The 65,143-nt window shown below is 40.9% G+C and overlaps 2 protein-coding genes across 2 annotated transcripts; one reads left to right on the forward strand and one right to left on the reverse strand.

Moving 5' to 3' along the window:
• Positions 1–5,585: 5,585 nt before the first annotated feature.
• LOC138372892 (perilipin-4-like) lies at positions 5,586–30,700 on the reverse strand. The gene is made up of 5 exons (XM_069338567.1): positions 30,670–30,700; positions 12,607–13,005; positions 11,887–12,525; positions 11,102–11,415; positions 5,586–5,690 (listed from the first exon to the last, which is right to left on the reverse strand). Exons 1-5 carry the CDS (start codon positions 30,698–30,700, stop codon positions 5,586–5,588), a joined length of 1,488 nt encoding a protein of 495 aa, XP_069194668.1.
• A 177-nt stretch (positions 30,701–30,877) lies between these two features.
• LOC138372893 (perilipin-4-like) lies at positions 30,878–42,227 on the forward strand. The gene is made up of 7 exons (XM_069338568.1): positions 30,878–30,908; positions 31,645–31,718; positions 34,818–35,208; positions 35,290–35,928; positions 36,400–36,713; positions 41,095–41,151; positions 42,123–42,227. Exons 1-7 carry the CDS (start codon positions 30,878–30,880, stop codon positions 42,225–42,227), a joined length of 1,611 nt encoding a protein of 536 aa, XP_069194669.1.
• Positions 42,228–65,143: the final 22,916 nt, after the last annotated feature.

Here is a 65,143-nt window from a genome sequence, read left to right on the forward strand (position 1 = left end):
GTATTGTTGGTAATAGTGAGAAACCGTTGCAAAGGACAAAGCAAGCGTGAAAACTACGTAGTTTGAAGTCAATTAAATATCATGTAAAGTGTAGATCGAATATTTTAAAGATAATTAAATATTACGTAAAGATTTGAGCAAGTTCCGGCGTTGTCAGACGTAGATACAGAAAATAGGCGCAGTGAATTATGGACGCCTTGGCATAGCGAGCGATGCGTAATTTGACGTCACGGGTTCGACGTCTAGTGTACCGTGGAGAGGTCCATGGAGATTTTTTTGTGGGTACAGGTAGCATTATGGAGAGTGTTACCTTGGGACACGGGGAGCGTGTCCCGTTGGTGGGGGTGTGTGGCGCCGGGAGTAGTGCATGGTCGTGTGTTGGCGTTTGTACGCCGGGTTTTGTAGAGTAATGCACGTGTAGTGGCTTATTAAACGCCAGCGTAATGCATAGTATTTACTGTAGTGAAATGTGCATGTTTTGACTGTTGATATCATGGATGTAGTATAGTGGATGACATTGTTGGCATTGTAGCGCCAAGGTGTAGCATAACTGGTTGTTGTAACACCGGGTGTATTGTAGACATTAGCGTTGAAGTATGTTAACGCAGGTGGTAGAGTGTGGCGGGTGGCCACTACACAAGAAATTATGCCTGACGAGTGTTGGTCAGGTAATTAACGGATTACGAGAGAAAAGGGAGTGTGTGTGTGGCGTCTGGTTACTTATTGGTGGTGACGTCTCGTGGTGTTTTGATGCGCTCTGGCGCAAGGCATATGCCTGTGGTGGTAATGGTGTTGGGGGACGCCGTGTGTTGTGTTGAGGGCGTTGAAGACGCTGTGTGTGTGTTGAGGGCGTTGGGGACGCCGTGTGTTGTGTTGAGGGCGTTGGGGACGCCGTGTGTTGTGTTGAGGGCGTTGGGGACGCCGTGTGTTGTGTTGAGGGCGTTGGGGAAGCCGGGGGTTGATGGCGTTGGGGACGCAATTGGGTGGTGTAGTGTAGTGGCGTTTGGACGCCTGGTATGGAGTGTGGTGTTGTGGAGTATATGGTGGCGCAGGGGCGCCAGGTAGTGGTCGGTAAGGTGAGTATTGGCGTAGCAAGTTCGGTGCGTTAGTACGCAGGAAGTGGTTGTGAGGATGTGTGGCATTATATTGAGGTCATCAGTGGTAGGGATGACCAGAGGTAATGGTGTGTCGGAGTGGGTAAGTCTTATGGATAAGATGAAATGTGGATAATTGCAGGAGTTGGTGGCTGCAGTAGGCGAGCCAAGTCGATATCTCTAGCAAGACTCATAAATGACTAATAAAAATTCAATATTTTCATTAAAATTTTCATTAATTAAGTCGGAGTGGGTAAGTCTTATGGATAAGATTACAAGGTAGAATTTCAAAATTTCAGGTGTTGGTGGTTCCAGTGGACGAGCCAAGTACATACATTAATTTCTCATTAATTAAGTTGTTACAGGAATCTCGCTAGAGGCGAGCCAGTGGCAGTATGATGCTTTAGTGACATTAGTTGTGAAATTATTTTAATGAGGTATTTATTGTGATAATGTATGTGTATGTATATACTGTATATTACCTCATCGGCACCATTACTGAGTGTTAGGCATGAGAAGGTCCCCCGGGATCATGTCACAGAGCTTCAGGTAGAGTAGAAGGGAAGCTATGAGGCTACACTCAGTTATTCTAGAAAAAAAGGGGGAGGAAGTGAAGCCAACGTGACGTTATAGGCGAAATTCGCCCCCTGACATCAAAGCAGGGATAAGGGCCAGCTGCAATGGCTTTGCAGCTGCGCTCAGGCTATATACGGGGAGAGAGTAAGGAGCCGAGGGGGTGTCATGTAATAATGGGATCGAGCCAGGGGGCTCCGAGGGAATATTTTGCAGGTACAGCGGTCGGGAAGGTATGAATACAGGTAGACACACTCTGGGCAGATGGCCTAGAGTAATGTGCTACAGCTGTGAGCACAGTAAGGAAGGATGACCAGAGAGCTGTGAGGCATCTACAGCGTTCTGGGATTGGTGCCCTGGAACGAGACGTCAGCACAGACCCGAGGGGACATGACCCTGGGGTAGGAATCTCCGTTGCTCTGGAGGCCAGGATCACGTTAGCTCAGAGCAACGATGGGACATTGACAACATTCACCAGGCTGGACAGCCTGGGTTTTGTCTGGGTCATGGAGGATCTATGACCTAGCAACCATGGGACACGAAGACAAGAGAAGTGATGCTGCCAATTGTGGAGGAGGCCAGTGAAACATTGTGTGATCATTGTAAGCCTTATGTAAACAGTACAGGGCAAGATGTTAAATTATAATTAACTTGTTACTAAGGATGAAGAACCTTAGATATATATGTGTTGTGTATATATTAATGACTAGTGTCATTTCTGTTTAAGTGCCAGCATTCTGGTCCATGTAATTTTATGGTTATGTTTGTATGTAATAATATGTCAGCAGTTTAGGTATATGTGCATTGTTGGAGATGGGAAAAATTATTACAGACTATTTTACCTGTGCTATGATGTGAATATAATGTATATGTTGGAGAAGTGTTGTGAGTCATGTCGGGGAAAATTTTAATTTATTTCATCGTGTGTATGATGAACTTATTGGATGAATTTTTAGTTGTACACATATGGTGGGTGCATCCTCCAGGTCCTTGCACCAATGGAACCATTGCAATGATGCATATGGGGACATATGCGTGTTTAAGGAGGGGAGTGGTGTTGTAATCCACAAGTTAGTAGGAATTATTAGCTAGAGGATCATTACTACAACACTTAACGAATGATGATTGGAAGTACATGTTAAGTAGAAAGACTATGGATCACATATCTAAGAAAGGTCAAGGGATTAAGACCTCAGCTGCTTAGCCAAACTAATAATTCGTGGAAAGAGGACTCAGGCGTCTAGGAACAAGGTTACCGCTTCTAGGGATAAGGTTAATCGGATTATACCTTCCTTGAGAGGCGGGGTGAAATGGTTGAGGCCATGTCTGGCTGGAGACAGTCTGGTTGTGGGAGTGGAACTGGCAAGTCCTCTGGGGTCTCCGTTTGTGGCAGCAGCGAAGTGTAGCAGACAGCTATGTGAGAGCCTGTTGTGATCTTAGTGACCAAGTTAAGTCTGCAGTATGTGAGTATTGAATGTAAGACTAACCGGGTGTGGAGCGTTGTAGTAATCATTCCGTATTAGGGACGTAGGGGGAAGTTATGAGTGCAAGTGGTGACCGCGGAGGTCAAGTGGTCTATGGGTATTGGAAGTGTATTGACCTAATAGAGTATGTTAATATGTTATTATTTGTCAGAGTCTATTCTTTGTAATTAAATGACAAACCCCAAAGGCCTTTAAATACCTTCCATATGTTCACTCATTGTGTTCAGTACAAACTTAGTGGTACACCTCAAGGGTCTGGTGTGTGTAGGAGTACACGGTGGTAGTAACGGTTGCTGAGGCAAGGTGTTATGTGTTGTGTAATCGCTGTGTTCGGAATGAACCGAGGTTCAGCGTCACGACACAACCAGTAACAGACCCAACACCATGGGTAAGCCCAATTGTCACTCCACCAAAGCCGAAGAATCCAGATGAGATACGCATTTGTGTGAACATGCGTGTTCCCAACAAGGCAATAATGCGTGAACGCCATCCTACACCCACTGTAGATGATATGATTTACCGCTTGAATGGTGCAACTGTATTTAGCAAGTTAGATTTAAACAAGGGCTATCATCAGCTTGAACTTGATGAGGAGAGTCGCTTCATCACAACGTTTACGACACATCGAGGTCTGTATAGGTACAAGCGCCTGAGTTTTGGTATTAACAGTGCTGCCGAGGTATTCCAGCACATCATCAGCCAGGTATTGCAAGATATACCTAATGCTGACAACATGTCTGATGACATCATTGTTTATGGCCGTACCCAAGCTGAACACGACAAAGTTCTTCGTGCAACATTGCAACGCTTACGAGAAAAGAATCTGACGCTAAGCCGAGCAAAGTGTGAGTTCAATCAACATAAAATTGAATTCTTTGGACATGTACTTAGTGACAAAGGTCTGTCTCCAGATCCTAAGAAAGTTGCAGATATCAAGAATGCTGCACCTCCTTCAACGTCCACTGAAGTACATAGTTTTCTGGGAATAGCAAACTACTGTTCCAGTAGTTCTACTTCATTCCAGATTTTGCTACCATTACCAAGTCTCTACGTGAGCTCAGGAAAAAGAATGCATCATGGTACTGGAGTGATATCGATAAAAATGCATTTGATGCTGTGAAAGGTGCGTGTGAAAGTGAAAGTGGAGAATGCGACTGCTGCGTACTTTGACCCATCAATGGACACTGAGCTAACTGTTGATGCTAGTCCTGTCGGTTTATGTGCTGTTTAGGTTTAGGTTATTTGGACTTCCTATGAGGATCTCACTACCTGTCATGCCAGCCGAGGTAACGGATAAACGTCTCGCTCAGAAGGATGCACTAGCCAGGGACAACATGAAAATTGCTCATGATCAACGTGCAAAGGAACAATTCATAAAGGTTGGAGACACTGTTCTAGTTAAAAAGAAAAAAAGAGGGAAAGCTAGATATGCCGTATGATACAAAACCATATAAAGTGATTAGTGTAAAAGGAACTATGGTAACAGCTAGTAATAGAGATCATAGTATAACACGTAATATGGCTTATTTCAAAGTGATTCCAACTAGTGTAGAAAATGATGAAGTGCAAAATCGTTCAAACGATAAACAAAAAATTATTTATAACTCAACAAACAATTCATCAAGGGAAATTCTTGTGTTTAAGGACTCTCGTCCTAAACGTCATTATAAACACCTTGCGCGATTTGCTGATTAATTGTGTTCCTATGTAATGCAAAGTATTTACTTATTATGCCAAATTGAATTTAATATTGTTTGAATAATGCAAATATCTCATCCAATATTTTGTAACTTTGTAGTACAGTTTCTTTCATTTTTGTTTAACATTGCATTTGTATTTGTAACATTGAAATCGTGTGTGGTAAAGATTAAGTTGTTTAAATTCTTTGTGCACTTATTTAATGTAAAATCTATGCAGCATCTTTTGATATGTTAATAACTTACTTTGTCAATAACTTTGCTTTGTGCTACAAGCATGGTAGACATCCTGTATTCAATCTTTTCAAAGAAAAGGAGGGATGTCATGTTCATAGCAACGGCACCATTCGTTTGTATGTGCTGCGTTTCATACGCGGCATGTCTGTGCAGGACGACCACCACGCTTGGACGCTGCCAGCCATGTATTATTATAAGTAGTAAAGTCAGTAACCAAGCAATGGCTTTATATCAACCCCACAACCAAGACTTCCTCAGCAATACAGAACACATCAAAAAGAAAATTGGTTCTTTAGTAATAGTTAAAGAACAAAACCACAGTCTCAACACCTTCAGAAAACATTTAAAGAGAAACCCACACAGAAGGAAGAACTCTGCTAAGAGCGGCGATATCAGAAGCAAGACGAGTTTCTAGAGGTAAAGGAGGCAAGATGGTTCGAGGGGTGTCAAACTCTAAATAGAACATAGTAATCTTGGCAAGATAAGGGGTCAGATTAAAACTATATCAGGTCGACCAGCCCGACCACAGACTTGTACTCAACCTTTGCAGGAGGCTGAGAGACTTGCTCTTCAATTTGCAGAAGTAGCGGCTTCATATCAGCTTCCTGCAATGGTCAAAAGGCAACAAGAACAATTAAAACATGAGAGGTTGACAGCCATTCATGAGAGTATAGCTACAATGACGAATGTGACTGTCCCTTCACCAAACAAGAACTAATCAGAGCCAAAAAGGTGGTAAGGACACTGCACCAGGTGCTGATAACATTACAATACTCAACGATCGTACACACAGGTCCTGCTGGAGAACAAGGAATATTGGACGTCATCAATGCATCTTAGCAGCAAGGCAAACTACCGCCCTCTTGGAAGAAAGCAGACATCATACTGATTCCTAACCAGAAAGAACCTGGCAATTACAGACCCATTTCCTTAACATCATGCATTAGTAAAACTGCAGAACGGATGGTCTTAAATAGGCTACTGTGGAGACTGGAGACCTTCATAAACACATATTTGCTTCACTAGAGGAGTAGGTACTGCCAACTGCATAGCAATATTACTAGGAACAGTTAACTCAGGTCCAGCTATAGTGATCTTCCTTGACCTAGAAAAAGCATTCGAATTTGCAAGGCCCGCAAACAATTTTACTCACCTTAGTTAAAAAAGGTGTAAAGTGAAATATGCTAGGATGGATTCAAGATTACCTAGTCACAGGTATGCCAGAGTAAAGTTGCAAGGATAAGTGTCGGACTACCACTTGCATGAGAATGGGACTCCACAAGGAGGAGTCCTCAGTCCTAGTCATTTTAACAACCTTATGGAAAACCTTGTTACCATATCATTTACAGAAGGGGTTAAATTGCTAAGCTATGCTGATGATATAGCATTAGTCATTACAGGTCCTTCACTTCTAAATAAAGCACAAGGTGCATTAGATAAAGTAATATCTGAATGCAGCATTTTAGGGCTAAAAATATCTGCACAGAAGTCTAAGACAATGAGACTAGGCGGCAACACTCCAGACAGGCACCTACGCATTCAAGACATTAACCTTCAGTGGGCTACACAATACCATATCTCGGAGTGTGGATACATTTTAAAATGACATTCAACAAGCAAATTCAATATCTGAAGGAGAAAGCAAAAATCACGACTAAATATAATGAGAGCAATCACAAGGCCCTGTCTAGGAGAGGAACACAAAGTGTTAAGAATGTTTTATATACACGTTAATCGTTCCCTAGTTGATTATGCAGCGCCTGCCTTACTCACTCTTTTTCCTGGCCAGTGGCAAACGTTGAGGTGATTCAAAATGATGCAACACAAGTCATAACAGGAGCTCCCAGATGGACTTAAATATTGAACCTAAGACTAGAAACCAAGCTAACGTCAATTGAAATAAGGGTAAAAGTTATAGCTGCATGCATGCTGACCAAGATGTTGACTAGACCTTGAATCAGTTCACTTAAAGATATACTCACTGGAGCACTAACTCTGGACAGAAGAGCCTCCAATAGCACCAGGTGGCCCCTTTATGTAATAAACACCGTCAATACATTCGATATAACAAATATAGTCACTGAGAAGGGGTGTCGACCAAATACATGCAGACTTTGTTATGCACGCCCTTTGGGAATCGCTGCTCAGACTTTAAGATTATGGTTCTTGAGGGAAAAAGAACCAGACTAATCCTCATCTGCTACGTAATATTGCACAGATGCATATAGAAGCAAACTTGGCATCCGACAGCTTAACATACTTCACAGATGGATCAGTAGACCAGCAGGGACAAGAAAACCGGAGCTGCAGTTAAAGCAGGTAACTCTGTAAATAGTTGGAAACTCTCAAACGGGTGTTCAACTCTACAGAGATGCTAGCCATTCAAAAGCCTTTGGGACATGCTCTTGCTAAACACCGACAACATGTTATCATACATACAGATTCAAACACCGCCATTGAAACCTTGCAACAAGATCACATACATGACAACATTCATCTGATAACAAATGTCATATCATTAATGCAAACACTCAAACGTCAAGGCCGTCAGGTACTTATTAACTAACTGGGTGCCAAATCATGTGGGAGATATAGGAAATGACATTGCAGACGAAGCTGCAAAACTTACACCTAAGAGAAGAAATGTAGACAGTTACATACCACAGAATCAATCACAGATTATGAAAGTAATTAGAAATAGAGCAGTGGCAAAAGATGTACGGTGAACACAATACAGCAGTTGCAACATCAGTTGCAACATTGATAGCCAGTCTGTACTGCTAAGCACTGAGAGTTGTGAACTCATATTTTCCACCCTTATGGTTGACACTCCTCACCCCCAAGATCTGGGAGAAAATCCGTAAAATAAAGGGTTAGTTTGTTCCTTATGTCTCGCCAGTCCTTTCACCTCCGTGATTCTGTTGTGGTGGATCTGGTGTCACCTTGAGGTTACCTTAAGGTGCTTCCGGGGCTCACGGTTTTGAAGTTATGTGATCCAGTCCATCTTCAGGTAGTCGAAGTTCATCATTGGCTGTTTCTTATCTTCAACAGATTTAGGACAGTCGAGGTTGCTGGATTCCCGGCTATATTCGTGTTTCAATATCCTGCAACTTTAATGGTGCTACATAGTTTACTCTGCTTGGCACTTTGTTTGAATAGTTCCTTACGGCATAGTTACAGGTACAGTGTAGTGCTAAACACTATCATATCATTAGTAACAGCTACAAGGTGATGATTAACATTGTCACCACACTAGTTATGGGTAAAGTGTCACGTTAAAATCTGTAGAGGACAAGTTATAGAATAATGCTAATTACTATCAGTACACTAGTTACAAGTATAATGTATTAATTAGGAATAATGATGGGGGTTCTGGTTAGGTGTGGTGTTTTGCCAAGGCTGAAAATCAGCAGTGAGTGGAGGTCATGAACGATTGGTTACGTCAACGTCTCCAAAAGTTTAGCATGAACTATGCATGCCACCCATGGGTAACTGGGACCCTTACGTTGACAAACATCGTATATGCGTGGTACAAGGCTCACCTCCAGAGGAAATGGGTGGTAGTTTTTGTAGACTCATTAAAGGGAGTTGTATGTACTACTTTAAACAGTCAATGGATATTGATGGATAATGAATATCGGAACCAATATAAATAATTGTGAAAGGAATAAACATATCGTATAAACTATAACAAACAGTTTTGAAATAAAAAATAATATACTAAGTAGTATAGTAGTACAGAAAAGATGTTTCAGTTACGTTATACAAAATCTAAATGTGTGAGGAATAAGATGGATGGCCTTCTTGCACTAATGTGAAATGCAACGTTTGACACACTGTAACATGCTCTGGTGTCGACACACTGTAACATGCTCAGGTGTCGACAGAAAGGATGTACTGGTTCAGCTACATATCAAGAAATAATAGATCTTTCATGTCGACTGAACAGATAGAAAAGGAGATGAGTTGCTATCTATTTGAAAGTAGATCTGAAGTGTTTTGTAAAAAGAGGAGATAAAATCAGAGACCAACATAGAATCCATATTGGCAGAATTAAACAAGGGAAACAACTAAGTGAAGTAGTATGCAGCCCTAGTAGTCAGCCCTAGTAGTCAGCCCTAGTAGTCAGCCCTAGTAGTAGTCTGAATGAACCACACATTAAACAATTTTGCGAAAAGATGAAAATCATATCAACATTTTTATTGTGTGTATGATTAAAGAATTAAACCTCAAAAGATTAAATTGGACATTAAAGACCTGCAACTCAGGGGCTGAATACTTACTGGTAGTGATTGTAGACTACGTCCTGTTAAAATTTGTTACTGAGCCCACCAGAAACAATAATGATTTTTTTGGGGGGGAGCAGGACGACAGGATCGAATCAGGTGCATACCGTGATTTCATTGAGAATTTCACTAGAGTGTTTGATGGAGTACTCCAATGCATACCTCATAGTGTCTGTGGGTTAATGTGAAACTTTGGTTAGCTATCAGTTCAGTACATCCAGATTCCAATGGCCTCGCAGATTCCAGGTTGTGTAAATCTTTATCATATTATGGTCCATGGGTACAGCATGCGTCTGGGAGAACCCAGGACACTGGTTTGACCCTGCCACGCTGCAAACATTTTCTCATAGACGTATCATACTGCTGTGATTTCATTGTGCAGAAACAATAGTATTCTGGTTTTAGTCCTGACAATCAAATTGACAAAGATTATCAATATGGAAATAACCAATGAATTCCGCAATAGTGATCACAAAGAAATTATATATAAAATAACATGGAAACGTTGTATGATAAAAATTAACTTCATGCGTCAGATATCTTTGAAGACAATTTTAAAAGATTAAAGGGTTTCTGGGAAAGAGTAGATTCAGTGGACATGAACGCGGGAGACGAGCTGTGCATGCGACGTAGCGGTGGTTTAGGCCAACTCGTCATCTTAAAAATAACGTCACTTTTGGCAGGTATGCGCGGCGCTATGGCCAAATTTGAACGTAATTTGAAATTAAATCGACTCACAAAAGTGAGGTACTGTTTCCGTTTTCTGTTTGAGTCGTCCGGCTTACTCGGTAAGCTTTGAAGAGGAAACTTTCAATTAACTTTTTTCAGACCGTTTTCAAACTTTATGAGTATTTCCTGCCCACCTAACCTATCACAGGACCCTTAACTTACTGTTGTTGAAAAAAAAAATCCAAAATTTATTTTCATTTTTTTAAAATTACGTCTATATTCGGCCATACGGACAAACGGCCAAAAGCGACGTTCATTTTAAGATGACAGGTTTGGTTTTAGCCGAGGGTGACATAATAACCCATTACAATATACATTCAAATTTTGAATCATTGACAAGCATTCTTTAAAAGCTCCAGAATGTAGTATATCATTTAGTTGTTTTGGTGGAAAGACAAAGACCACCACTATGAAACCTTGAGATTAAAGCACTTTATCAGGAAATAAACTATGCACAAAATAATTAGGAACGGAGAAGTCAATCTCTATTAGAACTATTAATTTTAAATTTTCAAACTAATTTCAAATATTAAAAAAAAATAGAAAAAAATTCAATATAACTATGTAGTCGTAAAGCGGCAAGCAGAGAACCATCATTAAAGAATTTTCAGATAATACGTAGAAAGATAAGGTTGAAAACTGTGCCCTTGATTACTGTGCCCTTGATAACTATGATCTTGAATACTGTGCCCTTGAAAACTGTGCCCTTGATAACTATGATCTTGATTACTGTGCCCTTGATAACTGTGCCCTTGATAACTGTGCCCTTGATAACTGTGCCCTTGATTACTGTGCCCTTGATAACTGTGCCCTTGATAACTGTGCTCTTGAAAACTGTGCCCTTGATAACTGTGCACTTGATAACTGTGCCCTTGATTACTGTGCCCTTGATAACTGTGCCCTTGATTACTGTGCCCTTGATAACTGTGCCCTTGAAAACTGTGCCCTTGATAACTGTGCCCTTGATTACTGTGGCCCTTGATAACTGTGCCCTTGATTACTGTGCCCTTGATTACTGTGCCCTTGATTACTGTGCCCTTGATAACTGTGCCCTTCAGTACTGTGCCCTTGAAAACTGCGCCCTTGATTACTGTGCCCTTGATTACTGTGCCCTTCAAAACTGTGCCTTTGATAACTGTGCCCTTGATAACTGTGCCCTTGATAACTGTGCCCTTGATTACTGTGCCCTTGATAACTGTGCCCTTGATAACTGTGCCCTTGATAACTGTGTCCTTGATAACTGTGACCTTGATAACTGTGCCCTTGATAACTGTGCCCTTCATTACTGTGCTCTTGATAACTGTGCCCTTGATAACTGTGCCCTTCATTACTGTGCCCTTGATAACTGTGCCCTTGATAACTGTGCGCTTGATAACTGTGCCCTTGAGAACTGTGCCCTTGATAACTGTGCCCTTGATTACTGTGCCCTTGATAACTGTGCCCTTGATTACTGTGCCCTTGATAACTGTGCTCTTGATAACTGTGCCCTTCAGTACTGTGCCCTTGAAAACTGTGCCCTTGATAACTGTGCCCTTGATTACTGTGCCCTTGATTACTGTGCCCTTGATAACTGTGCCCTTGATAACTGTGCCCTTGATAACTGTGCCCTTGATAACTGTGCCCTTGATAACTGTGCCCTTGATAACTGTGCCCTTCATTACTGTGCCCTTGATAACTGTGCCCTTGATAACTGTGCCCTTGATAACTGTGCCCTTGATAACTGTGCGCTTGATAACTGTGCCCTTGATAACTGTGCCCTTGATAACTGTGCCCTTGATAACTGTACCCTTGATAACTGTGCCCTTGATTACTGGGCCCTTGATAATTGTACCCTTGATAACTGTGCCCTTGATAACTGTGCCCTTGATTACTGTGCCCTTCATAACTGTACCCTTGATAACTGTGCCCTTGATAACTGTGCCCTTGATAACTGTGCCCTTGATAACTGTGTCCTTGATTACTGTGCCCTTGAAAACTGTGTCCTTGATAACTGTGTCCTTGATTACTGTGCCCTTGATTACTGTGCCCTTGATAACTGTACCCTTGATAACTGTACCCTTGATAACTGTGCCCTTCAGTACTGTGCCCTTGAAAACTGTGCCCTTGATTACTGTGCCCTTGATAACTGTGTCCTTGATAACTGTGCCCTTCAGTACTGTGCCCTTGATTACTGTGCTCTTGATAACTGTACCCTTGATAACTGTACCCTTGATAACTGTGCCCTTCAGTACAGTGGCCTTGAAAACTGTGCCCTTGATTACTGTGCCCTTGATAACTGTGTCCTTGAGAACTGTGTCCTTGATAACTGTGCCCTTGATTACTGTGCCCTTGATTACTGTGTCCTTGAGAACTGTGTCCTTGATAACTGTGCCCTTGATAACTGTGCCCTTGATTACTGTGCCCTTGATAACTGTGTCCTTGATAACTGTGCCCTTCAGTACTGTGCCCTTGATTACTGTGCCCTTGATAACTGTACCCTTGATTACTGTGCCCTTGATTACTGTACCCTTGATAACTGTACCCTTGATAACTGTGCCCTTCAGTACTGTGGCCTTGAAAACTGTGCCCTTGATTACTGTGCCCTTGATAACTGTGCCCTTCAGTACTGTGGCCTTGACAACTGTGCCCTTGATTACTGTGCCCTTGATAACTGTGACCTTGAGAACTGTGTCCTTGATAACTGCGCCCTTGATAACTGTGCCCTTGATTACTGTGCCCTTGATAACTGTGTCCTTGATAACTGTGCCCTTCAGTACTGTGCCCTTGATTACTGTACCCTTGATAACTGTACCCTTGATAACTGTACCCTTGATAACTGTGCCCTTCAGTACTGTGCCCTTGAAAACTGTGCCCTTGATTACTGTGCCCTTGATTACTGTGCCCTTGATAACTGTGCCCTTGATAACTGTGCCCTTGATTACTGTGCCCTTGATAACTGTGCCCTTCATTACTGTGCCCTTTATTACTGTGCCCTTCATTACTGTGCCCTTGATAACTGTGCCCTTGATAACTGTGCCCTTGATAACTGTGCCCTTGATAACTGTGCCCTTGATAACTGTGCCCTTGATAACTGTGCCCTTGATAACTGTGCCCTTGATTACTGTGCCCTTGATAACTGTGCCCTTGATAACTGTGCCCTTCATTACTGTGCCCTTGATAACTGTGCCCTTGATAACTGTGTCCTTGATAACTGTGCCCTTGATAACTGTGCCCTTCATTACTGTGCCCTTGATTACTGTGCCCTTGATTACTGTGTCCTTGATAACTGTGCCCTTGATAACTGTGCCCTTCATTACTGTGCCCTTGATAACTGTGCCCTTGATAACTGTGCACTTGATAACTGTGCCCTTGATAACTGTGCCCTTGATAACTGTGCCCTTGATTACTGTGCCCTTCATTACTGTGCCCTTCATTACTGTGCCCTTGATAACTGTGCCCTTGATAACTGTGCCCTTGATAACTGTGCCCTTGATAACTGTGCCCTTGATAACTGTGCCCTTCATTACTGTGCCCTTCATTACTGTGCCCTTGATTACTGTGCCCTTGATAACTGTGCCCTTGATAACTGTGCCCTTCATTACTGTGCCCTTGATAACTGTGCCCTTGTTTACTGTGCCCTTGATAACTGTGCCCTTGATAACTGTGCCCTTCATTACTGTGCCCTTGATAACTGTGCCCTTGATAACTGTGCCCTTGATAACTGTGCCCTTGATAACTGTGCCCTTCATTACTGTGCCCTTCATTACTGTGCCCTTGATAACTGTGCCCTTGATAACTGTGCCCTTGATAACTGTGCCCTTGATTACTGTGCCCTTGATTACTGTGCCCTTGATTACTGTGCCCTTGATAACTGTGCCCTTGATAACTGTGCCCTTCATTACTGTGCCCTTGATAACTGTGCCCTTCATTACTGTGCCCTTGATTACTGTGCCCTTGATAACTGTGCCCTTGATAACTGTGCCCTTGATAACTGTGCCCTTCATTACTGTGCCCTTGATTACTGTGCCCTTGATAACTGTGCCCTTGATAACTGTGCCCTTCATTACTGTGCCCTTGATAACTGTGCCCTTGATAACTGTGCCCCTGATAACTGTGCCCTTGATAACTGTGCCCTTGATAACTGTGCCCTTGATTACTGTGCCCTTGATAACTGTGCCCTTCATTACTGTGCCCTTCATTACTGTGCCCTTCATTACTGTGCCCTTGATAACTGTGCCCTTGATAACTGTGCCCTTGATAACTGCGCCCTTGATAACTGTGCCCTTCATTACTGTGCCCTTGATAACTGTGCACTTGATTACTGTGCCCTTGATAACTGTGCCCTTCATTACTGTGCCCTTCATTACTGTGCCCTTCATTACTGTGCCCCTGATAACTGTGCCCTTGATAACTGTGCCCTTGATAACTGTGCCCTTGATAACTGTGCCCTTGATAACTGTGCCCTTCATTACTGTGCCCTTCATTACTGTGCCCTTGATTACTGTGCCCTTGATAACTGTGCCCTTGATAACTGTGCCCTTCATTACTGTGCCCTTGATAACTGTGCCCTTGTTTACTGTGCCCTTGATAACTGTGCCCTTGATAACTGTGCCCTTCATTACTGTGCCCTTGATAACTGTGCCCTTGATAACTGTGCCCTTGATAACTGTGCCCTTGATAACTGTGCCCTTCATTACTGTGCCCTTGATTACTGTGCCCTTGATAACTGTGCCCTTGATAACTGTGCCCTTGATAACTGTGCCCTTGATTACTGTGCCCTTGATTACTGTGCCCTTGATTACTGTGCCCTTGATAACTGTGCCCTTGATAACTGTGCCCTTCATTACTGTGCCCTTGATAACTGTGCCCTTCATTACTGTGCCCTTCATTACTGTGCCCTTGATAACTGTGCCCTTGATAACTGTGCCCTTGATAACTGTGCCCTTCATTACTGTGCCCTTGATTACTGTGCCCTTGATAACTGTGCCCTTGATAACTGTGCCCTTGATAACTGTGCCCTTGATAACTGTGCCCTTCATTACTGTGCCCTTCATTACTGTGCCCTTGATTACTGTGCCCTTGATAACTGTGCCCTTGATAACTGTGCCCTTCATTACTGTGCCCTTGATAACTGTGCCCTTGTTTACTGTGCCCTTGATAACTGTGCCCTTGATAACTGTGCCCTTCATTACTGTGCCCTTGATAACTGTGCCCTTGATAACTGTGCCCTTGATAACTGTGCCCTTGATAACTGTGCCCTTCATTACTGTGCCCTTGATTACTGTGCCCTTGATAACTGTGCCCTTGATAACTGTGCCCTTGATAACTGTGCCCTTGATTACTGTGCCCTTGATTACTGTGCCCTTGATTACTGTGCCCTTGATAACTGTGCCCTTGATAACTGTGCCCTTCATTATTGTGCCCTTGATAACTGTGCCCTTCATTACTGTGCCCTTGATTACTGTGCCCTTGATAACTGTGCCCTTGATAACTGTGCCCTTGATAACTGTGCCCTTCATTACTGTGCCCTTGATTACTGTGCCCTTGATAACTGTGCCCTTGATAACTGTGCCCTTCATTACTGTGCCCTTGATAACTGTGCCCTTGATAACTGTGCCCTTGATAACTGTGCCCTTGATAACTGTGCCCTTGATTACTGTGCCCTTGATAACTGTGCCCTTCATTACTGTGCCCTTCATTACTGTGCCCTTCATTACTGTGCCCTTGATAACTGTGGCCCTTGATAACTGTGCCCTTGATAACTGCGCCCTTGATAACTGTGCCCTTCATTACTGTGCCCTTGATAACTGTGCACTTGATTACTGTGCCCTTGATAACTGTGCCCTTGATAACTGTGCCCTTCATTACTGTGCCCTTGATAACTGTGCCCTTGATTACTGTGCCCTTGATAACTGTGCCCTTGATAACTGTGCCCTTCATTACTGTGCCCTTGATAACTGTGCCCTTGATAACTGTGCCCTTGATAACTGTGCCCTTGATAACTGTGCCCTTCATTACTGTGCCCTTCATTACTGTGCCCTTGATAACTGTGCCCTTGATACTGTGCCCTTGATAACTGCTCCCTTGAAAACTGAAAGCGGTCAGGCAGCTGATAATGACAAAGAAATAGATGGAATTGTAAATAAGTTCTTCGTCTCTGTATTTTCTTGTGAAAAGATCTTGACGTAATGCAGCTGAAGAAATTTATGTTGGTTATGAAGAAGACGAGTTGATCAGAAAAGTGATAATGAGAGAGGAAGATTAAAGTAAATAGCAAAATTAAAACTAAACAGGTCCAGAAGGTGTGTTTTATAGGGTTATCTTGAGATGATTTCGGGGCCCGGTCCTCGACCAGCTGGCCTCCTTTTTGTTACACACCCCCAGGTAGCAGCCCGTAGCAGCTGTCTAACTCCCAGGTACCTATTTACTGCTAAGTAACAGGGGCATCAAGGTGAAAGAAAACATTTTGCCCATTTGTCTCCGCTTCCACCGGGGATCGAACCCGGAACCTCAGGACTACGAATCCGAAGCGCTGTCCATCCAGGTGTCAGGTGTCAGGGTGCCTAAAGAATTAAATAAAATAGTTTAGTAAGCTCATGTCTTGCATATTTAATAAATCATTAAAGTCGAGCAAGGCACTAGAGCCGTGGAGGGTAGCAAATTAAATGTCTATTTAAAAGAAAAGAGTTCACTTGCCTCGAACTAGCTTTATAGTTCATATGTTATATAGTTTATATGTCCAGATAGCTTTAAATCTGTTTTAGGAAAATTACTTCAGTCGATAATCACAAAAGCATTTTGTTTAATCATAAAAAGTATATTATTACAGGATTCACAAAATGCTTTTACTAAAGTCATCTCAAGTTTACATGTATTTCTCTCTTACTATTTCAATATTTTTCGAGCAGATAATAGTGGGAGGATTTCGACTATTTCATATCTTGAATCTAGCAAGACCTTGAAACTGTACATAATGTGAGACTCAATACAAGCTGTGGAGCCCAGGTTATTGGATATCAATGAAGAGCGCACTGTATGCAGAGTGCGCACCGTCGCAACTCACCAGGTAACTATACAGAGTGCGCACCGTCACAACTGACCAAGTAACTTTACAGAGTGCGCACTGTCACAGCTGACCAAGTAACTTTACAGAGTGCGCACTGTCACAACTCACCAGTAGTAGGGAGTAAGAGCCACAGACGATATTTTTTTTGGGGAGAGGACCCCTGTGGACTGTACAGTTCACAGACGATATTTTTTTTCAGGCGAGAGGACCCCTGTGGACTGTACAGTCCACAGACGATATTTTTTTTTTGGGCAAATATCGTGTGTGGATCTTCGGGGGTTTCAGGTAATTTAGAATATCGTCTGTGGATCTTCGGGGTTTTCAGGTGAATTTGTGCAGTCACAGATTTGTAATTAGGGAATTCTTATAATGAAAAATAATGTCATACGAGTTTGTTAAAGTTCTTATGAGAAAAATAATTTCCGAGACTTAGAAGTTTGTTAAGGCCTTATAGGAGAAATTCAAATATCTTGTGTAGCTCTTTAGGGTTTCCAGGAGAACTCTACGGACATATTTTACATGTTTTCAACTTACAAAATCGTCTATGTAAGCCTTAGTTATTCATATAAATTTAGAAAGTTATCTGTATAAGTCAGGGTTTTCAGGGGCTCGTACCTCACACCCCCTCCCTCCCCCCTTACCTCTCAATCTCTCGCGTCACCTTTATTTACCTTACGCCCGGCCGGCCAGTCGCCTCTTATCATATCTTATCTTCTCCATAATATCTGGACCGTCCCTCATCTCTCTCTCTCTCCTCCTATGTCCTTACAACTATTTTCAGAGTTTCAAATAATCATAGAAGTTTATTTATATGTTTATGACCGAATTTGTAAAAGGACCATTTTCAGAGAATATTGTCTTAGATGTTTTGTTAAGGAAAACAGACAACTTATCCATAACATTTAGTTTTATATCCATTTACGGCTATTTCATCTGTAAAGACCAAAATTGAACAGAGCCCTGTTTTAAGCTCATATTTCATCAGAGTCCAGTTTATACCGAAAATTCGCCAGAGTCTACTTTGAGAGCAAAATTAGTCAGAGACAGTATTTAGCTCATATTTCATCAGAGTCCAATTATCAACAGAAATTTGCCAGAGTCTACTTTGAGATCAAAATTAGTCAGAGACAGTTTTAGCTCATATTTCATCAGAGACCATTTTATACCTAAAAATGAACAGAGTCCACTTTGTGAGCAAATTAGTCAGAGACAGTATTTAGCTCATATTTCATCAGAGTCCAATTATCAACAGAAATTCGCCAGAGTCTACTTTGAGATCAAAATTAGTCAGAGACAGTTTTAGCTCATATTTCATCAGAGACCATTTTATACCTAAAAATGAACAGAGTCCACTTGTAAGCAAAATTAGTCAGAGACAGTTTTAGCTCATATTTCATCAGAGTCCAATTATCAACAGAAATTCGCCAGAGTCTACTTTGAGAGCAAAATTCGTCACAGACAGTTTTAAGCTCATATTTCATCAGAGTCCAATTATCAACAGAAATTCGCCAGAGTCTACTTTGAGAGCAAAATTCGTCACAGACAGTTTTAAGCTCATATTTCATCAGAGTCCAATTATCAACAGAAATTCGCCAGAGTCTACTTTGTGAGCAAATTTCATCAGTGTCCTGTAATCTGTGAAAATTTGACAGAGTCCAGTTCTTGATCGAAATTCATCAGAGTCCAGTTTTCTAGCAAAATTCGCCAGAGTCTACTTTGTGCCAAAATATTCAGAGTCCAGTTCATGATCGAAATTAATCAGAGTCCAATTAAAGACCCAAATTTGACAGAGACCACATTTTCGCTACTAGCAGTCCAATCCCCCTGAAATTTTAAACAGTCATATTTCAGACGTAGTAAATAAGATCAAGTCAGTTACAGAGCTCCAGCTCTTGTCCCCCTGTATTTGCATATTTTCTCTATATTCAGCTGTGTTCTTCACATTTTTTCCATGTTTTCTGTGTTCATTCCATGTTCTATAAATGTTCACAGCAAGCTCAGTTCAAATTTTTTCTGCCGTTCCAAATTTACAAAGACAAACCTTTCTTGTAACTTCTTAACTAAAAATCTTTCGCCAATCAACTGAAACATAGTCACTTTCCTCATTTCTCAACTAACTTATTATCCAATCTACCAAAAATTGTCAAAGGAATCTTTCCAACACTGTTCATAACTAAACTTATTCCCTAGTCATCAGAAAATAACCGTGTTCTTCATGTTTCATTGTCATTTCATAACTAAAAAAATCTTTCGCCAATCAACTAAAAAACATAGTCACTTTCGTCATTTCTCAACTAAACTTATTATCCAGTCAACTAAAAAATAGTTACTTCATCATGTTTCCTTGTCATTTCTTAACTGAAATATCACTTCTCTCATTTAAAATAGTCATGTGTAACCTCTTTCCAACACTGTTCTAACTAAAGCAACCTTTCACATCGCTAAAATAGTTACTTCATCATGTTTCCTTGTCATTTCTTAACTGAAATATCACTTCTCTCATCTGAAATAGTCATGTGTAGCCTCTTTCCAACACTGTTCTTAACTAAAGTAGCCTTTCACTTCGCTAAAATAGTCATATTCATCGTTGTTCCTAACTAAAATATATGTCGTTAAGTAAGAAATATAGTCAAAGACACTCTTCGAGACATAAAGGACTTACTCAAAGACATCAAAGTTGCACTCAAAGACATCCTTTGAGACATCAAAGACATCCTTTGAGACATCAAAGACATCCTTTAAGACTTCAATGGGACTCTTCGAGATATCAAAAGACACTCTCAAACACTCAAAAATTTACTTGCATCCTCAAAGTTATTCTCAGAGGCATAAAAGTAATTCTCAGAGCTATCAAACTTGTTCTCAAAGTCATCAAAGTTATTCACAGAGTCATCAAAGTTAATCTAAGACATCATTTTTCATCAAAGATATTCTCTCTAAACCATCAATGTTCTTCTCTAAGACATAAAAGTTATTCTCTATGTCATCAAAAAGTTATTCTCTGAGCTAACAAAATACTACTCATGTTCTCAAAGACGTTCTCCAATTCATCAAAGTTGTTTCAAAGACATCAAAGTTAATCTCAGAGTTATCCAAAGATATTCTCATGTCCACAAAAGTTAATCCAAGAGACGTCACAGTTAATCTCAGACATCTTCGTTCATAAAAGTTATTCTCAGAGACATCTAAAGTTATTCTTTAAGACAACAAAGTCTTTCTCAGAGTCATCAAAGTTATTCTCAGAGTCACCTTTGTTATTCAAAGAAGCCTTCTGAGACATCCTCGTTCAACAAAAACTGTCCTCAGAGCCATCAAAAAGTTAAATACAGTCGTCAAAGTTATTCTCTAAGTATCTTTTCGTTCATCAGAGAAGCTTTCTAAGACATCTTTGTTCATCCAAGTTGTTCTCTAAGACATCAATCTTGTTCTCTAAGACATCAAAGATGTTCTCTAAATCATAAAAGTTAATCTCTAAGTATCTTTTCGTTCATCAGAGAAGCTTTCTAAGACATCTTTGTTCATCCAAGTTGTTCTCTAAGACATCAATCTTGTTCTCTAAGACATCAAAGATGTTCTCTAAATCATAAAAGTTAATCTCTAAGTTACCTTCGTTCGTCAGAGAAACTTTCCAAAACATCTTTGTTCATCAAACTTGTTTTCAAAGTCATCAAAAGTTAATCTAAGACATCTTTTTTCATCAAAGTTATTTTCAGAGACATCTAAAGTTATTATGTAAGACATAAAAGTTATTCTCAGAGTCATCAAATGTTATTCTCGAAGTCATCAAAGATATTTTCAGAGACATCTAAAGTTAATTTCTATGTTATAAAAGTTATTCTCAGAGACATCTAAAGTTAATCTTGGTCATCAAAGTTGTTCTCTAAACATCAATGTTATTCTCCAAGACATCAAAGATGTTCTCAAAATCATAAAAGTTATTCCCAGAGCTATCAAAGTTATTCTCAAAGTCATCAAAGTTATTCAAAGAGCTAACAAAAGTTATTCTCTAAGTAACCTTTCGTTCATCAGAGAAGCTTTCTAAGACATCTTCGTTCATCAATGTTGATCTCTAAGTCACCTTCATTCATCAAAGAAACTCTCCTTCTTCCATCATGTTATTCTTTAAGACATCTTCAGTCATAAAATTTCTCTCCAAAATGTAACTAGTTCAGCTTTTCATACCAAACCTGCACTTGTTAAAATATATTTCCTTAGTTGCTTTACCCTAAAACTGTTCTCTGAACTACACTGTTCAAACCTACGTAACCTATCCTCTCCACCCAATGTTACTTAGTTAACGTAACGTTCCTAAACCTAACTTTACCTATCTTACCTTACCTTACCTATCTTACCTGACTTTACCTATCTTACCTAACTTAAGCTGCATAACCTAACTTTACCTATGTTACCTTACCTTACCTATCTTACCTAACCTAACCTAACTTTACCTATGTTACCTTACCTTACCTACCTTTCCTAACTTAACCTGCTTAACCTATCTTACCTATCTTACCTAACTTTACCTATGTTACCTTACCTTACCTACCTTTCCTAACTTAACCTGCTTAACCTATCTTACCTAACTTTACCTATGTTACCTTACCTTACCTACCTTTCCTAACTTAACCTGCTTAACCTATCTTACCTATCTTACCTAACTTTACCTATCTTACCTATCTTACCTAACTTTACCTATGTTACCTTACCTTACCTACCTTTCCTAACTTAACCTGCTTAACCTATCTTACCTATCTTACCTAACTTTACCTATCTTACCTAACTTAACTTTCATAACCTAACTTTACCTATCCTAACATAACTTACCTTACCTTCCCTATCTTACTTAACTTTACCTATCCTAACATAACTTACCTTACCTATCTTACCTAACTTTACCTATCTTACCTAACTTAACCTGCATAACCTAACTTTACCTATCCTAACCTAACTTACCTTACCTTACCTTACCTATCTTACCTAACTTTACCTATCTTACCTAACTTAACCTGCATAACCTAACTTTACCTATCCTAACCTAACTTATCCTGCATAACCTAACTTTACCTATGTTACCTTACCTTACCTATCTTACCTAACCTAACCTAACTTTACCTATGTTACCTTACCTTACCTTACCTATCTTACCTAACTTAACCTAACTTTACCTATGTTACCTAACTTAACCTTCATAACCTAACTTTACCTATCCTAACATAATTTACCTTACCTTCCCTATCTTACCTAACTTTACCTATCCTAACATAACTTACCTTACCTATCATACCTAACTTAACCTGCTTAACCTAATTTACCTTACTTTACCTAACTTATATACCTTATCTTACCTATCCTAACGTAACCTAACTTGCTATACCTAACTTAATCTTACATTCCCAAACTGATGCATCCTAACTTATCTAGTCAAACCAGACATGATCTAACTTACATAAGTATTCCTTCTTGTCTTTTGTGTTTCGTCAATCATTGTCTCATATTCATTTACTCATTTCATTAGTTAATTTCTCAAATGGTCACTTATGCATTTCAAGTGCTATTTGTTAGAGATTGGATATTTAAGCATTTCAAAGAATTTTTGTTATATATGGGCATTTACTCATTTCAAGGGATAATTTCTCAAATGGACGTTTTTGCATTTCAAGTGTTATTTGTTTAAGATTGGGTATTTAACCATTTCAAAGGTTTTTCTTATATATGGGAACTTACTCGTTTCAAGGGTCAATTTCTCTAATGGTCATTTTTGCAGATCAAGGGTTATTTGTTAAAGTTCATCAAGTTGCTCATAAGTTGTATTTATTATGTTTGTTATCATTTATTCTTATTCCCCAACCCCTTAACCTAACCTCTTGTAATCTTAGTGTATTTAGTAGGTTCTATCTTATGTTCTTATTCCCCAACCCCTTAACCTAACCTCTTGTAATCTTAGTGTATTTAGTAGGTTCTATCTTATGTTCTTATTCCCCAACCCCTTAACCTAACCTCTTGTAATCTTAGTGTATTTAGTAGGTTCTATCTTATGTTCTTATTCCCCAATCCCTTAACCTAACCTCTTGTAATCTTAGTGTATTTAGTAGGTTCTAGCTTATGTTCTTATTCCCCAACCCCTTAACCTAACCTCTTGTAATCTTAGTGTATTTAGTAGGTTCTATCTTATGTTCTTATTCCCCAACCCCTTAACCTAACCTCTTGCAATCTTAGTGTATTTAGTAGGTTCTATCTTATGTTCTTATTCCCCAATCCCTTAACCTAACCTCTTGTAATCTTAGCGTATTTAGTAGGTTCTATCTTATGTTCTTATTCCCCAACCCCTTAACCTAACCTCTTGTAATCTTAGTGTATTTAGTAGGTTCTATCATATGTTCTTATTCCCCAACCCCTTAACCTAACCTCTTGTAATCTTAGTGTATTTAGTAGGTTCTATCATATGTTCTTATTCCCCAACCCCTTAACCTAACCTCTTGTAATCTTAGCGTATTTAGTAGGTTCTATCATATGTTCTTATTCCCCAACCCTTTAACCTAACCTTTCAGATGTAGTTTATTGTGTTTTTGACGTATTTGTTGAATATATTATCCTTTTCCTAACCTTTCAGATGTAGTTTTGTTTCTCCTTTGTATATTTTTACCCAAACCTTTTCTCCTTCTTTACTTTGATTCTCCTACTCCTTCTAACCCTCCTTTTCTATCTCTCTCCCTTATTCTCTCTCTTCCTCCCCCTCTCTCTCCCTCATTTGCTCAAATGCTCTCTTCTTTCTCAAATTCAAGTCTTAATGCTCCCATTCTCACACCCTCACTCTCATTCACTTAGTTTTTCTTTTTCTCAAATTCAAGTCTTAGTGCTCCCATGCCCACACTCTCTCTCATTCTCTCTTCTTTGGTCCCATTTTCTTCCGCCCCCTCTCTCTTACTCCTTGCTCTTCTTTCATGCTCTCACTCCCTTGAGCTCTTGTTTCTCAATTTCAAGTCTTAGTAGATCTGATTCTTTACTATTGTAATTTTTATTATTACTATGATAAAGAATGAACTTAAATGTGAAATCAAAGTAAAAGAAGGAAAGATGGTTTGGGTAAAAATATACAAAGGAGAAACAAAACTACATCTGAAAGGTTAGGAAAAGGATAATATATTCAACAAATATGTCAAAAACACAATAAACTACATCTGAAAGGTTAGGTTAAAGGGTTGGGGAATAAGAACATAAGATAGAACCTACTAAATACGCTAAGATTACAAGAGGTTAGGTTAAGGGATTGGGGAATAAGAACATAAGATAGAACCTACTAAATACGCTAAGATTACAAGAGGTTAGGTTAAGGGGTTGGGGAATAAGAACATAAGATAGAACCTACTAAATACGCTAAGATTACAAGAGGTTAGGTTAAGGGATTGGGGAATAAGAACATAAGATAGAACCTACTAAATACGCTAAGATTACAAGAGGTTAGGTTAAGGGGTTGGGGAATAAGAACATAAGATAGAACCTACTAAATACGCTAAGATTACAAGAGGTTAGGTTAAGGGATTGGGGAATAAGAACATAAGATAGAACCTACTAAATACGCTAAGATTACAAGAGGTTAGGTTAAGGGATTGGGGAATAAGAACATAAGATAGAACCTACTAAATACACTAAGATTACAAGAGGTTAGGTTAAGGGGTTGGGGAATAAGAATAAATGATAACAAACATAATAAATACAACTTATGAGCAACTTGATGAACTTTAACAAATAACCCTTGATCTGCAAAAATGACCATTAGAGAAATTGACCCTTGAAACGAGTAAGTTCCCATATATAAGAAAAACCTTTGAAATGGTTAAATACCCAATCTTAAACAAATAACACTTGAAATGCAAAAACGTCCATTTGAGAAATTATCCCTTGAAATGAGTAAATGCCCATATATAACAAAAATTCTTTGAAATGCTTAAATATCCAATCTCTAACAAATAGCACTTGAAATGCATAAGTGACCATTTGAGAAATTAACTAATGAAATGAGTAAATGAATATGAGACAATGATTGACGAAACACAAAAGACAAGAAGGAATACTTATGTAAGTTAGATCATGTCTGGTTTGACTAGATAAGTTAGGATGCATCAGTTTGGGAATGTAAGATTAAGTTAGGTATAGCAAGTTAGGTTACGTTAGGATAGGTAAGATAAGGTATATAAGTTAGGTAAAGTAAGGTAAATTAGGTTAAGCAGGTTAAGTTAGGTATGATAGGTAAGGTAAGTTATGTTAGGATAGGTAAAGTTAGGTAAGATAGGGAAGGTAAGGTAAATTATGTTAGGATAGGTAAAGTTAGGTTATGAAGGTTAAGTTAGGTAACATAGGTAAAGTTAGGTTAAGTTAGGTAAGATAGGTAAGGTAAGGTAAGGTAACATAGGTAAAGTTAGGTTAGGTTAGGTAAGATAGGTAAGGTAAGGTAACATAGGTAAAGTTAGGTTATGCAGGATAAGTTAGGTTAGGATAGGTAAAGTTAGGTTATGCAGGTTAAGTTAGGTAAGATAGGTAAAGTTAGGTAAGATAGGTAAGGTAAGGTAAGGTAAGTTAGGTTAGGATAGGTAAAGTTAGGTTATGCAGGTTAAGTTAGGTAAGATAGGTAAAGTTAGGTAAGATAGGTAAGGTAAGTTATGTTAGGATAGGTAAAGTTAAGTAAGATAGGGAAGGTAAGGTAAGTTATGTTAGGATAGGTAAAGTTAGGTTATGAAAGTTAAGTTAGGTAAGATAGGTAAAGTTAGGTAAGATAGGTAAGATAGGTTAAGCAGGTTAAGTTAGGAAAGGTAGGTAAGGTAAGGTAACATAGGTAAAGTTAGGTAAGATAGGTAAGATAGGTAAAGTTAGGTAAGATAGGTAAGATAGGTTAAGCAGGTTAAGTTAGGAAAGGTAGGTAAGGTAAGGTAACATAGGTAAAGTTAGGTAAGATAGGTTAAGCAGGTTAAGTTAGGAAAGGTAGGTAAGGTAAGGTAACATAGGTAAAGTTAGGTAAGATAGGTAAGATAGGTTAAGCAGGTTAAGTTAGGAAAGGTAGGTAAGGTAAGGTAACATAGGTAAAGTTAGGTTAGGTTAGGTAAGATAGGTAAGGTAAGGTAACATAGGTAAAGTTAGGTTATGCAGGTTAAGTTAGGTAAGATAGGTAAAGTCAGGTAAGATAGGTAAGGTAAGGTAAGATAGGTAAAGTTAGGTTTAGGAACGTTACGTTAACTAAGTAACATTGGGTGGAGAGGATAGGTTACGTAGGTTTGAACAGTGTAGTTCAGAGAACAGTTTTAGGGTAAAGCAACTAAGGAAATATATTTTAACAAGTGCAGGTTTGGTATGAAAAGCTGAACTAGTTACATTTTGGAGAGAAATTTTATGACTGAAGATGTCTTAAAGAATAACATGATGGAAGAAGGAGAGTTTCTTTGATGAATGAAGGTGACTTAGAGATCAACATTGATGAACGAAGATGTCTTAGAAAGCTTCTCTGATGAACGAAAGGTTACTTAGAGAATAACTTTTGTTAGCTCTTTGAATAACTTTGATGACTTTGAGAATAACTTTGATAGCTCTGGGAATAACTTTTATGATTTTGAGAACATCTTTGAAGTCTTGGAGAACAACATTGATGTTTAGAGAACAACTTTGATGACCAAGATTAACTTTAGATGTCTCTGAGAATAACTTTTATAACATAGAAATTAACTTTAGATGTCTCTGAAAATATCTTTGATGACTTCGAGAATAACATTTGATGACTCTGAGAATAACTTTTATGTCTTACATAATAACTTTAGATGTCTCTGAAAATAACTTTGATGAAAAAAGATGTCTTAGATTAACTTTTGATGACTTTGAAAACAAGTTTGATGAACAAAGATGTTTTGGAAAGTTTCTCTGACGAACGAAGGTAACTTAGAGATTAACTTTTATGATTTAGAGAACATCTTTGATGTCTTAGAGAACAAGATTGATGTCTTAGAGAACAACTTGGATGAACAAAGATGTCTTAGAAAGCTTCTCTGATGAACGAAAAGATACTTAGAGATTAACTTTTATGATTTAGAGAACATCTTTGATGTCTTAGAGAACAAGATTGATGTCTTAGAGAACAACTTGGATGAACAAAGATGTCTTAGAAAGCTTCTCTGATGAACGAAAAGATACTTAGAGAATAACTTTGACGACTGTATTTAACTTTTTGATGGCTCTGAGGACAGTTTTTGTTGAACGAGGATGTCTCAGAAGGCTTCTTTGAATAACAAAGGTGACTCTGAGAATAACTTTGATGACTCTGAGAAAGACTTTGTTGTCTTAAAGAATAACTTTAGATGTCTCTGAGAATAACTTTTATGAACGAAGATGTCTGAGATTAACTGTGACGTCTCTTGGATTAACTTTTGTGGACATGAGAATATCTTTGGATAACTCTGAGATTAACTTTGATGTCTTTGAAACAACTTTGATGAATTGGAGAACGTCTTTGAGAACATGAGTAGTATTTTGTTAGCTCAGAGAATAACTTTTTGATGACATAGAGAATAACTTTTATGTCTTAGAGAAGAACATTGATGGTTTAGAGAGAATATCTTTGATGAAAAATGATGTCTTAGATTAACTTTGATGACTCTGTGAATAACTTTGATGACTTTGAGAACAAGTTTGATAGCTCTGAGAATTACTTTTATGCCTCTGAGAATAACTTTGAGGATGCAAGTAAATTTTTGAGTGTTTGAGAGTGTCTTTTGATATCTCGAAGAGTCCCATTGAAGTCTTAAAGGATGTCTTTGATGTCTCAAAGGATGTCTTTGATGTCTCAAAGGATGTCTTTGAGTGCAACTTTGATGTCTTTGAGTAAGTCCTTGATGTCTCGAAGAGTGTCTTTGACTATATTTCTTACTTAACGACATATATTTTAGTTAGGAACAACGATGAATATGACTATTTTAGCGAAGTGAAAGGCTACTTTAGTTAAGAACAGTGTTGGAAAGAGGCTACACATGACTATTTCAGATGAGAGAAGTGATATTTCAGTTAAGAAATGACAAGGAAACATGATGAAGTAACTATTTTAGCGATGTGAAAGGTTGCTTTAGTTAGAACAGTGTTGGAAAGAGGTTACACATGACTATTTTAAATGAGAGAAGTGATATTTCAGTTAAGAAATGACAAGGAAACATGATGAAGTAACTATTTTTTAGTTGACTGGATAATAAGTTTAGTTGAGAAATGACGAAAGTGACTATGTTTTTTAGTTGATTGGCGAAAGATTTTTTTAGTTATGAAATGACAATGAAACATGAAGAACACGGTTATTTTCTGATGACTAGGGAATAAGTTTAGTTATGAACAGTGTTGGAAAGATTCCTTTGACAATTTTTGGTAGATTGGATAATAAGTTAGTTGAGAAATGAGGAAAGTGACTATGTTTCAGTTGATTGGCGAAAGATTTTTAGTTAAGAAGTTACAAGAAAGGTTTGTCTTTGTAAATTTGGAACGGCAGAAAAAATTTGAACTGAGCTTGCTGTGAACATTTATAGAACATGGAATGAACACAGAAAACATGGAAAAAATGTGAAGAACACAGCTGAATATAGAGAAAATATGCAAATACAGGGGGACAAGAGCTGGAGCTCTGTAACTGACTTGATCTTATTTACTACGTCTGAAATATGACTGTTTAAAATTTCAGGGGGATTGGACTGCTAGTAGCGAAAATGTGGTCTCTGTCAAATTTGGGTCTTTAATTGGACTCTGATTAATTTCGATCATGAACTGGACTCTGAATATTTTGGCACAAAGTAGACTCTGGCGAATTTTGCTAGAAAACTGGACTCTGATGAATTTCGATCAAGAACTGGACTCTGTCAAATTTTCACAGATTACAGGACACTGATGAAATTTGCTCACAAAGTAGACTCTGGCGAATTTCTGTTGATAATTGGACTCTGATGAAATATGAGCTTAAAACTGTCTGTGACGAATTTTGCTCTCAAAGTAGACTCTGGCGAATTTCTGTTGATAATTGGACTCTGATGAAATATGAGCTTAAAACTGTCTGTGACGAATTTTGCTCTCAAAGTAGACTCTGGCGAATTTCTGTTGATAATTGGACTCTGATGAAATATGAGCTAAAAACTGTCTCTGACTAATTTTGCTTACAAAGTGGACTCTGTTCATTTTTAGGTATAAAATGGTCTCTGATGAAATATGAGCTAAAACTGTCTCTGACTAATTTTGATCTCAAAGTAGACTCTGGCGAATTTCTGTTGATAATTGGACTCTGATGAAATATGAGCTAAATACTGTCTCTGACTAATTTGCTCACAAAGTGGACTCTGTTCATTTTTAGGTATAAAATGGTCTCTGATGAAATATGAGCTAAAACTGTCTCTGACTAATTTTGATCTCAAAGTAGACTCTGGCAAATTTCTGTTGATAATTGGACTCTGATGAAATATGAGCTAAATACTGTCTCTGACTAATTTTGCTCTCAAAGTAGACTCTGGCGAATTTTCGGTATAAACTGGACTCTGATGAAATATGAGCTTAAAACAGGGCTCTGTTCAATTTTGGTCTTTACAGATGAAATAGCCGTAAATGGATATAAAACTAAATGTTATGGATAAGTTGTCTGTTTTCCTTAACAAAACATCTAAGACAATATTCTCTGAAAATGGTCCTTTTACAAATTCGGTCATAAACATATAAATAAACTTCTATGATTATTTGAAACTCTGAAAATAGTTGTAAGGACATAGGAGGAGAGAGAGAGAGATGAGGGACGGTCCAGATATTATGGAGAAGATAAGATATGATAAGAGGCGACTGGCCGGCCGGGCGTAAGGTAAATAAAGGTGACGCGAGAGATTGAGAGGTAAGGGGGGAGGGAGGGGGTGTGAGGTACGAGCCCCTGAAAACCCTGACTTATACAGATAACTTTCTAAATTTATATGAATAACTAAGGCTTACATAGACGATTTTGTAAGTTGAAAACATGTAAAATATGTCCGTAGAGTTCTCCTGGAAACCCTAAAGAGCTACACAAGATATTTGAATTTCTCCTATAAGGCCTTAACAAACTTCTAAGTCTCGGAAATTATTTTTCTCATAAGAACTTTAACAAACTCGTATGACATTATTTTTCATTATAAGAATTCCCTAATTACAAATCTGTGACTGCACAAATTCACCTGAAAACCCCGAAGATCCACAGACGATATTCTAAATTACCTGAAACCCCCGAAGATCCACACACGATATTTGCCCAAAAAAAAAATATCGTCTGTGGACTGTACAGTCCACAGGGGTCCTCTCGCCTGAAAAAAAATATCGTCTGTGAACTGTACAGTCCACAGGGGTCCTCTCCCCCAAAAAAATATCGTCTGTGGCTCTTACTCCCTACTACTGGTGAGTTGTGACAGTGCGCACTCTGTAAAGTTACTTGGTCAGCTGTGACAGTGCGCACTCTGTAAAGTTACTTGGTCAGTTGTGACGGTGCGCACTCTGTATAGTTACCTGGTGAGTTGCGACGGTGCGCACTCTGCATACAGTGCGCTCTTCATTGATATCCAATAACCTGGGCTCCACAGCTTGTATTGAGTCTCACATTATGTACAGTTTCAAGGTCTTGCTAGATTCAAGATATGAAATAGTCGAAATCCTCCCACTATTATCTGCTCGAAAAATATTGAAATAGTAAGAGAGAAATACATGTAAACTTGAGATGACTTTAGTAAAAGCATTTTGTGAATCCTGTAATAATATACTTTTTATGATTAAACAAAATGCTTTTGTGATTATCGACTGAAGTAATTTTCCTAAAACAGATTTAAAGCTATCTGGACATATAAACTATATAACATATGAACTATAAAGCTAGTTCGAGGCAAGTGAACTCTTTTCTTTTAAATAGACATTTAATTTGCTACCCTCCACGGCTCTAGTGCCTTGCTCGACTTTAATGATTTATTAAATATGCAAGACATGAGCTTACTAAACTATTTTATTTAATTCTTTAGGCACCCTGACACCTGACACCTGGATGGACAGCGCTTCGGATTCGTAGTCCTGAGGTTCCGGGTTCGATCCCCGGTGGAAGCGGAGACAAATGGGCAAAATGTTTTCTTTCACCTTGATGCCCCTGTTACTTAGCAGTAAATAGGTACCTGGGAGTTAGACAGCTGCTACGGGCTGCTACCTGGGGGTGTGTAACAAAAAGGAGGCCAGCTGGTCGAGGACCGGGCCCCGAAATCATCTCAAGATAACCCTATAAAACACACCTTCTGGACCTGTTTAGTTTTAATTTTGCTATTTACTTTAATCTTCCTCTCTCATTATCACTTTTCTGATCAACTCGTCTTCTTCATAACCAACATAAATTTCTTCAGCTGCATTACGTCAAGATCTTTTCACAAGAAAATACAGAGACGAAGAACTTATTTACAATTCCATCTATTTCTTTGTCATTATCAGCTGCCTGACCGCTTTCAGTTTTCAAGGGAGCAGTTATCAAGGGCACAGTTATCAAGGGCACAGTTATCAAGGGCACAGTAATGAAGGGCACAGTAATGAAGGGCACAGTTATCAAGGGCACAGTTATCAAGGGCACAGTTATCAAGGGCACAGTTATCAAGGGCACAGTAATGAAGGGCACAGTTATCAAGGGCACAGTTATCAAGGGCACAGTAATCAAGGGCACAGTTATCAAGGGCACAGTAATGAAGGGCACAGTTATCAAGGGCACAGTTATCAAGGGCACAGTAATCAAGTGCACAGTTATCAAGGGCACAGTAATGAAGGGCACAGTTATCAAGGGCGCAGTTATCAAGGGCACAGTTATCAAGGGCACAGTTATCAAGGGCACAGTAATGAAGGGCACAGTAATGAAGGGCACAGTAATGAAGGGCACAGTTATCAAGGGCACAGTAATCAAGGGCACAGTTATCAAGGGCACAGTTATCAAGGGCACAGTTATCAAGGGCACAGTTATCAAGGGCACAGTAATGAAGGGCACAGTTATCAAGGGCACAGTTATCAAGGGCACAGTAATCAAGGGCACAGTAATGAAGGGCACAGTTATCAAGGGCACAGTTATCAAGGGCACAGTTATCAAGGGCACAGTAATCAAGGGCACAGTAATGAAGGGCACAGTTATCAAGGGCACAATAATGAAGGGCACAGTTATCAAGGGCACAGTTATCAAGGGCACAGTAATCAAGGGCACAGTAATCAAGGGCACAGTAATCAAGGGCACAGTTATCAAGGGCACAGTTATCAAGGGCACAGTTATCAAGGGCACAGTAATCAAGGGCACAGTAATGAAGGGCACAGTTATCAAGGGCACAGTTATCAAGGGCACAGTTATCAAGGGCACAGTTATCAAGGGCACAGTAATGAAGGGCACAGTTATCAAGGGCACAGTTATCAAGGGCACAGTAAACAAGGGCACAGTTATCAAGGGCACAGTAATGAAGGGCACAGTTATCAAGGGCACAGTTATCAAGGGCACAGTAATCAAGGGCACAGTAATGAAGGGCACAGTAATGAAGGGCACAGTTATCAAGGGCACAGTTATCAAGGGCACAGTTATCAAGGGCACAGTTATCAAGGGCACAGTAATCAAGGGCACAGTAATGAAGGGCACAGTTATCAAGGGCACAGTTATCAAGGGCACAGTTATCAAGGGCACAGTAATGAAGGGCACAGTAATGAAGGGCACAGTTATCAAGGGCACAGTAATGAAGGGCACAGTTATCAAGGGCACAGTTATCAAGGGCACAGTAATCAAGGGCACAGTAATCAAGGGCACAGTAATCAAGGGCACAGTTATCAAGGGCACAGTTATCAAGGGCACAGTTATCAAGGGCACAGTAATCAAGGGCACAGTAATGAAGGGCACAGTTATCAAGGGCACAGTTATCAAGGGCACAGTTATCAAGGGCACAGTTATCAAGGGCACAGTAATGAAGGGCACAGTTATCAAGGGCACAGTTATCAAGGGCACAGTAAACAAGGGCACAGTTATCAAGGGCACAGTAATGAAGGGCACAGTTATCAAGGGCACAGTTATCAAGGGCACAGTAATCAAGGGCACAGTAATGAAGGGCACAGTAATGAAGGGCACAGTTATCAAGGGCACAGTTATCAAGGGCACAGTTATCAAGGGCACAGTTATCAAGGGCACAGTTATCAGGGGCACAGTAATGAAGGGCACAGTAATGAAGGGCACAGTAATGAAGGGCACAGTTATCAAGGGCACAGTAATCAAGTGCACAGTTATCAAGGGCACAGTAATGAAGGGCACAGTTATCAAGGGCGCAGTTATCAAGGGCACAGTTATCAAGGGCACAGTTATCAAGGGCACAGTAATGAAGGGCACAGTAATGAAGGGCACAGTAATGAAGGGCACAGTTATCAAGGGCACAGTAATCAAGGGCACAGTTATCAAGGGCACAGTTATCAAGGGCACAGTTATCAGGGGCACAGTTATCAAGGGCACAGTTATCAAGGGCACAGTAATGAAGGGCACAGTTATCAAGGGCACAGTTATCAAGGGCACAGTAATCAAGGGCACAGTAATGAAGGGCACAGTTATCAAGGGCACAGTTATCAAGGGCACAGTTATCAAGGGCACAGTAATCAAGGGCACAGTAATGAAGGGCACAGTTATCAAGGGCACAGTAATGAAGGGCACAGTTATCAAGGGCACAGTTATCAAGGGCACAGTAATCAAGGGCACAGTAATCAAGGGCACAGTAATCAAGGGCACAGTTATCAAGGGCACAGTTATCAAGGGCACAGTTATCAAGGGCACAGTAATGAAGGGCACAGTAATGAAGGGCACAGTTATCAAGGGCACAGTTATCAAGGGCACAGTTATCAAGGGCACAGTTATCAAGGGCACAGTAATGAAGGGCACAGTTATCAAGGGCACAGTTATCAAGGGCACAGTAAACAAGGGCACAGTTATCAAGGGCACAGTAATGAAGGGCACAGTTATCAAGGGCACAGTTATCAAGGGCACAGTAATCAAGGGCACAGTAATGAAGGGCACAGTAATGAAGGGCACAGTTATCAAGGGCACAGTTATCAAGGGCACAGTTATCAAGGGCACAGTTATCAAGGGCACAGTTATCAAGGGCACAGTAATGAAGGGCACAGTAATGAAGGGCACAGTAATCAAGGGCACAGTTATCAAGGGCACAGTTATCAAGGGCACAGTTATCAAGTGCACAGTTATCAAGGGCACAGTTATCAAGGGCACAGTAATGAAGGGCACAGTTATCAAGGGCACAGTTATCAAGGACACAGTAATCAAGGGCACAGTAATCAAGGGCACAGTAATGAAGGGCACAGTTATCAAGGGCACAGTTATCAAGGACACAGTTATCAAGGGCACAGTTATCAAGGGCACAGTAATGAAGGGCACAGTTATCAAGGGCACAGTTATCAAGGGCACAGTAATCAAGGGCACAGTTATCAAGGGCACAGTTATCAAGGGCACAGTTATCAAGGGCACAGTTATCAAGGGCACAGTTATCAAGGGCACAGTTATCAAGGGCACAGTTATCAAGGGCACAGTAATGAAGGGCACAGTAATAAAGGGCACAGTAATGAAGGGCACAGTTATCAAGGGCACAGTAATCAAGGGCACAGTTATCAAGGGCACAGTTATCAAGGGCACAGTAATCAAGGGCACAGTAATCAAGGGCACAGTTTTCAAGGGCACAGTACTGAAGGGCACAGTTATCAAGGGTACAGTTATCAAGGGTACAGTTATCAAGGGTACAGTAATCAAGGGCACAGTACTGAAGGGCACAGTTATCAAGGACACAGTTATCAAGGGCACAGTAATCAAGGGCACAGTTATCAAGGGCGCAGTTATCAAGGACACAGTTCTCAAGGTCACAGTTATCAAGGGCACAGTAATCAAGGGCACAGTTGTCAAGGCCACAGTACTGAAGGGCACAGTTATCAAGGGCACAGTAATCAAGGGCACAGTTTTCAAGGCCACAGTACTGAAGGGCACAGTTATCAAGGGTACAGTTATCAAGGGTACAGTAATCAAGGGCACAGTAATCAAGGGTACAGTTATCAAGGGCACAGTAATCAAGGGCACAGTACTGAAGGGCACAGTTATCAAGGACACAGTTATCAAGGGCACAGTAATCAAGGGCACAGTTATCAAGGGCACAGTTATCAAGGACACAGTTCTCAAGGACACAGTAATCAAGGGCACAGTAATCAAGGGCACAGTTATCAAGGACACAGTTCTCAAGGACACAGTTATCAAGGGCACAGTAATCAAGGGCACAGTTTTCAAGGCCACTGTACTGAAGGGCACAGTTATCAAGGGTACAGTTATCAAGGGTACAGTTATCAAGAGCACAGTAATCAAGGGCACAGTACTGAAGGGCACAGTTATCAAGGACACAGTTATCAAGGGCACAGTAATCAAGGGCACAGTTTTCAAGGGCACAGTACTGAAGGGCACAGTTATCAAGGGTACAGTTATCAAGGGTACAGTTATCAAGGGCACAGTAATCAAGGGCACAGTAATCAAGGACACAGTTATCAAGGACACAGTTTTCAAGGGCACAGTAATCAAGGACACAGTTATCAAGGGCACAGTTATCAAGGGCACAGTTATCAAGGGCACAGTTATCAAGGGTACAGTTATGAAGGGCACAGTAATCAAGGGCACAGTTATCAAGGGCACAGTTATCAAGGGTACAATTATCAAGGGCCCAGTAATCAAGGGCACAGTTATCAAGGGTACAGTTATCAAGGGCACAGTTATCAAGGGCACAGTTATCAAGGGCACAGTTATCAAGCGCACAGTTATCAAGGGCACAGTTATCAAGGGCACAGTTATCAAGGGCACAGTTATCAAGGGCACAGTAATGAAGGGCACAGTTATCAAGGGCACAGTTATCAAGGGCACAGTTATCAAGGGCACAGTTATCAAGGGCACAGTTATCAAGGGCACAGTTATCAAGGGCACAGTAATCAAGGGCACAGTAATCAAGGGCACAGTTATCAAGGGCACAGTTTTCAAGGGCACAGTACTGAAGGGCACAGTTATCAAGAGCACAGTTATCAAGGGCACAGTAATCAAGGGCACAGTTATCAAGGGCACAGTAATCAAGGGCACAGTTATCAAGGGCACAGTTCTCAAGGGCACAGTTATCAAGCGCACAGTTATCAAGGGCACAGTTATCAAGGGCACAGTAATGAAGGGCACAGTTATCAAGGGCACAGTTATCAAGAGCACAGTAATGAAGGGCACAGTTATCAAGGGCACAGTTATCAAGGTCACAGTTATCAAGGACACAGTTATCAAGGGCACAGTTATCAAGGGCACAGTTATCAAGGGCACAGTAATCAAGGGCACAGTTATCAAGGGCACAGTTATCAAGGGCACAGTTATCAAAGGCACAGTTTTGAAGGGCACAGTAATCAAGGGCACAGTAATCAAGGGCGCAGTTTTCAAGGGCACAGTACTGAAGGGCACAGTTATCAAGGGCACAGTAATCAAGGGCACAGTAATCAAGGGCACAGTAATCAAGGGCACAGTTATCAAGGGCACAGTAATCAAGGGCACAGTTATCAAGGGCACAGTTTTCAAGGGCACAGTTATCAAGGGCACAGTAATCAAGGGCACAGTTATCAAGGGCACAGTAATCAAGGGCACAGTTATCAAGTGCACAGTTATCAAGGGCACAGTTTTCAAGAGCACAGTTATCAAGGGCACAGTTATCAAGGGCACAGTAATCAAGGGCACAGTTATCAAGGGCACAGTTATCAAGGGCACAGTTATCAAGGGCACAGTAATCAAGATCATAGTTATCAAGGGCACAGTTTTCAAGGGCACAGTATTCAAGATCATAGTTATCAAGGGCACAGTAATCAAGGGCACAGTTTTCAACCTTATCTTTCTACGTATTATCTGAAAATTCTTTAATGATGGTTCTCTGCTTGCCGCTTTACGACTACATAGTTATATTGAATTTTTTTCTATTTTTTTTTAATATTTGAAATTAGTTTGAAAATTTAAAATTAATAGTTCTAATAGAGATTGACTTCTCCGTTCCTAATTATTTTGTGCATAGTTTATTTCCTGATAAAGTGCTTTAATCTCAAGGTTTCATAGTGGTGGTCTTTGTCTTTCCACCAAAACAACTAAATGATATACTACATTCTGGAGCTTTTAAAGAATGCTTGTCAATGATTCAAAATTTGAATGTATATTGTAATGGGTTATTATGTCACCCTCGGCTAAAACCAAACCTGTCATCTTAAAATGAACGTCGCTTTTGGCCGTTTGTCCGTATGGCCGAATATAGACGTAATTTTAAAAAAATGAAAATAAATTTTGGATTTTTTTTTTCAACAACAGTAAGTTAAGGGTCCTGTGATAGGTTAGGTGGGCAGGAAATACTCATAAAGTTTGAAAACGGTCTGAAAAAAGTTAATTGAAAGTTTCCTCTTCAAAGCTTACCGAGTAAGCCGGACGACTCAAACAGAAAACGGAACAGTACCTCACTTTTGTGAGTCGATTTAATTTCAAATTACGTTCAAATTTGGCCATAGCGCCGCGCATACCTGCCAAAAGTGACGTTATTTTTAAGATGACGAGTTGGCTAAACCACCGCTACGTCGCATGCACAGCTCGTCTCCCGCGTTCATGTCCACTGAATCTACTCTTTCCCAGAAACCCTTTAATCTTTTAAAATTGTCTTCAAAGATATCTGACGCATGAAGTTAATTTTTATCATACAACGTTTCCATGTTATTTTATATATAATTTCTTTGTGATCACTATTGCGGAATTCATTGGTTATTTCCATATTGATAATCTTTGTCAATTTGATTGTCAGGACTAAAACCAGAATACTATTGTTTCTGCACAATGAAATCACAGCAGTATGATACGTCTATGAGAAAATGTTTGCAGCGTGGCAGGGTCAAACCAGTGTCCTGGGTTCTCCCAGACGCATGCTGTACCCATGGACCATAATATGATAAAGATTTACACAACCTGGAATCTGCGAGGCCATTGGAATCTGGATGTACTGAACTGATAGCTAACCAAAGTTTCACATTAACCCACAGACACTATGAGGTATGCATTGGAGTACTCCATCAAACACTCTAGTGAAATTCTCAATGAAATCACGGTATGCACCTGATTCGATCCTGTCGTCCTGCTCCCCCCAAAAAAATCATTATTGTTTCTGGTGGGCTCAGTAACAAATTTTAACAGGACGTAGTCTACAATCACTACCAGTAAGTATTCAGCCCCTGAGTTGCAGGTCTTTAATGTCCAATTTAATCTTTTGAGGTTTAATTCTTTAATCATACACACAATAAAAATGTTGATATGATTTTCATCTTTTCGCAAAATTGTTTAATGTGTGGTTCATTCAGACTACTACTAGGGCTGACTACTAGGGCTGACTACTAGGGCTGACTACTAGGGCTGCATACTACTTCACTTAGTTGTTTCCCTTGTTTAATTCTGCCAATATGGATTCTATGTTGGTCTCTGATTTTATCTCCTCTTTTTACAAAACACTTCAGATCTACTTTCAAATAGATAGCAACTCATCTCCTTTTCTATCTGTTCAGTCGACATGAAAGATCTATTATTTCTTGATATGTAGCTGAACCAGTACATCCTTTCTGTCGACACCTGAGCATGTTACAGTGTGTCGACACCAGAGCATGTTACAGTGTGTCAAACGTTGCATTTCACATTAGTGCAAGAAGGCCATCCATCTTATTCCTCACACATTTAGATTTTGTATAACGTAACTGAAACATCTTTTCTGTACTACTATACTACTTAGTATATTATTTTTTATTTCAAAACTGTTTGTTATAGTTTATACGATATGTTTATTCCTTTCACAATTATTTATATTGGTTCCGATATTCATTATCCATCAATATCCATTGACTGTTTAAAGTAGTACATACAACTCCCTTTAATGAGTCTACAAAAACTACCACCCATTTCCTCTGGAGGTGAGCCTTGTACCACGCATATACGATGTTTGTCAACGTAAGGGTCCCAGTTACCCATGGGTGGCATGCATAGTTCATGCTAAACTTTTGGAGACGTTGACGTAACCAATCGTTCATGACCTCCACTCACTGCTGATTTTCAGCCTTGGCAAAACACCACACCTAACCAGAACCCCCATCATTATTCCTAATTAATACATTATACTTGTAACTAGTGTACTGATAGTAATTAGCATTATTCTATAACTTGTCCTCTAACAGATTTTAACGTGACACTTTACCCATAACTAGTGTGGTGACAATGTTAATCATCACCTTGTAGCTGTTACTAATGATATGATAGTGTTTAGCACTACACTGTACCTGTAACTATGCCGTAAGGAACTATTCAAACAAAGTGCCAAGCAGAGTAAACTATGTAGCACCATTAAAGTTGCAGGATATTGAAACACGAATATAGCCGGGAATCCAGCAACCTCGACTGTCCTAAATCTGTTGAAGATAAGAAACAGCCAATGATGAACTTCGACTACCTGAAGATGGACTGGATCACATAACTTCAAAACCGTGAGCCCCGGAAGCACCTTAAGGTAACCTCAAGGTGACACCAGATCCACCACAACAGAATCACGGAGGTGAAAGGACTGGCGAGACATAAGGAACAAACTAACCCTTTATTTTACGGATTTTCTCCCAGATCTTGGGGGGTGAGGAGTGTCAACCATAAGGGTGGAAAATATGAGTTCCAACTCTCAGTGCTTAGCAGTACAGATGGCTATCCAATGTTGCAACTGATGTTGCAACTGCTGTATTGTGTTCACCGTACATCTTTTGCACTGCTCTATTTCTAATTACTTTCATAATCTGTGATTGATTCTGTGGTATGTAACTGTCTACATTTCTTCTCTTAGGTGTAAGTTTTGCAGCTTCGTCTGCAATGTCATTTCCTATTATTCCCACATGATTTGGCACCCAGTTAGTTAATAAGTACCTGACGGCCTTGACGTTTGAGTGTTTGCATTAATGATATGACATTTGTTATCAGATGAATGTTGTCATGTATGTGATCTTGTTGCAAGGTTTCAATGGCGGTGTTTGAATCTGTATGTATGATAACATGTTGTCGGTGTTTAGCAAGAGCATGTCCCAAAGGCTTTTGAATGGCTAGCATCTCTGTAGAGTTGAACACCCGTTTGAGAGTTTCCAACTATTTACAGAGTTACCTGCTTTAACTGCAGCTCCGGTTTCTTGTCCCTGCTGGTCTACTGATCCATCTGTGAAGTATGTTAAGCTGTCGGATGCCAAGTTTGCTTCTATATGCATCTGTGCAATATTACGTAGCAGATGAGGATTAGTCTGGTTCTTTTTCCCTCAAGAACCATAATCTTAAAGTCTGAGCAGCGATTCCCAAAGGGCGTGCATAACAAAGTCTGCATGTATTTGGTCGACACCCCTTCTCAGTGACTATATTTGTTATATCGAATGTATTGACGGTGTTTATTACATAAAGGGGCCACCTGGTGCTATTGGAGGCTCTTCTGTCCAGAGTTAGTGCTCCAGTGAGTATATCTTTAAGTGAACTGATTCAAGGTCTAGTCAACATCTTGGTCAGCATGCATGCAGCTATAACTTTTACCCTTATTTCAATTGACGTTAGCTTGGTTTCTAGTCTTAGGTTCAATATTTAAGTCCATCTGGGAGCTCCTGTTATGACTTGTGTTGCATCATTTTGAATCACCTCAACGTTTGCCACTGGCCAGGAAAAAGAGTGAGTAAGGCAGGCGCTGCATAATCAACTAGGGAACGATTAACGTGTATATAAAACATTCTTAACACTTTGTGTTCCTCTCCTAGACAGGGCCTTGTGATTGCTCTCATTATATTTAGTCGTGATTTTGCTTTCTCCTTCAGATATTGAATTTGCTTGTTGAATGTCATTTTAAAATGTATCCACACTCCGAGATATTGGTATTGTGTAGCCCACTGAAGGTTAATGTCTTGAATGCGTAGGTGCCTGTCTGGAGTGTTGCCGCCTAGTCTCATTGTCTTAGACTTCTGTGCAGATATTTTTAGCCCTAAAATGCTGCATTCAGATATTACTTTATCTAATGCACCTTGTGCTTTATTTAGAAGTGAAGGACCTGTAATGACTAATGCTATATCATCAGCATAGCTTAGCAATTTAACCCCTTCTGTAAATGATATGGTAACAAGGTTTTCCATAAGGTTGTTAAAATGACTAGGACTGAGGACTCCTCCTTGTGGAGTCCCATTCTCATGCAAGTGGTAGTCCGACACTTATCCTTGCAACTTTACTCTGGCATACCTGTGACTTAGGTAATCTTGAATCCATCCTAGCATATTTCACTTTACACCTTTTTTAACTAAGGTGAGTAAAATTGTTTGCGGGCTTGCAAATTCGAATGCTTTTTCTAGGTCAAGGAAGATCACTATAGCTGGACCTGAGTTAACTGTTCCTAGTAATATTGCTATGCAGTTGGCAGTACCTACTCCTCTAGTGAAGCCAAATATGTGTTTATGAAGGTCTCCAGTCTTCCACAGTAGCCTATTTAAGACCATCCGTTCTGCAGTTTTACTAATGCATGATGTTAAGGAAATGGGTCTGTAATTGCCAGGTTCTTTCTGGTTAGGAATCAGTATGATGTCTGCTTTCTTCCAAGAGGGCGGTAGTTTGCCTTGCTGCTAAGATGCATTGATGACGTCCAATATTCCTTGTTCTCCAGCAGGACCTGTGTGTACGATCGTTGAGTATGTAATGTTATCAGCACCTGGTGCAGTGTCCTTACCACCTTTTTTGGCTCTGATTAGTTCTTGTTTGGTGAAGGGACAGTCACATTCGTCATTTGTAGCTATACTCTCATGAATGGCTGTCAACCTCTCATGTTTTAATTGTTCTTGTTGCCTTTTGACCATTGCAGGAAGCTGATATGAAGCCGCTACTTCTGCAAATTGAAGAGCAAGTCTCTCAGCCTCCTGCAAAGGTTGAGTACAAGTCTGTGGTCGGGCTGGTCGACCTGATATAGTTTTAATCTGACCCCTTATCTTGCCAAGATTACTATGTTTATTTAGAGTTTGACACCCCTCGAACCATCTTGCCTCCTTTACCTCTAGAAACTCGTCTTGCTTCTGATATCGCCGCTCTTAGCAGAGTTCTTCCTTCTGGTGTGGGTTTCTCTTTAAATGTTTTCTGAAGGTGTTGAGACTGTGGTTTTGTTCTTTAACTTTATTACTAAAGAACCAATTTTTCTTTTTGATGTGTTCTGTATTGCTGAGGAAGTCTTGGTTGTGGGGTTGATATAAAGCCATTGCTTGGTTACTGACTTTACTACTTATAATAATACATGGCTGGCAGCGTCCAAGCGTGGTGGTCGTCCTGCACAGACATGCCGCGTATGAAACGCAGCACATACAAACGAATGGTGCCGTTGCTATGAACATGACATCCCTCCTTTTCTTTGAAAAGATTGAATACAGGATGTCTACCATGCTTGTAGCACAAAGCAAAGTTATTGACAAAGTAAGTTATTAACATATCAAAAGATGCTGCATAGATTTTACATTAAATAAGTGCACAAAGAATTTAAACAACTTAATCTTTACCACACACGATTTCAATGTTACAAATACAAATGCAATGTTAAACAAAAATGAAAGAAACTGTACTACAAAGTTACAAAATATTGGATGAGATATTTGCATTATTCAAACAATATTAAATTCAATTTGGCATAATAAGTAAATACTTTGCATTACATAGGAACACAATTAATCAGCAAATCGCGCAAGGTGTTTATAATGACGTTTAGGACGAGAGTCCTTAAACACAAGAATTTCCCTTGATGAATTGTTTGTTGAGTTATAAATAATTTTTTGTTTATCGTTTGAACGATTTTGCACTTCATCATTTTCTACACTAGTTGGAATCACTTTGAAATAAGCCATATTACGTGTTATACTATGATCTCTATTACTAGCTGTTACCATAGTTCCTTTTACACTAATCACTTTATATGGTTTTGTATCATACGGCATATCTAGCTTTCCCTCTTTTTTTCTTTTTAACTAGAACAGTGTCTCCAACCTTTATGAATTGTTCCTTTGCACGTTGATCATGAGCAATTTTCATGTTGTCCCTGGCTAGTGCATCCTTCTGAGCGAGACGTTTATCCGTTACCTCGGCTGGCATGACAGGTAGTGAGATCCTCATAGGAAGTCCAAATAACCTAAACCTAAACAGCACATAAACCGACAGGACTAGCATCAACAGTTAGCTCAGTGTCCATTGATGGGTCAAAGTACGCAGCAGTCGCATTCTCCACTTTCACTTTCACACGCACCTTTCACAGCATCAAATGCATTTTTATCGATATCACTCCAGTACCATGATGCATTCTTTTTCCTGAGCTCACGTAGAGACTTGGTAATGGTAGCAAAATCTGGAATGAAGTAGAACTACTGGAACAGTAGTTTGCTATTCCCAGAAAACTATGTACTTCAGTGGACGTTGAAGGAGGTGCAGCATTCTTGATATCTGCAACTTTCTTAGGATCTGGAGACAGACCTTTGTCACTAAGTACATGTCCAAAGAATTCAATTTTATGTTGATTGAACTCACACTTTGCTCGGCTTAGCGTCAGATTCTTTTCTCGTAAGCGTTGCAATGTTGCACGAAGAACTTTGTCGTGTTCAGCTTGGGTACGGCCATAAACAATGATGTCATCAGACATGTTGTCAGCATTAGGTATATCTTGCAATACCTGGCTGATGATGTGCTGGAATACCTCGGCAGCACTGTTAATACCAAAACTCAGGCGCTTGTACCTATACAGACCTCGATGTGTCGTAAACGTTGTGATGAAGCGACTCTCCTCATCAAGTTCAAGCTGATGATAGCCCTTGTTTAAATCTAACTTGCTAAATACAGTTGCACCATTCAAGCGGTAAATCATATCATCTACAGTGGGTGTAGGATGGCGTTCACGCATTATTGCCTTGTTGGGAACACGCATGTTCACACAAATGCGTATCTCATCTGGATTCTTCGGCTTTGGTGGAGTGACAATTGGGCTTACCCATGGTGTTGGGTCTGTTACTGGTTGTGTCGTGACGCTGAACCTCGGTTCATTCCGAACACAGCGATTACACAACACATAACACCTTGCCTCAGCAACCGTTACTACCACCGTGTACTCCTACACACACCAGACCCTTGAGGTGTACCACTAAGTTTGTACTGAACACAATGAGTGAACATATGGAAGGTATTTAAAGGCCTTTGGGGTTTGTCATTTAATTACAAAGAATAGACTCTGACAAATAATAACATATTAACATACTCTATTAGGTCAATACACTTCCAATACCCATAGACCACTTGACCTCCGCGGTCACCACTTGCACTCATAACTTCCCCCTACGTCCCTAATACGGAATGATTACTACAACGCTCCACACCCGGTTAGTCTTACATTCAATACTCACATACTGCAGACTTAACTTGGTCACTAAGATCACAACAGGCTCTCACATAGCTGTCTGCTACACTTCGCTGCTGCCACAAACGGAGACCCCAGAGGACTTGCCAGTTCCACTCCCACAACCAGACTGTCTCCAGCCAGACATGGCCTCAACCATTTCACCCCGCCTCTCAAGGAAGGTATAATCCGATTAACCTTATCCCTAGAAGCGGTAACCTTGTTCCTAGACGCCTGAGTCCTCTTTCCACGAATTATTAGTTTGGCTAAGCAGCTGAGGTCTTAATCCCTTGACCTTTCTTAGATATGTGATCCATAGTCTTTCTACTTAACATGTACTTCCAATCATCATTCGTTAAGTGTTGTAGTAATGATCCTCTAGCTAATAATTCCTACTAACTTGTGGATTACAACACCACTCCCCTCCTTAAACACGCATATGTCCCCATATGCATCATTGCAATGGTTCCATTGGTGCAAGGACCTGGAGGATGCACCCACCATATGTGTACAACTAAAAATTCATCCAATAAGTTCATCATACACACGATGAAATAAATTAAAATTTTCCCCGACATGACTCACAACACTTCTCCAACATATACATTATATTCACATCATAGCACAGGTAAAATAGTCTGTAATAATTTTTCCCATCTCCAACAATGCACATATACCTAAACTGCTGACATATTATTACATACAAACATAACCATAAAATTACATGGACCAGAATGCTGGCACTTAAACAGAAATGACACTAGTCATTAATATATACACAACACATATATATCTAAGGTTCTTCATCCTTAGTAACAAGTTAATTATAATTTAACATCTTGCCCTGTACTGTTTACATAAGGCTTACAATGATCACACAATGTTTCACTGGCCTCCTCCACAATTGGCAGCATCACTTCTCTTGTCTTCGTGTCCCATGGTTGCTAGGTCATAGATCCTCCATGACCCAGACAAAACCCAGGCTGTCCAGCCTGGTGAATGTTGTCAATGTCCCATCGTTGCTCTGAGCTAACGTGATCCTGGCCTCCAGAGCAACGGAGATTCCTACCCCAGGGTCATGTCCCCTCGGGTCTGTGCTGACGTCTCGTTCCAGGGCACCAATCCCAGAACGCTGTAGATGCCTCACAGCTCTCTGGTCATCCTTCCTTACTGTGCTCACAGCTGTAGCACATTACTCTAGGCCATCTGCCCAGAGTGTGTCTACCTGTATTCATACCTTCCCGACCGCTGTACCTGCAAAATATTCCCTCGGAGCCCCCTGGCTCGATCCCATTATTACATGACACCCCCTCGGCTCCTTACTCTCTCCCCGTATATAGCCTGAGCGCAGCTGCAAAGCCATTGCAGCTGGCCCTTATCCCTGCTTTGATGTCAGGGGGCGAATTTCGCCTATAACGTCACGTTGGCTTCACTTCCTCCCCCTTTTTTTCTAGAATAACTGAGTGTAGCCTCATAGCTTCCCTTCTACTCTACCTGAAGCTCTGTGACATGATCCCGGGGGACCTTCTCATGCCTAACACTCAGTAATGGTGCCGATGAGGTAATATACAGTATATACATACACATACATTATCACAATAAATACCTCATTAAAATAATTTCACAACTAATGTCACTAAAGCATCATACTGCCACTGGCTCGCCTCTAGCGAGATTCCTGTAACAACTTAATTAATGAGAAATTAATGTATGTACTTGGCTCGTCCACTGGAACCACCAACACCTGAAATTTTGAAATTCTACCTTGTAATCTTATCCATAAGACTTACCCACTCCGACTTAATTAATGAAAATTTTAATGAAAATATTGAATTTTTATTAGTCATTTATGAGTCTTGCTAGAGATATCGACTTGGCTCGCCTACTGCAGCCACCAACTCCTGCAATTATCCACATTTCATCTTATCCATAAGACTTACCCACTCCGACACACCATTACCTCTGGTCATCCCTACCACTGATGACCTCAATATAATGCCACACATCCTCACAACCACTTCCTGCGTACTAACGCACCGAACTTGCTACGCCAATACTCACCTTACCGACCACTACCTGGCGCCCCTGCGCCACCATATACTCCACAACACCACACTCCATACCAGGCGTCCAAACGCCACTACACTACACCACCCAATTGCGTCCCCAACGCCATCAACCCCCGGCTTCCCCAACGCCCTCAACACAACACACGGCGTCCCCAACGCCCTCAACACAACACACGGCGTCCCCAACGCCCTCAACACAACACACGGCGTCCCCAACGCCCTCAACACACACACAGCGTCTTCAACGCCCTCAACACAACACACGGCGTCCCCCAACACCATTACCACCACAGGCATATGCCTTGCGCCAGAGCGCATCAAAACACCACGAGACGTCACCACCAATAAGTAACCAGACGCCACACACACACTCCCTTTTCTCTCGTAATCCGTTAATTACCTGACCAACACTCGTCAGGCATAATTTCTTGTGTAGTGGCCACCCGCCACACTCTACCACCTGCGTTAACATACTTCAACGCTAATGTCTACAATACACCCGGTGTTACAACAACCAGTTATGCTACACCTTGGCGCTACAATGCCAACAATGTCATCCACTATACTACATCCATGATATCAACAGTCAAAACATGCACATTTCACTACAGTAAATACTATGCATTACGCTGGCGTTTAATAAGCCACTACACGTGCATTACTCTACAAAACCCGGCGTACAAACGCCAACACACGACCATGCACTACTCCCGGCGCCACACACCCCCACCAACGGGACACGCTCCCCGTGTCCCAAGGTAACACTCTCCATAATGCTACCTGTACCCACAAAAAAATCTCCATGGACCTCTCCACGGTACACTAGACGTCGAACCCGTGACGTCAAATTACGCATCGCTCGCTATGCCAAGGCGTCCATAATTCACTGCGCCTATTTTCTGTATCTACGTCTGACAACGCCGGAACTTGCTCAAATCTTTACGTAATATTTAATTATCTTTAAAATATTCGATCTACACTTTACATGATATTTAATTGACTTCAAACTACGTAGTTTTCACGCTTGCTTTGTCCTTTGCAACGGTTTCTCACTATTACCACAATACCAACGATATATAACAAGCTCCAAGGTGCGGCTCGCTTGGCCCACCCATCGCTTGGCCCGCACATGGCCCACGCTGGCCCACGCTGGCCCACATTCACCCGCGCTAGTTTCCCTCGCCACTCTGTATAATCCTCACTACGAACACTGCACTTGTTTTGGTTCCCGATGATTCAGTGGTCCAGACTTGCATCTTAGTCGTCTCTCGTTGCGGGAATCTGGAAAGAAAGAAATAAACCCCACATGTGCCCCACAATGGCCTAGTTCCTTTAATTAACTAACTCCTCTGACCTGGTCTCACCTGACCCTTCTTTCCTCCGTCTAGTAACCACCATTCTCACCACAACCCGACGTCTACCATTTCCCGAACATTCCCTCACCAACTAAACCAGTAACACACATCCTTCATCTCTCACAGTGTTCCAAAACCTGTTTGCGCTGCCACCAAATATGTCGTTTCATTTAATTACACAGAATAGACTCTGACAAATAATAACATATTAACATACTCTATTAGGTCCATACACTTCCAATACCCATAGACCACTTGACCTCCGCGGTCACCACTTGCACTCGTAACTTCCCCCTACGTCCCTAATACGGAATGATTACTACAATGCTCCACACCCGGTTAGTCTTACATTCAATACTCACATACTGCCGACTTAACTTGGTCACTAAGATCACATCAGGCTCTCGCATAGCTGTCTGCTACACTTCGCTGCTGCCACAAACGGAGACCCCGGAGGACTTGCCAGTTCCACTCCCACAACCAGACTGTCTCCAGCCAGACATGGCCTCAACCATTTCACCCCGCCTCTCAAGGAAGGTATAATCCGATTAACCTTATCCCTAGAAGCGGTAACCTTGTTCCTAGAAGCCTGAGTCCTCTTTCCAGGAATTATTAGTTTGGCTAAGCAGCTGAGGTCTTAATCCCTTGACCTTTCTTAGATATGTGATCCATAGTCTTTCTACTTAACATGTACTTCCAATCATCATTCGTTAAGTGTTGTAGTAATGATCCTCTAGTTAATAATCCCTACTAACTTGTGGATTACAACAGTTGAATGATATCTAGTTCCATCAGCCTATCCAGTTAGGCATCGACTTTCTTGCGAGTATGGAATCCATAAGCATTGCACTCTTTGACTTAACAGTGAAGACTTAACACAGACTTTGACTCTGCAATGAAAGTTCCAATCACTGGCAAGGCTACCTTTGAAGCATAGGCAGTGGCCTTACCATTGTAGTTTTCAAGATTTGGGAACTGTTTTTTGAATTTCTCATATTGACATTCAGCAATGGTGTCAATGTTTGATCCAGTGTCAATGAGAACTTTGAGACAAATACCAGCAATGTATACTATAGTCTCTATGTTGTTTGGAAGATCATTCCATTCTGTGATTGCTTGTTCTCTATAAGTATAATCACATTCACTGTCATCTGAGACTGGTTGTAATGACATGTTGTCTTGTACATTATTAACATTCTGGATATGAGGTGCAATATTGTGTTTACCACCTCGACCCCTATGACCTGATCCTCGTACAGTGCTTTTATTCACTGACTGTGGTTTCTTTAGTGCGGAACGACACATAGCACCAAAATGACCTAGTTTTCCACACTCATAGCACTTCTTACCTTGAGCAGGACAACCATTACCTTGGTGTGGGTAGTCTCCTCCACAAATGTAACATTTATTGTTGACACCCTCTGATGTGGGTCGTTGTGACTGCTTGAGTCTTGTTCCATGACTCCAGTTGTGATGTGGTTCTCGGCTCAATTTGCTGTTGGGTTTGCCATGATATCTTCTTTGATCACAGTGTCCTCCCTGAACCTTACGTACCTCATCACTGTTAGTAACAGTGGCAGAACCGTTATTGGCACTGCACTCCATGACACGAGCATCACGTGCAGCATCTTCCATTCGACGAGCCATATCCAGTATCTTGGTAAGAGAACTTTCATCATCAACAAGTTCTAGAGCTCTTCGACGGAGACGTGTAGATGTGCATGTTTCAATTATTTGCGGTTTGATTTCTTTGTCAATATCAGCAAACTCACAATGGGCTGCTAAACCCTGCAGACGTGTGTGGTACTGATCTTCAGTTTCATTAGAGAGTTGTTTGCCTCTCCTGAAGTGCATAGTTTCCATAGCAGTGTTTCGTCTAGGTTTGAAATGCTCAGATAATTTGGCTTTGGCAAATGTCACAATCTTTGTCACCACCAGTGTCTTTCAGTGTGTCAAAGATGTCACAAACTCTATCACCTGCATAATGAAGTAGAAAGGCACGCTTTCTTTCAGCACTTTTGATGTCTGAGACTATTAACAAATTTTCAAACCCTTTAAGCCATTTGGTCCACCTCTGTGATAGGTTTGTCTGGTCACAGTCAGGATCAAATGCAGGAAACTGAGGTATATTTGCCATTTTTACTGTATAAATGTAAACTTATCACTTAAATGTTCCTCAGAATATGAAACACTTCCTGCACTGTGTATGTTAACTAAGAATTTACTGTAATTACTTTAATTTTGCAAAGCACACAAGCATTTTAATGCAAAAGTTCACAACAGTGCACAATACAGCAGCAACGGACCTCTGTCCTGGCCTGAGGGGGTTGGGGTTTATGGAACTTAAACCTCCAAAGAGAGCTCTGCTTGCTGCACCAGACTGTTACTTGCGTACAGGCAGACAATGTCCCCCAACCACTCTCTGCCAGAACAGACAACCGACCTCGGCAGCCACACTCCCGCTACCCTCGGTTGACCAACAATGAACACTGAAGTGCTTGAAATTTACTCAGATCACCTTGTATGCCTCTTGATCTCGGAGGGGGTTCAGCATCACACGTTTAGGGGGTGCTGCTCCAACACTGGCCTCGTTGTCCCGTGTACACACCCTACTTGAGCCGCCACGACTCCCCACTCTCTCCTCATTTGGTATGATCTCCTAAATCCTCCCTTTTACGAATTAGAATTTTCTGCCACCCTGTCTGCAGCCGTGATCCTTTCTCTCTCTGAAACACCAGAAACACCTGGGCTGAAACACCAGAAACACCTGGGCTGAAACACCTGGGCTGAAACACCAGAAACACCTGGGCTGAAACACCTGGGCTGAAACACCTGGGCTGAAACACCAGAAACACCTGGGCTGAAACACCAGAAACACCTGGGCTGAAACACCAGAAACACCTGGGCTGAAACACCAGAAACACCTGGGCTGAAACACCAGGGCTGAAACACCAGAAACACCTGGGCTGAAACACCAGAAACACCTGGGCTGAAACACCAGAAACACCTGGGCTGAAACACCAGAAACACCTGGGCTGAAACACCAGGGCTGAAACACCAGAAACACCTGGGCTGAAACACCAGAAACACCTGGGCTGAAACACCAGAAACACCTGGGCTGAAACACCAGGGCTGAAACACCAGAAACACCTGGGCTGAAACACCAGGGCTGAAACACCAGAAACACCTGGGCTGAAACACCAGGGCTGAAACACCAGAAACACCTGGGCTGAAACACCAGAAACACCTGGGCTGAAACACCAGAAACACCTGGGCTGAAACACCAGGGCTGAAACACCAGAAACACCTGGGCTGAAACACCAGAAACACCTGGGCTGAAACACCAGAAACACCTGGGCTGAAACACCAGAAACACCTGGGCTGAAACACCAGGGCTGAAACACCAGAAACACCTGGGCTGAAACACCAGAAACACCTGGGCTGAAACACCAGAAACACCTGGGCTGAAACACCAGAAACACCTGGGCTGAAACACCAGAAACACCTGGGCTGAAACACCAGAAACACCTGGGCTGAAACACCAGGGCTGAAACACCAGAAACACCTGGGCTGAAACACCAGAAACACCTGGGCTGAAACACCAGAAACACCTGGGCTGAAACACCAGAAACACCTGGGCTGAAACACCAGAAACACCAGGGCTGAAACACCAGAAACACCTGGGCTGAAACACCAGAAACACCTGGGCTGAAACACCAGAAACACCTGGGCTGAAACACCAGAAACACCTGGGCTGAAACACCAGAAACACCTGGGCTGAAACACCAGGGCTGAAACACCAGAAACACCTGGGCTGAAACACCAGAAACACCTGGGCTGAAACACCAGAAACACCTGGGCTGAAACACCAGAAACACCTGGGCTGAAACACCAGAAACACCAGGGCTGAAACACCAGAAACACCTGGGCTGAAACACCAGAAACACCTGGGCTGAAACACCAGAAACACCTGGGCTGAAACACCAGAAACACCTGGGCTGAAACACCAGAAACACCAGGGCTGAAACACCAGAAACATTTGCATAAATATTCCCCAACACAAGAAGAAGTCAATCTCTCACCTTACACTGCGTCTTACACGCCAATAATCATTCAAGCACTTCCTTTATACATTAATGTGTATCCACCATAAACCTCTGTTCTGCTCCTGGAGGCCCACTACCATATATATCTCGAGGTCCTCCAAAATACTCAAAAGGCTCTTCTGCAGTTCTCCCAAAACTGCTGCACAATGACGTCCTCTTCAAACACCAGTGAAGCTTCACCACTGATTCCCCCGAGACACGTGAAACTCTTCTTCACTGCTCCTTTACATCACTTCAGGTCAACTCCTCACTATGGAGTTCTGCTCTCCCACAGATTTTAGCATACACTCCTCCAGCCTCGAAGTTCTATTAATTTCTTCCCAAACAAACCTACAATTCCGTTACCATGCCAATAAAAATGTTTCCTTACTAAAACATAATTAACTGTATTCACAAAAAGTAAAACTCCTCCATCCTCCATCCCTTGAAACTCTAACACGTCCCAATGACAGTACTCCCCCGCCCTGGGCGAGTCTATCTTCGACGTGTCCAGACATGCTGCTGGCCGCCTCTGCCAGCCGGGGGCTTCCCCCCCTCAGTCATCCACTGATCTTCGTCGAAGGAGGATGTATCACTCCTCCCTCCAATATGTTCTCCTATCTTTTACTTTCTTATTTCAGCTTACTGCCTTAATAAAATACCTATACTATATACATAAACACTTGCCATGATCACTGGGCACACGATCAAACACAGGCGACCACTGCAACAACTTTTATATTAGCTTACCACAGACTTTATGTCTCAGGGCGCTCAGGTCCTGGTCCTCACAATGGCGCCCACACAGGTCGCCCACAAAATCTCTATAGGACTGTCTCACAAGGCTTCTTCTAGTCCTGACTTGAGCACTTTAAGTCGTCCTCAGGCTTCACACGTAAACTCCTGCTTGATTACCTCCTCTTGTAGGAGCACACAACTAGAGGATCCTTCTTTGCCAGGAGCTCATACCCAATACAATCCTCTCTCACGACCTCTGTTGCTCATGTGAGGTCGAGATGTACGTCCGAGCCTCACATCATGTCAGCAAAGTATCGACATCTCATGTCATGTCCCTTATTTACATGTTCATCCTCTGCTCATGCTTTTAAACTATTCACTGTCATTTGTCAAGTATTTAATATATCTATATATCTATATTTAATATATCCATATATCTATACTTCCTCTGACCTCTCAATCAGGTCCAGATCGCCGAATGACTCTCATCGGGGTTGACTCGTTCTTCAGGTTACCTGGGGTCACAACACCTCTTACCTAGCCTTGTGTACATGAGGTGTTGTTCTAACTCACACCTGCACAGCAGTTGTCAGCAATGTTGTTTTATGAGTTTTCAGCTGTCTGTCAACACATTCAGCTGAACTGTCAACACAGCAGACAGTTCACAGCTTAATCAGCATGAAGAATTGTGTAGCACAGACCATCGTTTTGAACACAAAACATCAGTTGTGTACACAGCATCAGCATATTGAAATCTCACTTTGTACTGAAGGAAAAAACAGAAACTCTGTGCCAGCCACTCGCCACGGTGTATATCAAATCACTGGTGACAGGTGAACTGCCAAACATTTGGAAGACGGCCAATGTAGTCCCGATATTCAAGAAGGGTGATAGACATGAGGCACTGAACTTCAGGCCAGTGGCACTAACTTGCATACCATGCAAAGTGATGGAGAAGATTGTGCAAAAAACGCTAGTGGAACATCTGGAGCAGAAGAACTTTGTATCACAACATCAGTATTGGTGTTCCCCAGGGCAGCATACTTGGCCCTCTCCTCTTTCTCATCTACATTAATGACCTTCCAAATGCCTCCCAACATCTCAAACCAATTCTATTTGCTGACGACACGACCTTCATTTACTCCAGTCCTGACCCCCTTGCTCTAAATGTCACAGTGAATACTGAGCTAAATAAAGTCCATCACTGGCTAACTGCCAACAAACTCACCCTCAATATTGACAAAACTTTCTATATTTTGTTTGGCAATAAATCTTCAAAATCAAATAAATCTCAAAATAAACAATAACCAAATTTGTAACAAAGTAGATGGCAAATTCTTTGGCGTTCTCATTGACCAGAAGCTGAATTTCCAGGGACACATTCTAAATATATCAAAAAAAGTTTCAAAAACTGTTGGCATTCTTTCTAAGATCAGATATTATGTACCTCGCCCTGCCCTGGTGACACTCTATTACTCTCTCATCTATCCTTATCTCTACTATGGTATTTGTGCTTGGGGTTCTACTACCCAAAATTATTTACGTCCTCTAATTACTCAACACAAAGCTGCTATTAGGACAATATCCAACTCTGGCCCCAGACATCACTCGGTACCCTTACTCAAATCTCTGAATATGTTAGATATTAAGTCACTGCACATTCTCTCATGTGTACTTTATATATATAAAACGCTGAACTGTAATGTCAATCCTGACCTTAATAGCTTCCTAGATGATTGTAACAGATCCCATGAGCACCACACCAGAAACAAATACCTATTTGATATTCCAAGAGTACGACTTAATCAAACTAGAAATGCTCTTCAAATCAAGGGACCCAGAATGTGGAATGACCTTCCCAATCATGTTAAAGACTGTACCTCTCCCAACCAGTTTAAGATAAAAACTAAGTACTACCTAATTAACTTAATGTAACCTACCTCACCCCTAAATGAGGTAGGGGTGAGGTAGGTTACATTATCACCATGTCTCTACATGGGTCGTAGGTTGCGACCCATGTCAACCCATGTCTACGATTTTAAACAATGCTGCATGTAATCAAATTGTATTTTTGTTTGTTTTTTCTGCCATGTTCCCCCCCCCCTTTTTTCATTTTTTTTTTCTTATTTTTTTTCTGAACACAATTTATACTTTAATCTCAATTAGTATTAAGTTTTAGTCTTAGTGTTTTTCCTGCCCTAAACGCTTTGCGTAATAGTGGCTTTAGGCATTGTATGTACTAGCTCTATCTATAAATCCATCAACTTTTGTATCTTACCTTGTATGTATGTACTTTACCTGAATAAATATTTGTATTTCTATTTGTATAATATGGATTCAGGGATGGCAGAACACTCCTCACAGGATTGACTGAATTCTATGACCAGGCAACAAAAATCAGGCAAGAAAGAGAGGAATGGGCAGACTGCATATTTTTGGATTGCCAGAAAGCCTTTAACACAGTACCATATAAGAGACTAGTGCACAAACTGAAGATGCAGGCAGGAGTGAAAGGGAAGGTACTCCACTGGATAAGGGAGTACCTAAGCAATAGAAGACAGAGAGTCACTGTGAGGAATGAGGTCTTAGAGTGGCGAGGCATTACCAGTGGAGTCCCTCAGGGATCAGGTTTTGGACCTATACTCCCTTTGGACCTATATGCTTTCTGATAAATGAATTTGATTTCCCAGATTTAATATTTTTTTTTTGCAGGAATATTCCTGCGCGGGCCCTAAGCCTCTGGCTGGCCCACTAAGTGTTGCTTGTTTCTGTTTTACTTAGGCGGAATATGAGTATTTATGACTCGTAAGGTCACTTCAGTAAGATTTTGCCATGTGTGTGTCATGTTCACAGAAAACGGTACCATCCGTTTTCTATGTGCGGCGAGTCAGACGCCAGAGAAGGTAAACAAGAGCTTACAGGACGCCCCGCCAAGCTTGGTAGCTAGTAGTCATGTAATCGTTTATAAGTATTAAAGTCAGTAACCAAGCAATGGCTTTATATCAACCCTACAACCAAGACTTCCTCAGTAACACACAACACCACATTGGCGACGAGGATGAACTGTGAACGCAGGTATTTGTTCAGTTTAAAACACAAGGGAGAAGCATGCTGTCTCGCCCCGGAGGAGGAGGGAAGTCGTGCTGTCTGTGAGCATCATACCCAATGCTGTGTGCTAACCGATGCTGTGTGCTAACCAATGCTGTGTGCTACCCAAGCTGTGCTGACAAGCTGTGTACTGAGGAATCTGGAATCTGCTGACGCTGTGTACGAAACGACGCTTTGATGCTGTATACAAAACCCGATGTTTTGTATACGAAACGCGCTCTGTGCTACAATTCTTCACGCTGTGAACTGACTGCTGTGCCAACTGCTGCACCAACTGCTAACTACTGCTGTGCCAACTGCTGCACCAACTGCTGCCAACTGCTGCACCAACTGCTAACTACTGCTGTGCCAACTGCTGCCAACTGCTGCACCAACTGCTAACTACTGCTGTGCCAACTGCTGACAACTGCTGTGCTGCTGCTGTGAGCAGGAACAGCACATGTACACAGGGGCTAGGTAAGAAGTCAGTTGCTGCTGTATTGTGCACTGTTGTGAACTTTTGCCTTAAAATGCTTGTGTGCTTTGCAAAATTAAAGTAATTATAGTGAATTCTTAATTAACATATACAGTGCAGTAAGTGTTTAATATTCTGAGGAACATTTAAGTGATAAGTTTACATTTATACAGTAAAAATGGCAAATATACCTCAGTTTGATCCTGACTGAGACCAGACAAACCTGTCACAGAGGTGGACCAAATGGCATAAAAGGTTTGAAAATTTGTTGATAGTCTCAGACATCAAAAGTGCTGAAAGAAAGCGTGCCTTTCTACTTCATTATGCAGGTGATAGAGTTTGTGACATCTTTGACACACTGAAAGACACTGGTGGTGCCAAAGATTATGACATTGCCAAAGCCAAATTATCTGAGCATCTCAAACCAAGACAAAACACTGCAATGGAAACTATGCACTTCAGGAGAGGCAAACAACTCTCTAATGAAACTGAAGATCAATACCACAGACGTCTGCAGGGTTTAGCAGCCCATTGTGAGTTTGCTGATGTTGACAAAGAAATCAAACCGCAAATAATTGAAACATGCACATCTACACGTCTCCGTCGAAGAGCTCTAGAACTTGTTGATGATGAAAGTTCTCTTACCAAGATACTGGATATGGCTCGTCGAATGGAAGATGCTGCACGTGATGCTCGTGTCATGAAGTGCAGTGCCAATAACGGTTCTGCCACTGTTACTAACAGTGATGAGGTACGTAAGGTTCAGGGAGGACACTGTGATCAAAGAAGATATCATGGCAAACCCAACAGCAAATTGAGCCGAGAACCACATCACAACTGGAGTCATGGAACAAGGCTCAAGCAGTCACAACGACCCACATCAGAGGGTGTCAACAATAAATGTTACAATTGTGGAGGAGACTACCCACACCAAGGTAGTGTTTGTCCTGCTCAAGGTAAGAAGTGCTATGAGTGTGGAAAACTAGGTCATTTTGGTGCTATGTGTCGTTCCGCACTAAAGAAACCACAGTCAGTGAATAAAAGCACTGTACGAGGATCAGGTCATAGGGGTCGAGGTGGCAAACACAATATTGCACCTCATATCCAGAATGTTAATAATGTACAAGACAACATGTCATTACAACCAGTCTCAGATGACAGTGAATGTGATTATACTTATAGAGAACAAGCAATCACAGAATGGAATGATCTTCCAAACAACCCAGAGACTATAGTATACATTGCTGGTATTTGTCTCAAAGTTCTCATTGACACTGGATCAAATATTGACACCATTGCTGAATGTCAATATGAGAAATTTAAAAAAAGAGTTCCCAAATCTTGAAAACTACAATGGCAAAGCCACTGCCTATGCTTCAAAGGTAGCCTTGCCAGTGATTGGAACTTTCACTGCAGAGATTAAGTCTAAGAGTGCAATGCTCACTACTACATTCCATGTTGTTAGGAATGCAAAGGAGTCTCTACTCAGTTACAAGACTTCAACCAAATTGGGGTTACTTCAGCTTTCTAATGCTGTAGCAGTGGAATCTGCAAACAATGTTGATGCTATTGTTGCTGAATTTTCTGATCGATTTAAATCCATAGGTTGTTATACTGATAGCAAAGTACATCTGCATATCAACCCAGATGTAATTCCAGTTGCCCTACCACATCGCCGACAACCATTCCATACTCGCAAGAAAGTCGATGCCGAACTGGATAGGCTGATGGAACTAGATATCATTGAACCAGTAACAGACCCAACACCATGGGTAAGCCCAATTGTCACTCCACCAAAGCCGAAGAATCCAGATGAGATACGCATTTGTGTGAACATGCGTGTTCCCAACAAGGCAATAATGCGTGAACGCCATCCTACACCGACTGTAGATGATATGATTTACCGCTTGAATGGTGCAACTGTATTTAGCAAGTTAGATTTAAACAAGGGCTATCATCAGCTTGAACTTGATGAGGAGAGTCGCTTCATCACAACGTTTACGACACATCGAGGTCTGTATAGGTACAAGCGCCTGAGTTTTGGTATTAACAGTGCTGCCGAGGTATTCCAGCACATCATCAGCCAGGTATTGCAAGATATACCTAATGCTGACAACATGTCTGATGACATCATTGTTTATGGCCGTACCCAAGCTGAACACGACAAAGCTCTTCGTGCAACATTGCAACGCTTACGAGAAAAGAATCTGACGCTAAGCCGAGCAAAGTGTGAGTTCAATCAACATAAAATTGAATTCTTTGGACATGTACTTAGTGACAAAGGTCTGTCTCCAGATCCTAAGAAAGTTGCAGATATCAAGAATGCTGCACCTCCTTCAACGTCCACTGAAGTACATAGTTTTCTGGGAATAGCAAACTACTGTTCTCGCTTCATTCCAGATTTTGCTACCATTACGAAGCCTCTACGTGAGCTCCTGAAGAAAAATGCATCATGGTACTGGAGCGATATTGAGCAAAATGCATTTGATGCCGTGAAAGATGCACTAGTAGAGAATGCGACTGCTGCATACTTTGATCCGTCGATGGACACTGAGTTAACTGTGGATGCTAGTCCTGTTGGTTTAGGTGCTGTTTTAGCCCAACACAAACCTGGTCAACCAGATTCCAGAGTAGTAATTGCCTACGCCAGCCGTTCTCTCGCAGATGTTAAGCAACGATACAGTCAGACAGAGAAGGAAGCTCTTGCTCTTGTATGGGGCTGTGAACACTTCAATGTGTATCTGCTTGGTGCACCCTTCACCACGATAGTCACTGACCACAAACCGTTGGAGACCATCTTCAATAATCCAAAGTCCAAACCACCAGCTGGCATTGAGAGATGGGGTCTTCGTCTGCAACCATACAACTTTACGGTGAAATACAAGCCGGGTGCAGGTAATCCTGCTGATTACATCAGTCGACATCCTGCCAACAGTTTCACCATCACCAAGCATCAGCAAGTTGCCGAGGAATATGTACACTCTGTAACCTGTGATGCAGTCCCTAAGGCTCTCACTCTTGATGAAATCCGTACTGCAACCCTAGAGGACCCAACTCTGCAAGCAACAGTGGATGCATTGACTAAGAAAAGTTTCCACGCATCCCACCCTCAGGAGTTGACCAAGATGCATTCAAAGCACTTGAACGCATCCAGACAGAATTAAGTGTTACGCAACAACGCGACACTGTGCTGCGAGGTACTCGTATCGTTATTCCAGCTGTTCTCCAGCAACGTGCTCTGAAGCTTGCACATCAAGGACACCAAGGTCTTGTTAGGACCAAACAGCTGCTACGAGAAAAGGTGTGGTTTCCTGGCATTGATCGTCAAGCAAAGGATATGCATGATGCCTGTGTCCCTTGCCAAGCTGCAGTGGATACTTCAAGACCAACACCTCTACAACCTTCACCACTACCTGCTGCACCATGGACGGAAGTATCGATGGACTTCTGCGGACCACTACCAACTGGAGAGTACTTGATGGTAGTCATTGAGGATCACTCACGTTATCCAGAAGTAGAAATCATCACTTCCACATCTGCAAAGGCTGTCATCCCGAAACTCGACAAGATCTTTTCGAACTTTGGCATTCCTGAAGTTGTCAAGACGGACAATGGACCGCCATTCAATGGACAAGACTTTGTCAACTTTGCTGAGCATATTGGATTCAAACACCGCCGTGTGATGCCACTACATCCTCAAGCAATTGGAGAAGTCGAGAGATTCATGCAACCTCTCATGAAAGCGGTACGCTGTGCTCATGCCGAAGGACGATCCTGGAAACAAGCTATGTATGCTTTTGTCAGGAACTACCGTGCAACACCGCATGGAACACTGGGCAAGTCGCCTGGTGAACTCTTATTTGGACGTCCTATGAGGATCTCACTACCTGTATGCCAGCCGAGGTAACGGATAAACGTCTCGCTCAGAAGGATGCACTAGCCAGGGACAACATGAAAATTGCTCATGATCAACGTGCAAAGGAACAATTCATAAAGGTTGGAGACACTGTTCTAGTTAAAAAGAAAAAAAGAGGGAAAGCTAGATATGCCGTATGATACAAAACCATATAAAGTGATTAGTGTAAAAGGAACTATGGTAACAGCTAGTAATAGAGATCATAGTATAACACGTAATATGGCTTATTTCAAAGTGATTCCAACTAGTGTAGAAAATGATGAAGTGCAAAATCGTGTAAAAGAAAAAGAAAAAATGAGTTATAACTCAATAAACAATTCATCAAGGGAAATTCTTGTGTTTAAGGACTCTCGTCCTAAACGTCATTATAAACACCTTACGCGATTTGCTGATTAATTGTGTTCCTATGTAATGCAAAGTATTTACTTATTATGCTAAACTAAATTTAATATTGTTTGAATAATGCAGATTTCTCATTCAATATTTTGTAACTTTGTATTACAGTTTCTTTCATGTTTGTTTAACATTGCATATGTATTTTTAACATTGAAATCCTGTGTGGTAAAGATTAAGTTGTTTAAATTCTTTGTGTGCTTAATTAATGTTAAATGTATGCAGTATCTCTTGATATGGTAATAACTTACTTTGTGTCAATAACTTACTTTGTGTCAATAACTTTGCTTTGTGCTACAAGCATGGTAGACATCCTGTATTCATTCTTTTTAAAGAAAAGGAGGGATGTAATGTTCACAGAAAACGGTACCATCCGTTTTCTATGTGCGGCGAGTCAGACGCCAGAGAAGGTAAACAAGAGCGTACAAAACGCCCGCCAAGCTTGGTAGTTAGTAGTCATGTAATCGTTTATAAGTATTAAAGTCAGTAACCAAATAAATAAATAAATGTTTATTTAGGTAAGGTACATACATACAAGAAATATTTACAAAGATTGGTGGACTTATAGATAGAGCTAGTACATACAATGCCTAAAGCCACTATTACGCAAAGCGTTTCGGGCATGAAAAACTTAAATGACTAAAGCTAAATACTAATTGAGCATAAAGAGTAAAATGAAAACATGAAATGAAAACATAGCTGAAAAAGCAGCACAAATACAATTCTGTCGACAAACAGCGCTCTTTAAAAAAACCAGACATTGGTTGACAATAGAAGGGTAAGGTAGGTTACAGGGAATTTATTAGGTATAGCTTCGTTTTTATCTTAAACTGGTTGAGAGAGGTACAGTCTTTAACATGGTTGGGAAGGTCATTCCACAATCTGGGTCCCTTGATTTGTAGAGCATTTCTAGTTTGATTAAGTCGTACTCTAGGAATATCAAAACTGTATTTATTTCTGGTGTGGTGCTCATGGGTTCTGTTACAACCTTCTATGAAGCTTTTGAGGTCAGGATTGACATTAAAGTTTAGCGTTTTATATATGTATAATACACATGAGAGAATGTGCAGTGACTTAATGTCTAACTTATTCAGAGATTTGAGTAGGGGTACGAGTGATGTCTGGGGCTAGAGTTGGATATTGTCCTAATAGCAGCTTTGTGTTGAGTAACTAGAGGAAGTAAATGATTTTGGGTAGTAGAGCTCCAAGCACAAATACCATAGTTGAGATATGGATAGATAAGGGAGTAATAGAGAGTCGCCACGGCAGGGCGGGGTACATAATATCTGATCTTAGAAAGAATGCCAACAGTTTTTTGAAACCTTTTTTTGATATAATTAGAATGTGTCCCTGGAAATTCAGCTTGTGGTCAATGAGAATGCCAAGGAATTTGCCATCTAATTTGTTACAAATTTGGGTATTGTTTATTTTGAGATTTATTTGATTAGAGGATTTATTGCCAAACAGAATATAGAAAGTTTTGTCAATGTTAAGTGTGAGTTTGTTGGCAGTTTGCCAAAGATGGACTTTATTTAGCTCAGTATTTACTATGGCATTTAGAGCAAGGGGGTCAGGACTGGAGTAAATGAAGGTTGTGTCGTCAGCAAATAGAATTGGTTTGAGGTGTTGGGAGGCATTTGGAAGGTCATTAATGTAGATGAGAAAGAGGAGAGGGCCAAGTATGCTGCCTGAGGAACACCAATGTTTATGGGTAGGGTGGGAGAAATTGATTTATTCACAGAAACATACTGGAGCCTGTCAGTAAGGTAAGATTTGAGGTATTGCAGGGAGTGACCTCTGACTCCATAATGATGTAGCTTAAGAAGAAGGTTTTGGTGGTTGACAGTGTCAAAAGTTTTACGCAGGTCCATAAATAACCCAACAGGGAACTCATTTTTATCAAGAGCTGTATGAATCGAGTTAAGCATACTAATAAGTGCATCGTTAGTGCTTTTTTTGGGTCTGAAGCCATATTGGCAAGGGCTAAGTATATTTTGTTTGGCTAGATACGAGTAAGCTGCTTATAGATTAGTTTTTCAAATTTTTTTGACAAGTTTGGCAGGATTGATATAGGTTTGTAGTTGTTAACATCTGTGGGATCACCACATTTGTGGACAGGCGTTACTCTCTCTTTTTTTAGAATATCTGGAAAGGTTTGGAGTTCAAGTGACTTGTTGAAGAGCAATGCAATAGCAATAGCATTGCAAGAGCAATAGCAGGAGCTAAAGATCTGGAGGCTTTTTGTAAATTAAAGTTGGTATCTCCTCAAGGCCACTAGACTTAGTTTTAAGGGAAAGGGAGCAATGGCTTTATATCAACCCGACAACCAAGACTTCCTCAGTAACACACAACACCACAATGTGTTTAATAACTTCTGCTCTGTTGAATGTAAGTTGAAATCTTAATGAGTTTGTAACTGTGCACTGTGTTAGATAATGTTCCAGTGGTCTGTCGGGCATTTCTCCACAGTGCAGAGGGAATAGACTCGTTCCTCTCAAAGTTTGCTGATGATGCAAAAATTATGAGGAGAATTAAGACAGGAAGATAGCAGTGAGGCTACAAGATGACATAAACAAACTGAAGAAATGGTCAAACAAATGGCTACTAAAGTTCAACTCAAGTAAGTGTAAGGTAATGAAACTAGAGGGAGGATATAGTAGGCCAGACACTGGATACCGAATGGGGAATGAAGTCCTTCACGAAACGGACAGAGAGAAAGAGCTAAGAGTTGATATCACATCAAATCTGTCTCCAGAAGCCCACATCAAAAGAATAACATCGGCGGCGTATGCGAGGCTGGCTAACATCAGAACCGCCTTCAGAAACCTGTGAAAGGAATCGTTCAGAACCTTGTGTACCACGTATGTAAGGCCAATCCTGGAGTATGCGGACCCAGCATGGAGCCCGTATCTTGTTTAGGACAAGACGAAGCTGGAAAAAGATCAGAGGTATGCCCCTAGGCTAGTCCTAGAACTTTTTTTATTATTATTATTTTCTACCACAGACGTGGCTACACATTTACAATGCTAACCAGCATATATACATTTTCTTCTGTCTTCCATGGACAGGGTTAGAGATGCGTTAAACATAAAGTTCAGGGGCTTATTGAACAATCAACCACAGAAGGCGATTCGGTGCTTTTAAAATGCTAAGCTAACCTACATACGTAAATATACAGATTTACGTATGCCCTACATAAAGTGTTCGATGTGTCTTTTACATAGTGTCATTAATGTGCATTTACAAAGGTGAAATATAATTCTGATCAGCTTCCATATATACTTTATACACATACATATACATACACACACACACACATATACGTACATATACATATATACATACATATATATATACACACACATGCATTCACATACATTTGTCTCTTTTACTCTGACAGGGTGAGATAGCTGATAGAGAAACTAGTGTGCAATTAAGCACTTAATCACTGAAGGTGATTAAGGTGCTTTTACAAGCTCAGGTTATATAGTTACATCACATACATACATTGTATAATTGATACATTACATGGTTAATCTTGGGTACAAGTCCAATATATCATCAAGTGTTCCAATACTCATATAGTAATTACACAGTTCAGCATACTTAGCCCAGGAGGGCGAAAGTCAGTCAATATGGGACATTCTACAATATAATGTTCAAGAGAGTGCATGTTTTCTCTTTCACAAAGTTGACACATTGTGTACTCGACATTTGGGTTTTGACTAAGAGGCATGAGTTACGAGGAAAGAAAGTCATTAGAAAGAATTTTGTCAGTGTCAGATTAGTTAGTAAATGGAATGCACTAGGAAGTGATGTGGTGGAGGCTGACTCCATGCACAGTTTCAAATGTAGGTATGATAGATCTTGAGAAGCTCAGAAATCTGTACACCAGTAGATTGACGGTTGAGAGGCGGGACCAAAGAGCCAAAGCTTAACCCCCGCAAGCACAACTAGGCGAGTACAGCATCGGTAGATATCACGCAGCTTCCTCAGCACAGTTTCAGTCAGCACATAGCTTCCCCAGCACACAGTTTACCAGTACTATGCATCATGGTTAGAACACAGCTTGGTCTGCACACAGCATTGGTATGGTGTTCACAGACAGCACGGTTTCTCCTTCTCCGGGGGCGAGACAGCAAGTTTCTCTCTTGTGTTTAGAGCTGGACGAATACCTGTGTTCACTGTTCATCCTCGTCGCCAGTGAGGTGTTGTGTGTTGCTGAGGAAGTCTTGGTTGCAGGGTTGATATAAAGCCATTGATTGGTTACTGACTTATACATATAACGTTACATGACTAGCAGCGTCCAAGCGTGTTGTTGTTGTTGATTTAAAGGCGACGACGATT

The sequence above is a fragment of the Procambarus clarkii genome, chromosome 40, assembly GCF_040958095.1.
Source record: "Procambarus clarkii isolate CNS0578487 chromosome 40, FALCON_Pclarkii_2.0, whole genome shotgun sequence".
Taxonomy (NCBI): Eukaryota; Metazoa; Arthropoda; class Malacostraca; order Decapoda; family Cambaridae; genus Procambarus; species Procambarus clarkii.

Bases quoted from the DNA above. Each gene is read 5' to 3' on its own strand.
- LOC138372892 (XM_069338567.1), bottom strand. From the start codon at position 30,700: ATGCAGAGTGCGCACCGTCGCAACTCACCAG. The intron at 13,006-30,669 runs GTAACTATACAG...TCAAGGGCACAG, and splicing joins GCACCGTCGCAACTCACCAG to TTATCAAGGGCACAGTTATC. The intron at 5,691-11,101 runs GTAATCAAGGGC...TGACCATTGCAG, and splicing joins GCACAGTAATCAAGGGCACA to GAAGCTGATATGAAGCCGCT.
- LOC138372893 (XM_069338568.1), top strand. From the start codon at position 30,878: ATGACTTTAGTAAAAGCATTTTGTGAATCCT. The intron at 31,719-34,817 runs GTAATGAAGGGC...ACAGTTATCAAG, and splicing joins GCACAGTAATGAAGGGCACA to GGCACAGTTATCAAGGGCAC. The intron at 35,209-35,289 runs GTACAGTAATCA...TGAAGGGCACAG, and splicing joins CAAGGGTACAGTTATCAAGG to TTATCAAGGACACAGTTATC.